The following is a 72,089-nucleotide window of genomic DNA, read 5'->3' as shown; positions in this document are numbered from 1 at the left end:
TTACCAGGTCTTTTTTAACATGCCAAGCAACTGCAAAATGTAACCTCACCCTCTGTGTTAGCTGTCCCACCAAACCATGACTGGTATACACACTGCTATGTTTGTGTACCAAAAATCCACCAAAATTCTTTAATTTTTTTATGACACTACATCCTTCTATTCTAAGTCTTGAATGTACAATCTATGGATAATAATAAAGAACTACATTTCCCAGCATGCCTTGCTGTGTTGTGTTTCCAGCGATATGTATTTCAGGCTGGGAGATGACGCTGCAGAAGTCGCAGCATTCTGATCTTTCTGATCTGATGACAGAATGTTTGGTCTATTGGCCCACTGGGATGGATAGACTGTAAATGAGCCCATGCATCGATCTGCTCTGCAACCAAACAGAAACATTATACATGTTCAAGTATTCCCACCAAAATAACTGCCGATAAATCTTCTGCCACTCAAATAAATGAAAGTGAAAATAACCCAACCTGTTTTGGCAATACTGCTTTTTAAAGTAAATTTAAAAGAGTCAGTCCACCCAAAAGTGTGCGGTAGAATCTGGAGAGTTGAATTTCCTATAGGTCAGAGGGGCTCTGCTGGTGGGATCTCTGAGCTTTAGTTCCCAGGCCTGTGCATCTGTTGTATGCATTTTGAGAGGTTCCCGGGCCTGCAATCCTGCTGTGCCCATGATGAGGGCCTCCCATCATACCTGTTCCCTTATCTGTACACCTCCTGTGCCAATTAGGTGGGTTCCTGGGTCTGTACACCTGTTGCCTAATAGGGGGTTCCTGGGTCTGTACACCTGCTGTGCCCCTTAGCAGGGGGTTACTTGGTCTGTACACCTGCTGTGCCCCTTAGCAGGGGGGTTGCTGGGTCTGTACACCAGCTGTGCCCCTTAGCACAGGTGTTCCTGGGTCTGTACACTTGATGTGCCCATTAGCAAGGGCGTTCCTGGGTTGTACACTTGCTGTGCCCAATATGAAGGGTTCCTGGGTCTGTACATCTGCTGTGCCCATTAGGAGGGGCTCCCTCTACCCCTACCCTGGGGTCCTAGGTTTGCAATCCTGCTGTTCCATTAGGCGAGGCTCCCTACCCTGAGTTCCTGGGTCTGCACACCTGCTGTCCTCATTTGTTGACGGTCTAAACCAGGCTAAGGAATATTTTTCCTGTAAAAAAACACAATGGTCTGCAGGGGCCCAGAGGGCCTAATTATAAGTACCAAAACACGTCAGATTGAGCACCAAGAGCCTGCAAAAATCCCTTGCGTTTGGGAAAACTGCAGTAGAATAAACACCATTCCTATGAATTAGTTGGAGTATAGAAGTCTAGATGGATGTGTCAGTGAGAATTCTGTAATGAAGAACTAGCTGAACCTATTGATTGCATTTTCACACACCCCCAGCTATGTTCGCAGCAATTCCCAGGTCATAAGCACAGCTGACTCCGGAGCTTTATGCGTATTGGCAAAACACAACTCCGCTCTGAATAATTGATGGATGACTCCAACCTCTGGATATGAGTGCAGGTGTTGTGCATCTGAGCATTGGGACTGCAGCCGTTCAAACCTTTCCAGGCCTACAGCTGACAAATGTCCTGAGCTAGGAGAACTTGAGAGTGTGAGAGGTGAATTTTGTGCCTTTTTATTGCCATCCATGAATGCCTAATGTTCGTAATCGGGGTAGATCTCGGCAGGCGCCGAGTACTGATTTAGGTCGGGGAATGAGCTGTACTGGCTTCTGTCGCTAAGCGATGCTTGGTCATGTATTGCCATGGGTAATAAAAATATATATATGCATCGTGTGCTCTCAACTACTCCCAGAATCCCTTTCAAATAATAAATGGTTAAGCTGCTGACAAACAGAGGAGTTTTTCAGTTTGATGAGCCCGGGAGGAGGATTCGTATTGCATACAGTAAAATTGGCTGCGTTGTCTTGGTGTAATATCACCATTAAACCTTGTTTTGTGAAGGAGAAAGTTCACAATGGAGGAAAAGTGCAGAAAATAATTGGGGGCTTAAACCATGCAGTGTAATTAACCCCTTTGGGATATTTTAGGTGCATCTAAGCCGCAACTTAGTGTGGGATGTTAAAACCCCTGCCCCGTTCTTATTGTTGTCTGTATATTTCACCTTCTTGATTTATTCCGCTGAATATTACACTGGGAAACATATTTTTTTGTTGAGTTAAATCTTAACACTTGTTTTTTTACAAATTTTTGGGTGGTGAATCCAGAAATGACATCAGTTTTTTGCTATCACATTTAGTTTTTACTATACAGGGTACCCTCCATACAAATGTTACACACAATGAAAAAATTATGAAATAATAACTTGAATGTACTATTTATTTAAATTTCTTTTGTTCATACAAAGAATTTGTTAATCGAATTTTTTTTTTTTTTTTAATTTTCAAAACATTTGAAAATTAATCGGGTAAGCTGTTAAGGTAAAAAGTTACGCTTATAGCTTTTCCTTAAATCTTCAATGTTAATCCCGCTGAATGCTCCAACAATGGTCAGCCATCATTTGTACATCCCATATACCCTGATACCGTCTTCCCATGACCTTCAAATCTTTGTGGAATTGTTCACCTTGCTCATCACTGACTGCACCAAGGTTTTCTGGGAATTTGGAAAGATGGCTATGCAGAAAATGCACCTTGATGCTCATATTGCAATCAATCATTTTGTAACTCTCCAAGAGTTTCTGGACAATTTGACTATATATTTGCCAGTGTGATTCCAAGAAAGTCCTTGACCATGGCTTTGAATGATAACCAAACATTCTTTTTGACTCCTGATGTTGTCCTGATGAAATGTTCATCTTTGATGAGCTGCCAAATCTGTGGACCATCAAACACACCGGCCTTTATTTTCCAAATGACAGGCTAGGAAATGCCAAAATGAGGTACTTGAAACATTCTCCTTCAGTTGGCAAAGCTTTAACAAACTGCTTCATCAGACCCAGTTTCATGTGCAGAGACGGGAATATAATATTCTTTCTATCAACAAGTGGCTCATGTGGAATGTTTGGATCACCTGGTTTTAGGGCAGATCTTGGAGGCCAATTCCTTTCCACCCAATGCCTCTCACAAGCTCTGCTGTCCCATATGCACAGTTAACAGGGATACTTGGTGTATCCGAGTTGCTGACCAAGAAGGAAATCAACACAGATGACCCAATTTTTTTACTGATATTGCAACAACTCAATGACTCTGTTTGAATTGTCTGCATGTTCTTCACAAAAAGAAACTAAATGGCCAATTGGGACTGACCCAAATATATTGCTATTGTGAAGGACACCCTCCGCTTTGAGCTATCGATGAATAGTCGCCATTCAGTAAAGCTGCGTACAGACTTCCAATTTTTATCGTTCAAAATGAACGACGAACGAACGATCGATTGGGCAAAAATCGTTCCTAAAAAAAGTAACCAACGACACCGACGAACGAGGAAAGTCGTTGGAAATGAACGACCGGACCGGCGGATCGGATTGGACGACGATCGTTGACCATCGTTCGTGTGTACGATCGTTCATTGATCGTCCATGGTCTGAGCATGCGTGATGAACTAACGTTCCTGTGGTGCACTTAACTTCCTGTATCGTTCAAACGATCGCATCTATTGTGTGTACAATATCTACGAACGATTGTGTCGTTATCTGTATGTACAGGATCGGTGCTATACGATCGTTCGCAGATATCGTGCAGGATCGTTCGTCGTTCGTTTACCAACGATAATAATTGGAAGTGTGTACGTAGCTTTATAGATTGGAATTCCCAATTTCTCTGTTAAACCAGGTGTGTTAATGGCAATACAAAAAGCCATAGTCAGTTCTAAAGTACTGCAGAAATGCAATTTCTCTGGTTCGAAAGTACGATACCTTTTGTTCCTTTTTCAGGTAAGTTTTTTTCACACAGTCTTGATGCTAGGAGTTCTGAAGCTGCCTTCGCTGGCTGAATTTAAACATTATTAGCAAAGCCCCTATGCGTGTTAGAACCACCAAATTTGCTAGGTATGTGTAGCAAAACTGTGGCAACAAGGAAAAACTACAAAAGTTCCAAAAGACCTTGTGGTTTTCCAGAAAATGGCAGGTAAAGTGAAAGCAGGAAAATAGGATTTTTGCGTGATGGACGGCCTACAGAAAGCAGCATAAACATTTGGACATTGAGAAAGGGTAGCGCTACATGTGAACTCAACCCACTAGCAGCAGTCTCTGCCGTCAAAACAGCAGGAGACCGCATTGCTAGCTGGCATCATGACCTGGATGACGTGTTAGGAATGCCACCCATAAAGTTGTGGAGAAGTAGCGCGGTGACATTAGGCAAAAGGATGGCGGGCCAGACACGGAGTTTGGGTCAGCGATAGCAGTAGCAGTGTGTGGCCTCTGGTCAGCTATCGCCAGGGAGAGAATGCATTGGTAAGTGTCATGGAGAGCTGGGTGTAGTGCATCTTCAATGCCACCTAGAAGTGTGTAATACAATTTTAGTGAATGGAGTACTGACAAGCGGCATGCAACAGCAGAAGAAGGAGGCGGTGGACCCTGAGAAGGAGCGGGGACCGCATTGGTGTAGTCCATCGTCACAAATTTAACTGTACCAAACGCTCTTCTTTGGTAAATAGGAACAGGTATCAAACACTAAAATATCTGTATTGGGGCTCCCCGATGTTTGCAATCACACCTAACTCACACAGCAGAAGCTGCAGAAGGCTGACATTTTTTTGCAATCATTTTATTGCCATTTCTGTAACCAGAGTCCACTTCTGGTGAACGTTTTCTGAGCTGTATTATTGAGAAGATTATCAAAATTACAACCATTAATGAAAGATTTCAAGGAGTTTTACTTGGTGTTCATGCAGATCACACTGTTTTCCTGATTAAAGTCAAGGATTTGAAGACTGGTGAAGATGTGCGAGGAGCAAGGCTGTATTTTGGGCAAAATGTTCTAAATGTTGAACCAGAAGAAGACTAAGGAGGCCAAGAGGTTGAAAGAGACAATAGAAGAAAGATTCTGCATCTCTAGCACCAAAAAGTCTTGAGCTAGGGAGCTTCTTGCCTGAACATATGTCGCTATGGGAAACTGTGTTGGCTGCAGGTGGGCACAAAAAATCATGTTTACCTTATTGACATCCTTTCCATGGGACCAGAAGTCTTTAAAAATGGTCTCCAAGTGGTGCTTGAAGACAAAGGCATCCCAAAGGTCACCCATGACTCTCATTGGCTAGGAGATATTTTGTCCCACCAATATGGTGTTTTTGATTAATGTTTTTGTTACACAGGTTGTGATGTGTATTTTTTTTTCCATGGAGACTGGTGGTTTTCTTCCTCATCGAACATCTACTGTGAAGGAATGTTTGACTCGGTATCTAAATATGCTGTCTGCACAAGTACATTTCTTGAATATCAAACAAACATCGATGGAGCAAAATCCCAATGTGTGTTCTGATCGTCCATTGTCTGCTACTTTGCTGAAAGTCTTTGCTCTGGAAGTATCGCACCTCCTAGATTTGCAGCAAGCTTTGTTGGAAGGCATGCTCGCTGACATTACATTGTTAGTTGACTGCTATCCTAAGACCCAGATGCTTTAGCTGTGACTGAGAACTTGCTCTGTGCTTCCCAAAGAACTTCAGCAGTTTTGTGTCCTACAGCAAAAGAGAAGAGAAAAGTCTTTAAAAGAATATGATGTTACCAGCCATGGATTCCTTGTGAGATAAGAGAAAACAAAGCCATTATCTCTAAATGGGTCATACCTAAAATAAGATTGGTGCTAGGAGACACCTTAGCACATACACACTTTCTCCTCTTTGTTTTGAGAACCACAGAATATTATAATATTTGGTTCTCTCATGTATCAGCTTACTGGTTGTATTCATAACAAATAATTTAACATTTGAAAGGAAGAGAACTACTTTAATAACGATACAGTTGTATGTCTACTTAAATACTTCAGAAAGTCATGGCTAGAGTTTTTGTTTTATGTTTTATTAGTACATTTATATGTGGGGAAAATTGAGCACAGAACAACTCAATGTGCCTCTACTCTATTTTTGGGTTTCAGCATAGTCTGTTAAAATGTATCATTGAAAAAATATAGCTACTTTTGTAGCTTTGTTTGGTTTAATACAACTGTTTCAACTATTGGGCATTTCGTACAATACTGTACATTTGTCCATTTCCAAATAAATTGCTAATGTAGTTTGAAAAAAATACTTAAAAAAAAAAATCTGTAAGACAGAAATTTCACAGTACCAAACGGCCTTCTTTGGTAAATAGGAACAGGTATTAAACACTGAAATATCTGTAGACCATACATTTAACTGTACCAAAAGATCTTCTTTGGTAAATAGGAACTGCAATTGATTTTATTTAGCTTTAGTGAATGTACAGTGTGAAAAAAAGATGACTAACAGTGTCTTCACTAAATGTGCTGACTGCTGACCATTTACCAAAACTGACTAGCTAGTAGCTCATGTAAAAGAAAATGCCCTATAAAACACTGAAATATGCAGCTAACAATGAACGAAGAAGGCTCCTACACTGTCCCTGTCACACTACAAGACTCTCCCTGCGTCTATCTTCTACACAACTGGCATCATGTAGTGCATCATCAATGCCACCCAGAAGTGTACAATTTTAGTGAATGGAGTACTGACAGGCAGCAGCAGCCGCAGGAGTAGGCGGTGGGCCCTGCGATGGAGCATGGACGGCGTTGGTAACTGGCATCTAGAGCTGGGTGTAGTGCATCGTCAATGCCACCCAGAAGTGTACAATTTTACTGAATGGAGGACAGACAGGCAGCAGGAGGAGGCGGTGGGCCCTGAGACAGAAAGCGGACTGCATTGGTAACTGGCATCTGGAGCTGGGTGTAGTGCATCGTCAATGCCACCCAGAAGTGTACAATTTTACTGAATGGACTACTGACAGGTGGCAGAAGCAGGTGGAGGCAGTGGGCCATGAGATGGAGCAGGGACCGCATTAGTAACTGGCATCTAGAGCTGGGTGTAGTCCATTGTCAATGCCACCCTGAAGTGTGTAATACAATTATCTGGGATTTGTGATTAAACGTAGAAGGGCCAGACCATTATGTTCTGTGCGCCAGCACTGTTGCTGTCGTCTGTGGCTCCGGAAGCGGTAGGAAGGTAGACAATATTGCTAGTTTGCATCATGAAGTGGATGACAGGCAACATCATCTATTGGTGTGGTGTGAATGTAAACAAACAATGTTATTTCTTAAATGGAATTTTTAAAGGGCAAAAAAAATTTGATTTATGCTTGAGTATATACGGTACATGCGGTTTTACCTTGCAAATTATTTTTTAGTTATTTTTTAAGATTTTTAAAGCCCTGCCTGGAAAGACAGGAGACTTTTTTTTTTTTTTTTTTTTTTTTTTCTTTGTTGCTGCAATTCAGTAACACATACAGGTCTTGTCCTGTGTGCACAGTCACAGAAGATGCTACTAAAGAGCTCATCTGTTGGTGAGCTCTCCCTTCCTATCTGCTCCTTGCATTGCAGCAAAACTCTTTGTGCCGTTTACCCCTCCAGCAGTCTCCGGTCTGCAATAGGACACATTTTAAAGTTGTAAGTTATAATTGTCTTTTTTTTTAACCTTCTCCAGGGAGAAAAAGACTGGGAAAAATATGAGGTCGCCAGAAAACTAAAGCATCATGTTGACAATATTAGGAAAACCTATCGGGACAACTTTAAATCCAAAGAAATGAAAATACGTCAGAGGGCGGTAGCCTTATACTTTATAGACAAGGTAAAGTGGCTATATGATGTAAGTGAAAAAGCTTATGGTTTTGGGGCCCCCAGTGCCAAATTTTGTCTAGGGGGGCACTTCATGGCATTTTCTTTGAAGTGCTTGAAGTTAAATACATGGTGCAGAGAACAGGATGGTTCCAATGTGTCACATGACTGTAAGGTTCCGGGAAAACTCTACTCGTGTTTTGTTTTGTGTTGCTCCAAGGTATTTATGAGAGATTTGAACCCAGCCAAGCCAAATCTGGAGCAACAACCCCAAGTGCTAAAAAAACAATGTTTTCTGGTTGTATTTTGGAAACCATGACCCATAAATAGTATTGATTTTCTTGCGGTAGGGCTCTGTTACATCATTTCATTGGATGGCTTTGTGCCCAAATTGGTCATAATCAGATTTAATAGATCCTCCAGAAACTCACCATTGTATGATAAGATGGTAAACTTGTCTAAGATTATTGTTCCTGTGTTGTGCTCTCTCCCCCAGCATCTGTCCTAGTAAATTCCTGTGAACACACCATTTATCCTCCCCATGGGTTTGTCCCCCGTAATGGTTGCTTTATCTTATTTACTGGAATTTGTCATTTTCAGCTGGCTCTGAGAGCAGGTAATGAAAAGGAAGAAGGGGAGACGGCAGACACCGTCGGTTGCTGCTCGCTGAGAGTGGAACACATTAAACTTTACCCAGAATTGGATGGAGAGAATCATGTGGTCGAGTTTGACTTCCTGGGTAAAGACTCTATCCGATACTACAACAAAGTTCCTGTGGAGAAAAAGGTAGTACAGTAGGCATGCACTGTCCACTTTTGTGTATAGATATCCATAACATCTATTATGCCTCATAGTTTAATCCAAGGAACCGCAATGGTGGTGAATATATAAAGAATGTTGGGAATTGATGATAATTTTGTTGTCTCAAGTGCCAATTATAAAGGGGACCTTTATTCCAAACATTAACACTGCTTTGGGTTCCTTGTGATCAATCTCATTTTTGAAGCTGAAAAACTTTCCTATAGGAGGGACACAGCCACTCTGAACACTTATCCACATCTTTATCAGAGGTCAGGTGGGTGTGGGTCCTCGGTTGCAGAGGTTAGTAATGGTACCATCCATGTTTTGCGGTGTTGGAGTTTGTGTTCATACTAGGCCTTGATAATGAAATATCTTTGCCTTTTGCCTGGAATTTAAACTTGGGAAGAGGCAAGCAATAAAAACTTATATCTCAGTAGTTTTCAGCAACTTGTTGATTAATGGCCTCCGTTTTGTTTTCAGGTGTTTAAAAACCTCCAGCTGTTTATGGAAAACAAGCAGGAAGGAGATGATCTATTCGACAGACTGAATGTGAGTGTTTTCCCCTGTACAGAGCTGTCCGAGGTGCTGATTAACACAGATGTATTAAACCTGGCAGGTTCTGGCTAGACAACTGTCTGCAGCTGGTGGAGGAGTCCCGCTGAGAGAGGAGCCTGGAGCACCTGGTGTCATTCTTTCCTCTTATGAAAGAAAAATGTAACTCATATCAAGGAGAGGAAGGAGCTCAGAGACATTGTAGTATCTGTAATAACTTCTACACAGATGGCTAAGGGGCGATGTGAGGACACTTCACCGTTTTTGGTATTACCGTAAGATGGGACCACTATAGGTAGTGAGTGCCACTCTCATCCATGGCCTGCAGATAATCACTTTTGGCATTCTTCCAAATCCCGGGAAAGACAGGATTGCTTTGTTCTCTAAAAATTTAGCCATCCTGGTGTTTGTAAACTGCATACTTGAGTGAAAATTGCACATTCCTATATTTTTAGTGTAACCCAAAAAGTCTAAACCCAAAAACAATGTTCAATTTTAAAACCTGTCTTTAGATTACTTTTGTTTTTAGGCTTTTTCAGTTTTATTATTATCTATGGTTTACCAGTAACACATTTCCTGTCCTAAAGTGAAAATTCTCAATTGCTGTACTGTATCTAAGATGAACAGTTTTGTCATGAGGGGTTGATCTTCCTATTTGGGCTTTAAACACTTCCTCATTTGCAAAGTGGGAGATATTCTAGAGGAGAAATTGGAAGGCTGATAACATTGTTTCCCCTTACTATGACCAGTGTTCCTCTCTTTCGCGCTCTCTCGCTCTCTCTCTCGAGAGAGAGAGAGAGAGACGGCATTGTCAGGCAGAGTAATGAGATCTGCTGTAATTAATTTAATTATTGTAACTAGTTTTAAAATACAAATGTTGAGTAAGAGGGAGGGTAATCTAACCTTTCAGTGCCATGGCACAAATGTATAAGAAACCTTGGCACCCAAGAGCAAAAAATCTCCCACAGCAATGGTAAAATGAGGCATGGGTCTCATACAAAGCATTGCAGCCAGTCTCCAAACCTGAGTATTATCATATGGAAGGGGAGTCTAAAACTAATACAAATACTGGATCTTTGTCAGCACTGGCATATGATCATGTATAGTTGCTGAACCGATTTGCTAGGTAGGGTTCTATGGTTTCATAAGGTATGTGGGTAACCTTATGACACTCTTGGGTGGGAGTTCATATCGATGTGATTTCTTTTATCTATGCAGTTATATGTCCTGTAAAGAATTTTTTTTGGGGAGTTATCTTTTTAATAGTTATAAGAATTGCTGTTTTTTTTTGTTAGCAATTTATAAATAAAAGATAGTATTACAAAATAATGTATGCACCACCTGAGAAAAACAATGACACACACTTTGACCTGAAAGTTCTAGAAAATGGAGTCTAATTTAATACTATCACAACACTGACATTGGGGTATTGTTTTCCCAAACCTCTCTTGCAATACCTCCAACACCACATATTTTCCACCTGTCCATGGAATAACAAGTCCAATATTAAATTCTGTAAATATGACTTGTTAGATAGGACAGGTTGGGTGAAATTCTCCAGTCTATATGAAGAATTTGATTGAAATCTAATGGAGTAGTTGATGAATTTCAGGCTACATTAAAAAAATATATCTGAAACAAAAACATTTATTGACCAAAGTATCTCTGCTGCAGACTCCAATGCTGAACAAACATCTGCAGTCATTGATGGAAGGACTGACAGCCAAGGTTTTCAGGACGTACAACGCCTCAATCACACTGCAACAGCAACTTGAGGAACTTACAGATCGTGAGATGCCATATATACATATTGTTGTATTTTAGATTTTAGATTGTAATGCACATTTTGCGGTGTTCATGTCCAGTTGAGTAAAGATTCCTATGTTTTTAGTAAACTGGTCTCCATATTTATCTAGTCTCTAGAAATCTTGACCTCTATCTCAAAAATTCCCTAATACATTTTCAACGGTGTTGAATGCTGATGGTGAAGGATTCTCAGGCATTGCATTGGCAAAAACCTAATTCAACAAATTACATATCTTCTCTACCCCTTAGCGGAAGCGACAGTCCCAGAAAAGATCTTGTCTTATAATCGAGCCAACAGAGCGGTTGCAATACTTTGTAACCATCAGCGGGCACCACCCAAGACTTTTGACCAGTCCATGGCCAACTTGAGAACCAAGGTGAGATATCCAGTTTCTGTATATTCTGAAAATGTAGCAACCTAACTAGAATATGTCTTGACTCCCAGGGTTCCTGACCTGTTCAGATTACCCTTACTGTTCTGTCTACCCTGGTCTGGATTAATCCCACTGCATATGTCCCTTCTTCCACCCACACCCTCTTCTGTGTTCAAATTTGTGGTCCTATCACTAATGAGATCTGGAAAAGTCTCTGTAAAACAATATTATCTGCAGGGACCTCCTACTTCTTTACTCCATGGTATTAAGTAGGGCAGTCCAACTCCAAGCTTTGAGTGCTAGAGAAAGGTTAGGATAGGGATTGTTTTGGATTGATTGTAAACTACACTTTACTAAATGTATTGCTGTCTCATAAAGAAATACCAAAAATGTATGAAGAACCTGACGTTCGGAATTGGACATCCCTGGCATTGAGACACTGAACCTACTACTGTAAATGTTACAATCTGGAATGAATGTAACAGGCTAATATTTATGCCTTTTGGAACCCAACACCTTCTAGAGCTTGGCACTGCTGCTTACAAGCCTTCAGCACAAATTTTGCTCACTCAATAGTGCTGCCCTGCGGAAATTCAAGAGTGTCCAAGTCTCCACCAAACAGTTTCTACAGCAGTGTCCACAACAGCAAAAAACTTGGCACTTGTAAACAACTCTGCTTTCCTTGTTCAGTGACTTCTCTGGCATCTTCATCCTCCTACTTTCATCTTCACTATATTCTCTTGCAGTTGTATTGCAATATATTACGTTTTGGTTTAGGTCCTCATTAATTGCGCTTTATTAACTACTTTGCCTGAGAAAGCCCATTGCTTGAAAAATGTCTGCAGGTCCCTATTTTGATTGGTTTGTTTGTATAAAACATTCTATCACTGCTACTTACCCTCTGTCTTTACAACATAAGGTCTAATGTTTGTGTGTCTGAAAGGAAAATGTTTTCACTATGGTAGTCAATAGAATTCTTCACTCGCACTTGTTACACTGTAGATACTAATTGAATTTTTTCTACTACCAGATTGAAGCCAGGAAAGAACAGATGGCTTTGGTCAAGAAAGAGCTAAAAGAAGCCAAAAAGCAAGCTAATGAAAGTGACAGTGAGAAGCTCAGGAAGTATGTACTGGAATATTCACACTCCACCAGCATTTTTTTCCTAACTTTGTTACTGTTGTCTTTTGGCCCATTGTGTCATGTGCAGTGTCCTCCTGTTTTTCTGTCTTCTCCTGGTGGACATCCTGATGATTAGGTAAGTAGATGGGACATATTGTTACCATTCTCTGCATTAGTATAGTATAGTGCACCATGCTCAGGGAAGACTGGGGACTTTTCTGGAAAAAGAGGTACTACAGGGCACAGGTACAGATTGAATGTTTGCATTACCTTCCTTCACTTTGCAATAGTGGATACTTCCAACTGTTACAGATAAAATTGCAGGTTTCTGAAATTTTTTTTATATGTTTGTCCATGAGAACTATTATATTAACCAACTAATGGTAAAGCCGATTAAGAAGCTCCTTAGGAACTACTTTTTAGTTTTATAAACTTCTAACACTTCCACGGTTCTGTACAAAGTACATTAAACAATCCAAAGTCCCTATTTGTAGAAATGAATGGCATGTATGTAAAGTTGCCAAGATTCTGTTTTTCCACTGAAAAATAAATTGTTCTCTTGATAATTAGGCTTTTGGAAAGTAAGAAGAAGGCTCTTCAGAGAACTGAGGAACAGATTATGAAACTGGAGGTGCAGGCAACAGACAGAGAGGAGAACAAGCAGATTGCCCTGAGCACCTCCAAGCTAAACTATCTGGACCCCCGTATCTCAGTGGCCTGGTGAGTGATGTTCCACCAGTAGCTTTGAGAAGCATTGTAACACCTACACGTGTAGTTAAAAGTTTCTGGTATTCTCATGCCATTTTTGGATTTCTTTTGTACAGATACATTTTCTTTCCCATACAGTTAGGTCTTCAGGGGGGGACAGTGCTGTGAAAGATCTGGCGCATCCTGAGGAGAGCGATAATGGCCACATTGTACTAACAGTAGGAAGTGTTTAAAGGGGCATGATTAAATGAAACCTGAGCCTACCCACTGTATACGTGCACGCATATGCCCCAGTCTTGTGCCAGTGTGTCAAACGCATACAAATCCCAATTTAAAAAAAAAATCATGCTCCATTATAGAATATAGAAAGATGAACATGCCATAGAAATCGGCAAAAACAGGATTACTAAAAACACTTAATCATTTGCATGTTTTACTCCTTTTGGGTAAGTGAGACATCCTTTCCTCAGTGACAAAAACACAGCAGTAGCATAGCTACTGAGCTATGGGCCCTGATGCAGAAATTGGACCTGGGTCTCACCTTATGCTACAAGTCTGCCCTGCAACTGATTGCCTTCTAGCTACAGATCTATGAGCCCTAATGCAGATTTTTGATGAACTCCTCGCAATTTGGGGACAAGCTTCATCACAGGTATTGTAAACAAAGCAGATACAGAAGACCATCTACTATGGTCGGCTTTTGCTGGGCTCTGACAAATGACGCTATACATGTTGTCACAGCACAGAAAATGATATGTTTATGTATTATTGGTAAGGTATTTACCTGCACTGCAGTGTCCTTTAAGGCAATCCTGCCCCAAGCAAGTGGTTACCATGAGCGTAAATGGTTTACACATCCTTCAGATGCTTTAAATGTACCGGTTTGTAGGTGCGAGAGGGGTTCATAGGCAGTGTATGTTTATTGCAGAAATCAAATCTTTTGTTAAATGCATGTACTACTGATTCTTAGATCCAGATGGGTTTTCAGTTCACCAAACACACAAATTTAGTACTAGAAAAAATTACATGTATGAAAAAGTACTCTAGTCAAAAATGAAATAAAATATTCTATAAAACAAGTGCTCTGATCAGATTCCTTGTTTCATTTTAGAACTTGTGCACTTGGGATGGTGGATTACTGGGACCCCAAGTTTGGTGGAGGTGCCAAATAAGTTGGATGATTGCTAACATGTAGCTGACCTCTTTCTTAATAAACTCCAAAATTCCAGTATTCTAACTACAAATCATAAGCGTTAAAGCCCAGGGTTAACTACCCAACTAGATTGATTCCTCTTTCACAATAAACTGAATACATATGGTAATGTGTGATTAACCAAAATATTTTTTTTTGTTTGTTTGTTTTGTTTATGGGGCTCTTGTATCCATCCTTTTGAGATTATTTACATGCTCCTTTTAGCATGATCATTAGCCCTGTTAGGAAGTAATCCTCTTGTAATTTTTTCACTTCCACAGGTGTAAGAAATGGAACGTTTCCTTAGAGAAAATCTACAATAAGACTCTGCGGGACAAATTTGCCTGGGCTATCGATATGGCAGAAAGTGACTTTTATTTTTAATGTTGAACTGTGTTTTTAGCTTTAACTATTGCTGTTTCAATTTAAGTATTTATTTAATCACCATGGAGACTCTTGTATTCCCCATATTTTATCTACTTTATATATCATTAGTGGGTGTTTTAATGTTAATAAAGTTTTGTAATGTGTGTGTTTATTTTTTGTTTTTAAACTGAACCTTTCATGTTTTGCTGTATAGCTCATGTAAAGTTTGACTTCAAATAAATGTCTTCATATTACAAAGTAAATCCAATCAGTAGTACATTTATTTGTGAATGCAACAAGATGGATAGAATTAAATGTGTGATTAGCTTTAGTGAAGCATTTTGACAACTCCATCTGTTAGCTGGTAGAGCAGAAGTGAATTAATAAAGATGGTGGCTAAATGTGGCACACATCTCAATCAAAGTCAGTAACCCCCTTTGTGGGGACCATTCTATATGATTTATGATCATTCCACACAGTCTATAACATTTATGGTTTAGTCTGCACAAAACCCCCTACACATCTAGCATCAGTGGCAGCAAAGTGCATCATAATTCCTTCTGAAATTGCTGAAATGTGTTTCACTTGGGGTATGTTCCCATCCCCCCCACGCCCTCAGAACATCTGGCTGTACACCAATGATACCATCCCTTTACTGCTCCTAACATGTATAAACAGAGTCCATACTAAGGATCCATTAACTGATATGGTTCACAGGCTTAATCACAGAAGTGATGGTGAGCCGATAAAGGGTGCCATTTATACACACTGATCTAGATAGGAGGCCCAATTTTTTTATCAATAGAACTCAATGTAAATATAAATCTTGTTTTTGTATACATGTTTTATATTTTTGTTATAAATTGTGGCTTCACAATGTGGATATAATGTATGCATAGAGGAAAAAATTTTGGTATTAGTATGGCAGAAGGCATATGAAAGGGGAGTAGAGGGAGAGTTTAAAAATAAAAGGAAAATGAAGGGTAGGATGAGGGTAGAAATGGGAGCAGCTTAGCGTGAAGAGGGCAAATGGAAAAATAAAAATTTATCTTTAAATCAATGTGCATAACTATGCATGGTTTACAATACTGTAAAGTATCCTCACCTTTCATAAATCTTGTTATCCATACAGGTGTCAAGGCCTGGAAGATTACCTATGCATGGGACAGCAGCCAACCCTGAGCAATCCAGTCTGAATGAGTGATTTTATTTACAATAAATCAATACCCTCTGTGATTGAGGCAGTGAAACATTTGTTGTTTCAGATTGTCTCCTAGCCTCTGCTATTTGGGGCTCCTTCCAACAAGCAGGGTAAAGAAATTAAGCTAAAGCTAAAACCTGCACAAAATGTGATCACAGCTCTGGCTGGCTGACTACAGCAATCATGCCAAATAAAAACATTTTAAATAGAGACACCTAAGCCTAGCAGGATCTCTACACTAAGATGTTTAAACTTCCTGGTCACTACCTAGAATAAGTTACAACCATGTTACCATGCTGGTGTTTACCAAACTGGAACAGAAGATGATCATGTAATCACATGTGTGATTACATCTGTGTAGCAGTTTATGGTGCAGAATGAGAAAGAGAATGGTGGACAGGGACTGGGCCAATGTTCTAAAGGTTTATCACCACACTGGTAGAGAGGTTCACAATTAGTGTTCAAGCTTGTGCCCAATGCAAATTCTCCTGATCATCCTATTATATAGGGTATAATATAGAGGAATCTATGATTAAGCACAATGCTTCAGGGAAAAGCCTTTGTCCAGCTCTTGTAGATCAATGAACGGCAAAGTTTTAGCTAACGTATTTAGCGGTGATGTGGCCCATTTCTCTAAATTACTGTAAAATAGATTGTTATATTATTTTAACAATAAAAACAGAGATCCAATAAAGAGATCGAAAAGTAATACAAAAATTGTTAAAATACAATTTGAAAAACACTTATGTAAATAACTTTTCCACACTACCTGGAACAGGGAAGGTGATCGTGTGGGTGTTTACCAAGATGGAACACTGGATGACCATATTATCATGCTGATGTTCAATATCCTGGAACATGGAATGATCGTAAGATCCCACAGGTGCTTAATAATTTATGGTTTGCAGTAAAAGAAAGAGGAGAGCGGGATGGGACGGAACTTATACACTAAAAGTGCAGCACCACACTGGTGGGAAATAAACTAGCACACAAATAAGAAATCACTATGCAGTTGATACAAGCAAGTTGTGAATAAACCAGCCACAGATGTGATTAAACCACATACTAGGGCAAATTGCCCCAGGGGAGCAGTCTGTGTCCAGATGTTATTGCTCTATGGACCAAAGGGTTTTTTCAAGAACTAAGCAGTGGTGTGATCCATTACATTATAATTTTGTAAAATAGTTGATGTTATCCAAATATTTTTAGCAATAAAAATAGAGATCCATCAAGTTCTCTGAGCTGCTTGCTACTAAAGAAATATACATTTTAGTTTTTTCTAAGGAAATGGGTACTTGAGCTTTGTGTTTGTGGTAATGATTGACTTCCCCTGCAAACAATGCTGATGTCATTTTAGGTATTTTTCTGTATAAATTACCAGTCACATCACAAATCCCAATACATTGCCTTTCAGACTACAGGTAAGTCTCTTGTACACGGTACAAATGTTTTTTTTTACAAGTTTGAAGTACCCATAAAATCCTGTACTATGGTAGGGAAATAAGTTTTACAGGGATAATTGTTTACAGTAAGAAATGTAAAACATGTGGGATAGACATCCCATTATATTTTTTATATGACTACTTTCTTGACTTATTTTTCCATATTTTTACAATTCATATTATTTGTACAGATCTGAAATGTATCATTACATGTTTGAGCTGACATTGGTAAGAGAAAAAAGGAAAATAATTACTGGGCTCAACTAATAAACAGAAAGCAGCTGGAAGATGTAAATAGTACTGAACTAGTACAATAATAATTATGTTTACATACCATGCAAATGAAATGCAAGGGGCTTTGTGCTAGTTAAACAAGTTTCAAACCTTTGAGTTTGTTATCATTCATTTGTACTATATTATTTTGATCTTCAGCAATCTCCCAGCCTTTTATAATTATTGGTCAGCTTTCTGCATACTGGACAGGAGCAGTCATGATGGCTCACTTTACAGCTAAAGTCATGGGTAACAAAGAAAGATGCATTGCTGAATCAGGAGCATAAATGGGAACTGTGTGTGTCCCATGCCAAACTTTGTAAATCACAAGATTGGCTATACAGGGTTACAGATCCTTTGACAGGTGATAATTCAATAGCTACATATTGAAACTATATAATAACTGGTTTGGCTAGCAGTTCTCTTTATCCATAAGGGTTATCAAATAAGCCCTAGCATGATTTTTCAGGATGCTCCTAATATAAACCCTACTCTAAAAATAAGCCCTAGTTGCTATCACATGGATTGTAACTAAAATGAGATGAGAGGTAAATGCCTATAGATTGGTAAACAGATGAACAGGAAATAGCATTCTGACACCTAGACAATATCCCATGGCTTTGTTTAAAGCGTTGGATATGCGAATGGTTCTGAAAACGGCGAGGAGAGTATGATAACCTCAGTCAACAGTTAGACAAGGGAAATGCTAAGAAGCGCAAGAGTGGCGCAGGTCAGCAACCATTATTACCTGAGTTGGAAGACATGATCTGTGAATGGATTGCTGACAGAAGAGCAAAACCTTTGGTGGTGCACAGGGCTGACATTCAAGCATTCGCCCCTACAATGGCACCACAGTTAGAAATGTCCCCAGAAAAATTCTGAAAGCATCACATCAATGGCAGGATGGCTTCCTTCAGCAATATAAACTGTTTCTAAGAAGACTGACAACACTGTTTAAGCTGGAAGATGCTGAAACTTTTATAAATACCAACTTTCCAACATGGTTTTTATGGTTGAAACTGCAGTGTATATGGGCCAAGGAACCCAAACTACAACTGATCAGCGGGGTGCTTTCTCAATCCACATTCCCTCCACTGGTTACAAAAGTGCACATTACCAGTATTTTGGAAATTTGTCTAGATGGAAATAAAGCCCCCCCTCAAATCATCACTAAGGGCAAGAAAGAGAACATTGAATGTGTATCAGGCATTGATGTTCTTGAAACCGAAAAATCTTGGTGCACACAAACAGTTTTAAAGCAGTGGGTTGATTTAATGCTGCCACTAGTTTTGCGAGGCAGACAAAGAGGTCTGCTAGTCTGGTATTCAGTCAGCACACACTGCACTAAAGAAGAACTTCCTTCCAGAGTGAAGAATTGTTCAAATAATGATTCCTGTAGGAATCGCTGCCTATCTCCAGACTCTTGATATTGGAATAAACAAGCAATTCAAGGACAATTTGTGCATAGAAATGAATGACTACATTGAAAATAGAATGGAGAGAAATTGGCGTGTAAACTTTGTGAAGCCTAGACTGCATGAGGTCGTGACTTGGGTGAAGAATTCTCGCCAACAGTTGCTTTGCCAATGCACTACGAGCAGACTACATGGACAAGAGGTGGTCATTTAAGGAAAGTACTGCTGCTAGATATGAGAGATTGGGGCCACTGGCCCTAAAGGAAATTGAGTCACACGAAAATCAGCAGAATGGAATTCCAAGCTTGGAGAGTTATGATGATGTTCCAGAAGATGACATAATGAATGTATTTGGATACATGTAATTAAGACCCTTTCTTATTTTTGGGGAAACACGGTACTATTGATGCTGAGTTTTTTTTAAAAAGTTCAGTATAACTAAAGACTGATCCAAGTTTTAAAGCAAAATTCTAGTAAAATCTTCTTGTCTAGCTATGTTGAGATAAAACTTACTTCCATGGCATGCTAGTCAGTGGGCAAACCTAAAGTAGACAAATGAAGAATTGATTTCACAATGCGTTGTTTTAGCTAACAGCTGCTGGTATCTTGATTTTTGTGAGTCAGAATGCTGCTGATCTAGAATATAGTCCAGACATGAAGACTTCATGGACTTCCACATGATTGTGGCTGTTCCTGCTGGTGCTGACATTTCCGAGAGTGGACAGTACAGACAACGTTATTAGTAGTAATGCTTTTTTTGAAAGTGAATTCATTGTTTTAGAAATTTCTAGACACTGTAATAAAATATGAAATAACTGCATACTTGGCAACTATCTATACTGGTATCAAAAGACATGGAATCATCACAAATTGCTGCTCTCCAGTTGTGCCATACAGAATTTATTCTGTCTTGGTGTAGGAAAGACTTTAAAAATATAAAAGTAATTAACATTGATAAATATTTATGTCAGTAGATTTATATTAGCTAGTTGGTATTGGTGTAAACTCTTGTCAAGCAGGCAAATAGCAGGTCCCAAAAGATTCTGAATCTACATAACCTTAGAGAGAAAGTTTTTATGTTTTTTTTTAGTTAAAACCCAAACAGCATAGTGGTGGCACAGTAAAATTTATAACCAATGAGGCCTTGAGCAGATATGAAGTGGGGGCCCCAAATGCACAGCATTCCAACTTCCTACACCCCTGTAAGTTTGTGTAGCACTTACCCCCTAAGGGCGGCCTGGATTCTTTTCAGGCCTTTCCTGTTACACTGGTCACCCACCCAGAAACCTGGACCCAATGGCACCAACACAGAGTAATGGTAAGTGCCCAATAAGATAGCACTAAGCGAACGCCTGAGGCCTAGACCAGGGTCTCATTTTTCTCCTCAGACTGAAGTCTTCCTGTCACCTCACCACACTGGCCACTCCCTCCAGTGTGAGGAGCTTAAAACACAGCGTTCAAGCAACTCAGCCTACTTGGTTACCAGGCAACACTTCACCACTATGCAGCTTTTAGTGTCCACAGGGCTGTAAACCAAGAGAAAACACCACAAAATTTTGCCCCTGACATGGGCTATTTTTGCCATGGTCCCAATTTTGTGTAAAATAAATTAAAAAATAAAGTTTGTTTCTCAATATTTATTAATAATAATGAGTATTTATTTCATTGCCTCAGGTTGGTATGTCCAGAACAACCAAACACCAATATGGTGACGAGTAAATGTTTTTATATAGAAGGGAATTTATGGTTCATAATATGTTATATAAAGATGTTGTGATTTGTGATTTACTCTTACTTCACTGTGAATGATCAGGGAGTTGTCAGGGTCACATGACTCTGATCCGCGGTATCACCAACCAAGTAATGTGATTGGCTGTCGTTATTTTTGCTGTCTGCTATATAAAGACGTCCTCTGCATGTACTGTCAAGGTAACCGTCATGTCACGACTGGAATTTCTACATGGGGGTATTCTTTTTTGGGGCCCAATGTAAAAGTCAAGTTGTTGAATTTTCCACCCTTCTTGGTACAAGAGACGACCATGGAGGTGTTTACTGGCCTGAAACAAATGTATTGCCATGCTTGAACTATACATGGACTAATCATGTAAACACACAAATGCTAATTAATCTGTAAGGCAAACTTTGGTCTGATTTGCAGTATGAGAACAAGAAGGGTGAACCAGGAGTGAGCAAAGGTGCCACCCCGGTGACGGGGTTTAGGGCTGATACCATGATTAGTTGTATTATGGAACTTATATAGAAATGTAAAAACCAAAAAATAAATTCACAGTGTGGCTCAATCAGTAATCGATGCCCAACGCCCGAGGCAAATGCCCCAGATAATCCTTAGTATAGGGTTTATTGTAGAAGTCTCTATGATTAGGCTCTATACTAAATGCTTCAGGAGAGAAGCCTGTGACCATGTTGTTGTTCAACTGACAATAAAGTTTTATCTAACAGTAAGTATCGATAGTGTGGCCCATTTCTCTACAATATTGTAAGGAAGAGTATGTTATCAAAATTCATTACAAAATAGGGATCCTTCAAACTTTATGTTACAATCTGTTACAAAATAATTATATTTTTACTTTTCCTGAGAATAGGGTCCTTGAGCTCTGTGTTTGCATTAATGATTGATTAACTTTGCGTATAAACAATGCTGATGACACAACAAATATTTTCTGTATAAATTCCCAAATACATTACAAAACCCAGCAAATTGCCTCCTAGACTACAGGTAAGTTTTTTTTTCCTGACAAAACCAATACTGAAAAAAATGACTTCTGTTTGTACTCAGAACAACATTTACTATAATAGAGAAATACGTTTTACAGGAAGAATTATTTACTGTACGTGATGTGAACAAAAAAAATATATATCTGTTTCTAAATACACAAAGTATTGCTATGGCCAGTAAAACTTAGTAATATTATTGTACAATATTTATCCGGGGAGTTATTGGATGGCCTTTGGGTATCAGGAAATAATACTTTTCCCTGACTATTTTACAGCCCATGCAACCTTTAATTTAATAATAAAATCATTTAGGCAGTTCTAGACTTCCTTGACTTTCCATTTGTTCTGGAAACTTATATCATGTATAGATGTAATATTGTGTTTGGGTTGACGCATAGGACCTGATTTATGAAAGCTCCCCACAACTGGTAAGGATACACTTTTATCATTGAACCTAGGTGATCCAAAAAAGCTGAAATAGATCTGGTCCAGGATTGAAAACATTTGCTAATAAATATCAAATGACTTTATTCATTCCACATTTGCTGGATCACCCAGGTTCACAGATGAAAGTGTATTTTCTCCACTTTTGGAGAGCTATATTAAATCAGACTCATAGACTTACTTAGGTAGGAGAAGAACGGTAAATAATAATCACCTGGGCTTAGCTACTAAAGGGACATTAAACTTAATAATCAAAAAGTCAATAGGAGGTAAAGATTATTGTCAGAGGAGACATGCAAAGTGTCTTGGTGGCTTTTGGCTTACAATGCAGTGCATATGCCATGCATGACGGCTCTATTCTTGGCACTGCACCTACATACACTACACCTATGTCAGGCACCATTTCACAACATCCAAAGCCACCTAATGACAGAGGAGAGGTTCATGGCCCTGTCAATGCAGCAGGACATTTAGAAAAAAAATAAGTATATTCCATAATCAGTAGGTTACACAGCATACTTCTAGCCTCAGGTATGATTGTGGAGCCCAGTATTAAAATTTTCAAATGATTTACACATCTTTATTATCAGTAACATTGAGCCAATTTGGTTTTATATGGTGTAATGTTTTATTGCTCCCAAATTAATTTCCAGGTGCGCTTTGTAAATCCTATTCAAGTTTCATCTATCCCGCAGGGATTTCCTTTAAAAAGGGTTGTTTTAGGTACCAGACAACAATTCAACTATAATATACATAAAAACACAATTAAAATATTTTAAAAACACAAGTCTTATTATATACAACTTTTTAATTATCAACTGAAAGATTGACAGAGTGTTTTACAATAAAATTGTGTAGCATTTTACTACTTAAGCCAAATCATAAGACATTTCCAAACAACATTTGCAATAATTAGTTTTACCAAAAAGTAAATTCTTTATCCATTTTGTAATATTTTAAGACTTCACAATATAGTACTGAGAAAGATAAGGCTACAACCAGTGGAGGTAAAAGAACTATTAATCATTTGTCCACTATACTGTGTTTGTAATATTCAAATATACTTATTCAGTTCCGTGATGGGTAGTGTTTCTCCTCACTGATTACTGGTATCAAAACCATTCCTCCCGTTCTTATATCAACTGTCTCTTAGCTCCATTTCTGCCTTCTTCCACTTTATCTTGCTGTTTTTTTCTTTAATGTTTTAGTTTTTCAAATCTGTAACTTACCTGTACCTATAAAATCCCACTTTGTTTTTTTATCCTATAGCAATTTAGATATGCAGAGCACTATAATAAGCATAATCAACAAATACCACATTCCAGATTTCAAGCTAACAAAACTGATAAAAGGTTTGTATGAAAAGACTACAAAAAAAAAAAAAAACACCCGATAGATTCAGGACTTGAAATTTGGCATACACAAAAAAATATTATTTGTATAAAATATATACATTTTAGCATATTGTAACATTTGTAAAACCTTTTAAAATTTGTTGCCAACAATGCATTGACTTCATTCCATCTGTATTGACCTCTAATTAATATTACTGAATCACATTGTTATAGCTAACAGCTGTTGAAAACTTACCTGATTTTTGTCGGAATGCTGGTGATCTAAACCATAGTCTAAACATGAAGACTTCCTGGACTTGCACACGATTGGGGCTGTTCCTTCTGGTGCTGACATTTCCAAGAGTGACTGGTACAAATGACTTTGACGGTAATGATGATTTTTATTAAGTTTGACAGTGAATTCCTTATTTCACAAATTCCTAAAGATTCTGCATTGTAAAAATGAACGGAACAAAGCTGAATTGCATACCAAGCAACTACTTACATTCGTAAGTAAACTATCACAAACTGCTGTTATCCAGCTGTGTCATACAAAATGTGCTCTGTCGTGGTGTATGAGAGTTTTTAAAAATATAAAACTCTTTTGTTTAATAAATAACATATAGAATACATATATATAGTATATACAGTGTGTATATATATATATATATATATATATATATAAACGCTATATGTTAGCAGTGGTATAAACTTTTGGCAACCAGGCAATTGTAATTTTCTGAAGATTCATAGTCTACAGTAACCTCAGATCTGGCTGCTCAACTACCACAAGCAGAAATAAATAAAAATGAAAGGACAGTTCAGTTCACTTAATATAAAATCATCTAAAAGTTATCTAAAACAGTGACTAATATGCGTAATGTATTACATTTTTGTTTGTCTGTTTAGATGTCAATTAATATGAAAGAGAGTTCTGTAATGAATTTGGTAATGTATAGTTTAGCTTTAGGGAGATATAAAACACAAATCTATTGTAGTTCGGTCATGTGCTGATAAGAAGCAGAGATTTCTTTTTTCATAGTCTAATCTGGCTAGGGGGGAGTACAGGTTACCCTGGGCTCAGATGAAGTGGATTAAGAAATGCTGGGCTGAAAAACTAAATTACTGCAGGTAAAATCTGTGGAGTATACAGTAGGTAAATATTGCAGCAAGTGCTGCTTTTATTATTGAATTGGGGGGCTGGGTCCACTAGGTCTTAAGACACTGCATGCACAGGAACCAGAAATGTAGAAGGGCAAAGTAAACATATATTTATATTTCTCAGGCACAGATGGAACAACTTGATTTTATTGCATGAGCACTGATATTCCTATTGTATTGTAAATGTTCATATAAACTCTAGGCAGCTATGAAAAAACATTTACCCTAGGTTCATGATTCAGTGCACTGCATGGTCCAGAATGCAGTCCAGTTTAATAAATGACCAGTACAAAATTAGTAAAAAAGAAGCTCCCCAAGCTTTGCTCCCATTAGCATTTACATGACTTCTCTGTGTACCAGTGGAGTCTGATTAGCTCAGAATACACCACTTGTGAATTGTTGTTAATTTTCTCAATATTCATATTTTGTTTGCAGTACCGAAACAATTTCAGAACTTGGCCCACTGTAAATCTGTTATGTCTCAGAATGAAAGAAGATCAGAAAATCTCCGGTAGGTATAATGTCATATAGCACACAGTAAGTTTAGGGTCATGTGTTTGCTCTTTACATCTCTCCATTTACATGTGCAGTGAATGGTTTGCAGATTTCTGGGATGCTTCATCACTGCATTCCATATCTTAGTCAATGGGCAATATGATCGGAAACCAATCAGTGGCAGCTTATACATTTATCTCTAGTCAGGTTTACATTAGGATATCTCATTCGGGCAGTTTACCCTGGTGACTGTATGCTTTATCAATAGTAATGGCAACACAGCTGTCTAGAAAAAGTTTTTTAAATGTAGCCTTGCATAAGATAGGACAGAGTCTCTCTTGTTCCATGGCTAAGACCTACCAACTTGTATTCCACTAACCCAAGAAGATAGTGACTGGTTAAGGTGAGCCACCAAGTCAAACAAACAAAGGTCCTGGAACACAATGGTACTAAACTAAAAAAAAGCACAAATGGAGATAATATGATGAAAAAGGTAGGAAGCAAAACATGCTGATTCTTTAAACAGAATGTAATTCATAAGGCTCAAACTTCCACAACAGCTAGTATACAGAAAATGAAAATGATTCAAAAATAATACATGTCCATTTATTTGGGCCGAATTACATTGCTTATCACAACACACACACAAGTAAACCTAAATAGCTCACCTCAGCTATTTAGGTTTACTGTGCTATTTAGGTTTACTTTGAGTCCCAAAGTCCTGTATAGTTCAATTTACAAATTGTTAATGGCTTTGGTGAGTTGGCAAGGTGGGTGAGGTCAAAAAGAAGACAAGATCCAGTGTATGCCTGGCAGTTTGTGTGGAGATAGAGATGTCTTTTGAAACCATCACTACTTCCCACCACTACCTATCCCACCTTGTATGTTAGTTCCCCCACCTCCTAGATTGAAAACTCTTTGGGGCAGGGTCCTCTCCTCCTGTGTCACTGTCTGTATTGGTCTGTCATTTGCAACCTCTGTTTATTGTACAGTGCTGCATAATATGTTGGTGCTATATAAATCCTGTTTTTTAATCTTATTAATAATGTAAATGTTCTTTTGTTAAACCCAAGGGAGCTGGTAATAAAAAAAGCAAAATGGCAGAGGAAGGGTTGCTTGGGTCATCCATTGCAATGTTAAAGTTACCAAGGATGAGAGTGGGCAAGTCATAGGAAAGAATGTGCGGAAGCCAAGAGGCATAGTTGTTCAACAATTGGGAGAGTGGGTCAGGGCTTTTAATAGACAAAGCAAGTAAAAGGGGAAGGATGTAAAAAAAATACATATAAGTCAAACAAATAAGCAAATGCTAAGTATAGGTTTTCATTTTTAGCAAATTTCTTTCTGCCAACATCATGGGGTTTGTAGGGTTGTCATTTCTTCCTTTTCGTTACAGCAAAAGCAGAATGGAAAGCAACTTGGTTATTTTGATCCCAAGTTAGGGAGTGCAACACATAAGTGCATAAAATAATAATTCCCAGTACCAACTTTCTGCTAATAGACTGCTAGGAGGGGGGTCTATGGAATGCTGTTTGTACCATTTAACAAAAACAGGGGTTGTAGCCTCCTTCCTAAAATACAGTAGTTAGGAGCTGCAAGTAGCATTAGCAAGTATTCTAATCAATGACAGCTCCAACACTGGTCAACAGAACAATAAAACCACTTGTCGAATATTGTGTAGATACCCCTTGAGCCACCAAAACAGCTCTGACCCAGTGAGGCATGGCCTCCATAAGATTTCTCAAGGTGTCCTCTGGTTTCTGACACCAAGATGTTAGCAGCAGATCGTTCAAGTCCTGTAGGTTATAAGGTGGTCCTTTTGATGAGTTGGACGTTTTTCCAGAGAATTCCAGATATCTTCCATGTGGCATGGTGCATTGGATGCCACTGTCATCAGAGAATCCATTTGTCATGAAGAGGTGTACAGGTTCTGCAACATTTTGTAGGTACATGAAATTTATCAAAGTAGCATCCAAATAAATGCTAGGAAAACCAAGGCTTTCCCCGCACAACATTGGCTTGACCCTCCTCTGTAGTTACAGAAATTTTACCTGTTATGGGTTAACTACACAGTTGGATACCCTTTAAGCAATTAGTTATTTTGTTGCTCTTTCTTTACAGGTATGGAAGTGAGAATTTACAACTTTGGGCTGAGGCATCCATGCAGGAAGATGATAATGTAATACAGCAGGTTGGTTAACTTTACTTATTTCCATTTTTAAAAAAAAAGAAACGTGCAGCAAGACTTCACAGAGCTTTGATTACATAGAACAATGAACATGGTAGCCCTGAAGTCAATGGTAGCTGAAATTTTTAAAATCACACATGACTGTGATAGAGCCCCCGCATTCAGTACCCCCCCTTTTAAACCAATATACACCACACAATAACACTGGTAAATGGCCCTCAGGTCATTTATTAAACAACAATTTTAATAAACAATAAAAATAATTATAAATACCAATAAATACTAATGAACAAAACAATTAACCAAATTAACCATAAACAACATTACTGATACATTAATTAACGCCTTTAATTTAACCTTAACTCATTCAAAACACTCCCCTGGTTACTGGTCCTCGAAGGCCCCACTACTTTCCCCCATACAATTGGGTCTGCACTGCCGTAATATATATGCTCCCAGCCGCAACCACCAGCTCGGAAACAATACCAGCAGAACTTACAGCCTTTTTCCAACCAAAACCATTTAACCTTCTCAAAACCATAAGCATTCCAGAGACTACAATACAGTAGATGGGTCTCTCACCCCCACTGAAACAATAAAAACAAAACATCTTATCCTTGTGCGCTGCGCCAAACCTGAACCGCTCTCTGAATCCCCTCCTCCTAACCCAGACAACACAAGTCCATGCCCACACCCAACAAATGGACCCCACCCCTATCCAAGTACAACCCAACATCCACCTCCAATTCTTTGTTCCGCACCACCACAGCCCTATTATGAGCCACAGAAAAACCCCCCACTGTCTTGTTCACCCTGGCTTTGTTCAACCTGGCCACCAAACTTGCGTTCTAGCTACCACATCTGACCAAACCACAACAACGCCCGGCATAGCCTCAAAACATCCCATTTAATATCCTTTGCCAATTCCCGCACCGGCCTCTTTCTCAAATCATTCCTCTCCACATGTAATACAACTATGTTCGGGCTCCTATCCCAACTCAAATGCCGCTGAATTTCAGCAAGCACTCTGTTCTATTGCATGCCGGGCACCCCGAGCCACCGAATCACAGCGTCTGAATGTGTCGTCTAGCCCCTCGGCATACATATGAATGCCCAATGATCCACACTAGGCACTGGGAAACACCTAAAAATGAAACAACAAAAACACACTTAACACACAACCACAAAACTACCAACATGGCCTCAAAAAAACCCCACCCTAAACCAGATGCGGACACACATACAAACAAAACCTGTGAGATTCCCAGCGACCAATGCATTGAATGACCTCATCCCAACGCACTGCCTCAGTAGTCGCCCAAGTTTGGAAAGAATGAGACAAAAATTCCTTCAGCTCCACACCTTCTGCTCACAAACATTTACAGAAATTGGCCAAAAACTGATACCAAGAGAAGACCAAACCATCCTCATGTATCAACAAGGGGCCACCCCCACTCAGCCGAATTGCTAAAAACTCACCCATAGCCTCAACCAGACAAACTAACCCCCACCAACCCCCCAAAACAATGTCCACCACCCTTCCTGCCTGATCCACCTTGAACCGAGCCAAACGAATCTTAACCTGACCTCCTTCCACAAACCATGTCACCCACCTGAATACCCCCAGGTCTTTGAACTAGATCCCCAATCCTGAACGCCCCAAAAAAGACTGGAACAAAAGACACCCTAAACAACAACATCTCGTATCTGGACCTACAAATCCTGTTCAACCTTCTCACCACCACCACCAGCAATGGGAACGACACCGGCCCTCTCCCGTTCACCACCCTCTTCCCTTCACAGCCTGTTTAACCAAAAATTTCTTACTCAAATCTCTTTCAAGTCCCATTAATTTGAACAAAAACGCCAAACCTGCCAATTTCCTATTTAACACTGCCACAGATACCCCCCTCTAAAACACTTAAACAAGACATAAATCAAGACCCCCATAATCTTGTCCTCTGTCCTAGCCCCCTGCACATCCAGCCCCCTGCACAACCAGCCCCTATATCGGGCCCCCTGCACATCCAGCCCCGCCTGTCTTCTGCCTCCAGCAGCCATCTTGACTCTGGGAAAGGTCTCTGTCACTGGGTTGACGAAGACCGGTCACTAGAAGCTTCTCCTCGCATCACCTCCATCTCCTCGCGGCTCCCCCCCCTCCATAGCAGCCAGAGCCCCATGGCACCAAAGCATGACCATATGAACCAGGTAAGCCACCTAAGGGCGGCCCCTAAGCGGTAGAGCCCCCCAGCCTTGTGCCCGTGCACGTCCCCACCTTCTCTCCTGTTCCCCGATGGTACAAATACTGGAGACCTCACCGGGTGGGAAGGGGTAGATCGATGTCCTTGCCTCCCCCCTCCCACCCTAGGACTCCATCGTAGTGGAGGATTCCTCCCACCCGTCCCAGCCCCAGCAGCAGCATCCTGCTCGGCTGGAGACCCTGGAGGGGTCCCTACAGGGGCTCATAACTTGGCAACGAGCCCTAGAGAGTTCAGGACTCAAGCACACCAGAGTCCTAGACCTCTGAGGCCGCAGCACTTCCAGCCCCCCAGCAATGGGAACTGGAGCAGCCCCTTGCAGAGCTGAATTTACCTGCTCTGCAACCATCCAGGCCCCCTGTCTGTGGCTGTAGCCCTATATTATTTTTTTGCTATTTGTTATATTTCTGTTTTTTTAACATACCATGGATGTTTTTATTTTTCATTCATTTTGTTTTAAAAGTTTTTGCGGTATAGCTTCTTTGCGAACAAATTGGTCATGTTTTGAACCAAAACATAATTTTAAGGGTAATTTATAAAGCAGTGAATCCGATATTAACTGAAACATTTCCTGGAGGAGATTTTTCCAGGTTTATGTATTTTAATGGCAGTAACTGATTCTCCAGCAGAGAATAATGCAGTGATTTTTAGATTCACTGCTTTATAAATAGACCCTTTGGGGCAGATTTATTAAAGCTCTCCAAGGCTGGATAGCATACGCTTTCATCAGTCAAGCTGGGTAATACTATCCTAACAGTCATTTGCTATTTTTGGAAAATCCTGAAACAGATCCATTCCAGGTTTGCTGGATAACCCAGCTTCAATGATGAAATCTCCAGCCATGGAAAGCTTTAATACATCAGGCCCTTTGTCTCTTGGTTTACAGGACAAATGTAAGGGATCTAAGCAGTGTCATTCAGCAATATTTTCTGGTGGAGATTGATCCAGGTCCATGTGTTTTAAATAGCCAATATTGATTTTCCACCAGGGAATGATTTTGAATCGATGAATTCTTGAATTAGAAAAACCTGCAGTATTTCTATAGGTGAACAGATTTCTGAATAGGCCACCCAGCCAGTGGCTTATGGCAGCAAGGCCACTAGAAAGCACATTAGGACCTTCCAATTGCACTATTTGATAGGTACAGACTATTCTATCACTGTGACAGCTGGGAACATCTGTACCTGCCAGAATGGTACAGCACAGTGATACAAGGAACCTTCTCTTTTAATGTCAGTCTTAGCCACAGGGCCTGATTTATGGAAATGCTCCAAGACTGCAGAAGATACATTTTCATCAGTGAACCTGGGTGATCTAGCAAACCTGAACTAGGTCTGGTCCAGGATTCAAAATATTTGCTAACATATTCCAAAATCAGAAGCCCATTCCAAGTTTGCTACATCACCCAGGTTCACTGATAAAGATGTTTTTTCCCCAGCTATGGAGAGGTTTATTATATCAGAGCAATGGAGCAGGGGGCGGTCTACCTCCTTATCTGACTGCCAGGAGAGTTAGGATTTCCTGCACTGGTTAGTAAGCTGATTTTCTCTTCTACTCTCCACCTCTTCCTCTCTCCATAGCTTTCTCTCTCTCCCTCTCTACCTCTCTGTCCTCCTCATCCACCCCCTCTCTCCTTGCAATATCCATTTCTCTCTCCCAATTATCCTATCTCTCCTTCTCCCTCACTCCCTTTCCCACCCTTTCTCCTCTCCATGTATATTCTCTAGCTTTGGATAGCTTTATTAAATCATGGCAGAGCAGGGTGCGGTGTACCTCCTTACGTGGGTACTCTTTACATTAGGATTTAATCTTTCTCTCTCTCTTTCCCTCTCTTTTCTCCTCATTTCCCTTTTCTCCTTCTCTCACACTCTTTCTCCCTTTCTCCATTTCTATTTCCCTCTTTTCCTGTCTCCCAATCGCTCTCCTGTTTCCTTATTCCCAATCTCTCTCTCCCAATCCCTCTCCTCTCCCTCCCTCTCTCACTTCCTCTTCCTCTCTGCCACTTTTCCCCTCTCCATTTTCCACTCACCCCCTCCTTCTCTGTCTGTCTCTTTCCCACTCTCTTTCTCCCTCTATCTGGCCTGTTCTTTATGCAATAATTAAAACATCATTCCAGCCTGGCCAATAAAGATGGCCAAAGACCCAAACTTGGAGGAAGACCAGTAAAGATGCTGGTGCCCGCAAAAAAGTGATAAGAGTGTAAGTAAAAACTATCAGAAATGCTTACCTATGGGTATCAATTCAATGAATTACCATGCCACACCCCCAGAGTAATAGTACCAAAAAAACTCCATCGATGTGCTATTGAAAAAGTGGATTTATTTCCACAAAACGCATCAGGCTTGGAGGATTCTAAGAAATGGAACATGTTTAATGTATTTTAGGATGGATTTAATATAGCATGTAAAACAAGAGTCTTTTATGTTGATAGTGTGAAATAAATTTGTGAATATTCTTTAATATGTTATGCCTAAAAAGCCTCTAATTTTTTCGTAAGATAAAAACTAACAGACAGGTACATTTTTTTTTTTTTTTTTTTGCTGCAGAAGGAGAATTACCTGTCCCTTCCACAATAAACAACCTGCCTGAACTCATTTATTGTTTAGTTTCACATATATTGTCATGCTACACAATAATGCATAGCATATGAAAATAAGAACAAGGCTATGAAATCTCTAAATAAATGTGACCATAGTTCCTTAGCATAAGGACAATGTTGCTGCTGTCACCAATGAACACAAAAAGCTCATTTATACTTTGCAGTCTCTTATTGCTCACTCTATGTTCCTTACAGATAGCATCCAGCTCTGCAAACAGAAATAATGCCAACAATTTGGCAGAAATACCACCATTTGATGTTATCGACAATGAAATTATTATCCAATTTGGATCAGATGACACTGTCCGTAGAGCTGCTGATTACTTGTTCAAAAAGGAAACAAGAGAAGCCCGTCCAAAAATTCTCCTAGAATGGGACGAGTTGCAAAATCAGTTTAAAATATTGCAACATGAAAACACCAATGCTATTGAGATAACTGAAAACACCAAACTTACTGTGGTGGGCCATGGGGGACAAAGAAAAGGAGAAGTATCTGTGGGAGGGGAAACAGCAAATCAGCTGTCCAACATCATTGTAAAACTTCAGGGAGATACATCACCCGTACACTGGACCACAAAACAAGGCAGGATTAGAGAAATAAGTATAGTTTCTTGTGATACCGGAGCTGGAGAACAAGGGGAAGCTTTTGTCAAAAAGTTCTTGCTAGGGATGAAAAATGGAAAAATTACGGTTGGATCAGTTTCAGTTCGCACAGCTAAGGTCATTGTAGATAAGGATGGTAGTAAAGTCACCTTTGACATAGAAGATCCAGATGTGTCGAGCAGACACAACCCAGCACACAAACGCATATTCTACTTGGACAAAGACAACAATCTTATAGAAATAAGTGATACAAATGAAAGAAGCTCAGATTGGCAAAACATTTGGGATCTTGATGTGGAGTACGACCCACTTGCTCGAAATAACATTCCAAATGATCCTCTGTTTTATAAAGGGGAGGATAATATTATCTACCATATGTCAGATGATTTCATTGCAGAGTTTATGAAATATACCATAGAACAACGTTTTGGAACAGAGGTTGATACTCAGGGTCTGACTACAGAAGTTCTGAATATATATAGAGTGTCTGGGGATGAAACTGTTACCGTTTCAACTGTAGACAGCCCGAATGGATTGTTAAATAATATTAAGGATATTATACAAACTGCAAATAATAAAAGAAGAGAACTACTACAACAATATCAACAAGAATTAAATCAATATGGCATAAACATAGATAACAATATAAATATAAAAGACACATGGAAGCAAGTAGATGAGCAAGTGACAATTAACAAAGAGCTTTTTGAAAACATGCAAAAAATTTTCACCTGGGAAAGAGATGCTAGGATATTGATGGACCAAAAGAGCAAACTTAGGAAAATCCAGAGTATTCGTAGTGCAATTAAAAGTGAAATGGAAAACTCTGTAAAATATTTTCGTTTTAAAAATTACATCTATAGCATAAATATGAATGATTTTTATGCAAACCTATATGGGACAACAGACCAAACTCTCATTAATGAAGAATTTAAGAGAATTACTAAAGAACAGCATGTTACCTATAGTGAAATGAGCGCGATGATAAACACAAGAAATTTTGTGGATATGGCAAAAATATGGATCAGTGGTGGGCAAAATCAGATTGGGAAGATTAATCCTTACGATGGAATGGCTGTTCTGGCTACTCACATATCTGAAGTTGTCAGAAACCCAGATATGTTTATCACTAATCTCCAACTGTGGGATTTGCACACATCATGGAGTCAGTTTCGTCATAATAACCCAATGACAAGAGGGCTAACATGGTCTGGAAATCAAGCTGCTATAGGGCTAAACTACGAGACAGCCGATCAGAACATGAAGGAGCAAATTAGAGAGGAAACTCTATCTGTTATGAAGCAATGGACAACCCGAACAAACAGAAATCAATACTTCACCAGTAACCAAAATAATTTGGAACAACCAAAAGAGATGACATTGAATGATGTAAAAACAAAACTTGAGAACGTAATTCATCCACTGGACAACATAAACTTTCAGAGACAAATAAGGCCAATGCCTTTATCTGAAGATATAAAAAATGATCTTCTAACCATTGAAAAGCAAGTGAGAGAGAGTTCTCTTGACACAGAATTACACTTAAAGATGATGGAAGACAAAATACAACTTGCGGAAAAAATAAATGAAAAAATCAGAGAACAGACACCCGAGGATCAGTCCAAATACCAGAAAATAAAGTTGGTTGAGAGATATGAAGAAGGTGTCAAAATAGTATTGCAGGATAAGCAAAACCCTTCAGAAACAAAGGAGATTTTGATACCTGGCATGAAAGACAATTTAAAATCAGAAGATGTTCTTAATTCTTATTTTGAGGAAAGCCATTCAGTTTCCAGCAAAATAAATCATGGTTTGGGAATCTATGGGACTTTGATGGGGTTTCAAGCTGTAAGCCAAATGTTGGCTGAAGGAAGAAAATGGGAAGGAGGTGTCATGTTAGCACAGGGTGCACATGGACTTTCTGAACTGGCTGGTGTCAATGCAGCAGTTGGTGATTTTGTTAATAACATTGCTCAAAAATCCATAGCCAAGATCTCAACAGAGCTGGAGGCAACTGTAGCAGCGGAGTTTACAAGTAAGTTATCTGAAGTTGGTAGTGTTGCTAGAGAAGTTCCAGTCCTCTCAGCTGCTTTTACTGTTTTTAATATATATGAGGATCTTAAGCAAGACAGCCCAATAGGAATAGTGGATGCAATGCTTGATGAAACTATATTTATATCATCCCTGGCTGGGCCAGAAGTTCTTCCACTAACTGTAGCTTTAACTATAATTCGCTTACTTATTGATCCACTTTACAATGAAATAAGACACGAGCTTGGGGCTTTACCTCCAAATGCCAGTAGATTGGACAAATTTGTGGCTGTCATTAAAGGGGTTGGTCTAGCCATAAGAGACCTAGCAAACAGTTTTCTGGATGTCCTGAAACAGATAAACATATTTGGAATAATCTACAATGTTTACAGTTTAGAACAGGAGCATAGAAGGAGCATGGACACTGTGCACAAGCTGCAAACTGCTGAAAATTATTTTAAGATCTTGGATGAAAAGGATAGCAGTACATGCCACAAAAAGTTAGATTTTACTCAAGGAGAAATGTCTGCCTATGGTGGAAACCTCAGAGTGGAGCTAACAGACCACAACTCAATGATTGTTACACTCACTGATCCAGTAACATCACAAAGAATTGAAAAAGAGATTTTGTTTGAGAAAGATTGTGAAACTGAGGATTTTGTTTTGGGGATTGGAGAAGCTGTAGATATTAAAATGAAACAGAAAAGTGCAACAATTTTTTGGTTTATTCCTGTAAAAACAGAAGAGGTTATTTCTTCTATGACTTTAGATGATAGATCATTACACGGCACCTACCTGGGTAATGCAAAACCAAATCGCTTCTTTGCTGTGCAGCAAAATATCATCAAAGGCCTTTCTTACACTCTTGATAAATATAATTATGAGCTTTATGGGAGAGATGGCAATGATGTTTTCTTTTTAGGTCCACAACTGAGTTTTGTTCATGGTGGGAATGGTCAAGATGTCTATTTTATACCACTTGATGGAGGAAAAACCGAGATTTGTAATCAAGCTCCTGACAAACAGATGGACCTTTTAGTTTTCAACATTCCATTTCAACAAATAAATGGAAGAAAGATTGGCAATGATCTCAAGTTCTTTTACAACAATCTTCATGAAATACAGATTAAAAAATGGTTTTGTGGAGAAGAATATCAACATATGCACTTTAAAAGTTCAGATGGATGTCTATTTGATCTTGGACAAGTCCAGTTGGATGGAAAAATTAATTTACGGGCCATGACTCTGGATTTTTCAAATCAGGAGTCTTCCAAAAGTATTAACCTCCAAGACTCACCTTGGAAAACAGTAGTCTCTGTCATAGGAACTGATTTTGATGATACTATAGATGGAAATGACCTGAATAATGTGATTCAAGGACGAAGTGGAGCAAATACCATTGCTGGTCGAGAGGGTAAAGACATGTATATCATACAGGAGAAGGAGAGCTGTGAAACCATTGATAATTTTGCAAACGATGGCCTAATAGATATAGTTGAGTTGCCTGTAGAGTTTCAAAGATTAAACGTGATTCTTATACCTCCAGATTCTCTGAAGATATGGGATTCCAATAAAAAAATCTGTGTCATCCTCAAGGACTGGAAGAGAGGATGGCAGTGGCAGCACATCATATTCAAAACCAAAGATCTAGTGGTGTTTCAGGTTTCCAACACAACAGCAGAACCTCAAATCAACCCACTGATTTTAGACTATAGTGACTCTAAAGAAGGAGTTGTTTTAAGTTTAAATTCCATTCCAGGAAATGAACATATAATGACTGTAATTGGCTCCCCATTCTATGATACAATTGAAGGAAACAGTGCAGCAAACTTTATTCAGAAAGGACGAGGTGGAGGCACTTTAACAGGAGGGGATGGCAGTGATACTTATATAATTGATTGTGCCCCAGATACCTTCTATATTAATAATTATGCAGAAGATGAAGCAATGGATGTCCTTTATATTAAGGAGAAGTACGCCAATCTGAGATTCCACACTATGAAAGTAAACTTCCATAAATATTTTGAAAATCCTTTTCCATTAAATCTGGGATTTGATCGTGTGATTTCTAATAGAGAAGGTTGCAAAATTGTGTTGAAGGATTGGATCATATTCGAAAAATCCAGACATTTACAGATTAGGACAGAGGATGGAGTAATATTTACATTACCTTACATACCCAGTGGAGCCAAACCCGTTATATATGCTGTGGATAACTCTAGAGATACATTACCGATGGATGTTCTTGACACTAGGTCTGGCGTATATGAAGGCGTGACCAAGATAATTGGGCCTCCTAGATACATTGAAATATTTGGGAACGCAAAAGACAACTACATTGACCCAGGGACAAATGGAGCATTAATGACAGGTGAAGATGGCAGCGACACCTACCAACTAAGAAAGAATTACCCGGGCAAGTATGACATCAACAACTATGCAAATGACCATAAAATTGATTATCTTGTTCTTGACATCAACTTTAAAGATATTCAGTATGCAGTACAAATGGCAGATGATCCAGCTCATGGCACTGTTAAGCATGTGGTGCTAACCGCTCCTTCCTCTGCTAAATGGCAGTGTCGCCTTCTTCAATTCGGAACAAGTGAAAATTATAGACATTTGATAGTGAAGACCAATGATGTGTGGTTCACCTTTTCAAAGGGGACCCTGGGGGTACAATTATTATTTTCAGATTACAGGCTTTTCAATAAAGAGTTACATCTCAATCTCTCAGTGGGGATTCTTCATTCTTTGCCAACGGTGTATGGATCTCTCTTGGAAAGAAACTTTATTGATGGAAATTCTTTGGAGAACACAATTATGGGTGGCAAAAATACAGACGTAATCTTTGGTGCTGATGGAAATGATACTCTCCAAGGGTCAGATGGAAAAGACTATCTTTCAGGTGGACCAGGGGATGACCAGGTTCATGGAGGAGAAGGAGATGACTTTATTCTGGGTGAAGCAGGAAATGACCTTATCTATCCAGGTCCAGGAGCTGATAGTGTTTATGGAGGCACAGGGTCAGATACCTTATTGTTCTTAGGGAACATCAGTAGTAAATCTGGTGTGTTTGTAAATTTGCACCTCGGGTTTGGATCAGGCGCAGATGCTGAGGGTGACCTCTACTTCGGAATGGAGAATATACTGGGTACCAGTTATGGTGACATTCTTATAGGAAATGATGAGGACAACTACCTCAGTGGTGGAGGAGGCAATGATCTTATCCAGCCAATGGGTGGATATGATGTTCTTCACGGAGGAGAAGGACGAGATGTGTATAACCTTATAGATGCCATGGGCACCAAAATGATAAATAACTTTGCCATGGATGGACAAGAGGACCTGATCTACTTTGACCATTCTGACCTTTTACAAATTACTAGATCACGATCTAATGATAACCAGGAGCTTTCCTTTTTTTATAGAACAGAATCTCAAGCAAGGCTTCAAATCATGCTCAAAAACTGGTACAAGTCAGAAAAATACCAACATCTAGCTTTTAAAGATTTCGATTTCAGTAAAATTATAGATCAATACTGGTACCCCTATCTCGTGATATGGCACAGAAATAGAACAGTATCATGAAATTTTTCCAAGCAAGTTATAAAGCAGATAATTTACAAAAAGGCTAAAATCATGATAATTAAATAAAGCTGTTCTAACCATGTAACACATCTGTTAAATTGTTGTCTTTCTGTGTAGATCACCCTGTGGCTTATAGAGTCGCCATTCTAAAAATAAACTTCATATTTAGGAACTGAAATAAATTTTTGAATCGCACAGCAAACTCTTGTCACGCCTAACATTTGTCTTAATTATTGCAGCCAAAACTCCTCATTACTTACCTTATTATTACACAAATTTAAATAACAATGGCACGTTTCCTTTCTTTCCTTCCTAATCCCTAATCCCTCATAACTTTCATTGTATCCCACAATGATATCACTTCTGTGCCATTATTTTTTTTGTATCATCTGCCAGGTGGCAAAAAGCTTTTGGCCTAAATATGTCATACTGTACTTACATACACATGTATTAGGGCCTCTGTCCTTTTTGTGAACTGGTGCCCAAAAATGGACTGCATATTCCAGATGTTGTCTGACCAATGCTTTGTACAGGGGCAAGATAATGTATCCATCTCTGCAGTCTTTTACTCTTTTAATACAAGAAAGTACTTTACTAGCTTTAGATATTGCATGCTGTTATTATGTCTATGATCTACCAGAACCCTCAGATCCTTTTTTTATTTCTGACCCCCAAAGTGTATTCCCCCTAGACAGTATGTAACATCTGCTAGCTGTCTTACAGCCCAAGGCAATCAACCAAGAACTAAAATGGAATCTTTGGATGTTACAACCCCAAATGCTGAAGAATATTAGACAGTAATACACAAGGAAAATTATTCAGTCTTTGCTGTATATCATATGTGTCAATCCTTAGACTGCACAGTTACCACAAGCTGTGCTCAGGTTGGACATGTCACTTGTAATATTTGAAAAACCTCAGTCATCTACAAGAAGATCAATGGTTAAATTGCTTTCGTTAAAATAGTACCTGGTGATTCTGCCATGAAACTCCTTGTTTAGGGACTTCCTGGTGAAAACTCTCTAACTGTACATCTATTTTCATGCTGCCTTGTATGCCTCTGATGGATTCCATATGCTACCACCATGCTGACACATGTTGGACAGGTATGGCTCTTGGTTGTCACCGTTCACCAGGAGACTGTTCTGTAGGTGTAATGTGAACAGGGTTAGATTCCCCACAAGGCCACGTAAGTCATGGCCTAAGGTGGCATGACCACTAAAGGGTGACATTACAACATCTCTATCTAGAACTGGAACCTGCTGCTGCTGCTTGCGGACTTCAACAGTTCAACAGTAACAGGAAGCACAAAGTGAAAGTGATTATACTGAAATCTGTGCAGGGTAAACTCTTCTTTCTCCATACTCCATCCTATTAAAGCCTCTCTCCCCCCTCCATCTCTCCCTCCCTTCCACTTTTCTCTCCTTCTCTGTTCTCTTTCTGTTCTGCCCTTTCTCTCTCTCCACTCTCTCCCTCTCTCTCTCTTTCTTTCTCTCCCCCTCTTATCTCTTCCTCCTTTTCTCTCTCCCTTCTCCCTCTTCTCCTTCTCTCTCTCTCCCTTTCTCTCTCTCTCTCTGTCTCTCTCTCTCTCTCTCTCTCTCCTCCTCCTCTCTCTTCTCTTTCTCTCTCCTTCTCTCTCTCTTCTCCCCTCTGTCTCTCTCCCCCTCTTTCTTTCTTTCTCCCTTTCTCTCTCCACTCTTCCTCTCCTTTTTCTCTTCCCTCTCCTTCCTCCTCTCCCCTCCGTCCTTCTCTTTCTCTCCTTTTTTCATCTCTCCCTGCCTTCTTTCTTTCCCCCCCCCCCCCCTTCTCCCTCCATTTTTCTCTCTCTTTCTCCCCCCTCTCTTTCCCTCTCCCTATCTTACCCCTCTCCTTCTCTTTCCTCTCTCCCCTTTCCTTTCTTTCTCTGTCTCCCCTCTCCTTCTCTCTCCCCTCTCCTTCCCTCTCTCCCATCTCCTTCTCTCTCCCCTCTTCTTCCCTCTCTCCCCTCTCCTTCCCTCTCTCCCCTCTCCTTCCCTCTCTCCCATTTCCTTCTCTCTCCCCTCTTCTTCCCTCTCTCCCATCTCCTTCTCTCTCTCTCTCTCCCCTTCTCTATCTCTCCCCTCTTCTTCTCTCTCTCCCCCCTCCCCTCCCCTCTTTCCCCTCTCCTTCCCTCTCTCCCATCTCCTTCTCTCTCCCCTCTTCTTCCCTCTCTCCCATCTCCTTCTCTCTCTCTCTCTCCCCTCTCCTTCTCTCTCTCTCCCCTCTCCTTCTCTCTCTCCCCTCTCCTTCCCTCTCTCCCCTCTTCTTCCCTCTCTCCCCTCTTCTTCCCTCTCTCCCCTCTCCTTCCCTCTCCTTACCTCTCCTTCTCTCTCTCCCCCCCCTATTTCACTCTCTGTCCTCTCCTTCCTCTCCTTCTTTATCTCTCACATTTTCCCCACACCCTCGCTCCCTCCCACTCACTCTTTTTCTCCTTTCCCCTTATCTCTCTTCCTTCTACTTCTCTCTTTTTCCTTCCTCCGTCTCCTTTCATTTCTTTTTTTTTCCTCTTCCTGTCTCTTCCCTCTCCATTCTCCCTTCTATGTCCCCCCATTCTCTCCCCTTCTTCCTCTCTCTGTTTTTGGTTTGAGGAGGGGTAGCACAAGCTAGCTGGCCTATGGGAGCAGAAAGTATATATGTGGCCCTGGATGTGAAGCTGTTGCTGGAGCAGGTGCATGTAGACAGAACATAGCAAAAAGAGGCCGTAAGAGATCAATAACCCTGAGATGTTAAAGGATACTAAAAGGAGAGGACAACGATTTTAAGAAAGGAAAAAAATACATGATTCAAAGTGTTTAAAAAAAGTAAATGTTATCAAACTAGGCTATGGATCTACATTGATGGGTAACTGTTTCTTTAGGGCATCACCACAGTTTTCCTTCAAATGTTATACATACTTGCCCATGTTGATCTGAATTCTGCAAAACAAAATTGTGCAAAACCTCAGCTAGGGTTTTGATGTATTTTAAAATTAGGCTGGCAGATGTTGTCTTTGGATATCTATAGGTGGATTGAAGGGGAATCTGCTTTACTTGTTTTAAGATGACCTGTAATATTTGTAAATGAACAGAAGAGGGAGCTTTTGTACAAGTTTTAGAATGACCTGGTAATATTTGTAAATGGACAGAAGAGGGAGCTCTTGTATAAGGTTTACAATGACCTGGTAATATTTGTAAATGGACAGAAGAGGGTGCTGTTGTACAGATTTTAGCTTGCTCTGCCTGCAATGCTTTGGATGCAGAGAAAGGAAGCATAATATAAACCAGAATTGCAAAGTCCAGATCTTATCACTCTCTGCCCAGCAGTCATTTTCTGTGATGTCTCTTACAGTCAGTGACAGGCAGTGATATTGTTATGTGATTACATTTTATCTTGTAGAACTGGATGATAAAAAACACCCTGACATACATGCTCACCTTACCAGGAAACCATCAATGATCCATAGCACCTTTACATCATATTATAAGATCATTTTCCTGCAGGCAATAGACTGGAGTTATCACTTGTGTGGGGTGAAGGCAAATCATGTTCATTCTGCCTATTTTTAGGGCTACAAAAGGCACAGTTTTCGGTATTGCCATGTGGACATATACCACTGCAAAAAAAAGTTGTATAAAATTACCGTTCGGCAGGGAGAGGGATTTATCATGCAACAATACTGAAAATACACAAATTCCTTAAATACCATATCTTAAAATTGTATGCAGTACAATAGAACAGTGCGAAATTCACAGGTAGTTGCATCATCTGCCGCTGAATGTGATCTGTGAATGTAACCCACTGCTGGATATGATCTGTGAATGTGACCCGCCGCTGGATGTGATCTGTGAATGTGACGCGCCGCTGGATGTGATCTGTGAATGTAACCAGCCGCTGATTGTGATCTGTGAATGTAACTCACTGTTGGATGTGATCTGTGAATGTGACCCGCCGCTGAATTTGATCTGCGAATGTAACCCACCGTTGGATATGATCTGTGAATGTGACCCACCACTGGATATGATCTGTGAATGTGACCCGCCACTGGATGTGATCTGTGAATGTAACCAGCCGCTGATTGTGATCTGTGAATGTAACACACCGTTGGATGTGATCTGTGAATGTGACCCGCTGCTGAATGTGATCTGCGAATGTGACCCACCATTGGATGTGATCTGTGAATGTGACCCGCCCCTGGATGTGATCTGTGAATGTAACCAGCCGCTGGTTGTGATCTGTGAATGTGACCCGCTGCTGGATGTGATCTGCAACTGGATTGATCACTAGATGTGACCTGGCACGGGATGGGATCTGTGGATATGATCTGCCTATGGATGTGAAGTGCTGCTGAATGTGATCTAGTGATGTGACCTGCCACTGGATGTGAACTGTGGATGTGATCTGTAGATTTGTCTTGCCTTTGGATGTGATCTGCAGATGTGACCTGGCACTGGATGTGATCTGCTGCTGGATGTGATCTCTAGATTTGATGTGTCTCTGGATGTGACTTCATGCACACATCAGCCAGGGATAGTTTTTTAAAAAAAATGGGGCCCTTGGATGACAAAAATTGAAAAGCATTTCAGCTCTCTCTAGTGCTGCCAATCTGTCTGTTGGGACCCTTGAATAGACGAGGGCCCTGAGCAATTGCCCAAGGTGCCCTCCACTAAAACTAGCTCTAATATGATCTCTCCCAAAACTGCTGCAACATCGACAAAATGGCTAGCAGGGACTTCTGCTCAGAAAGTTAGAGGGATCCCCTGCAACACTTTGGACTCTTTGCCAAAATACAAACTTTTCTACTCTTCTTCCAAGGCTTGGTTCACACAGTTTCAATGCCCAAATTCTGGCCCATCACATAAAAACTTACATTATTTGCTTTGATCGGCAGCACTGCTATTCATTCCTAATGGCACCACACCCCAACACACCTTACCAAAAACAAATACATTGCAATGCACAATAATGTTCATTCTGGTGAATTGCATTCCAGCAATTAGTGCATGCACCTTTATGGTGCCTTGTGGGGCATTAGGCAGCTCTTTAAAATGAATGGGCTGCCTTTATGCAACTGTGTGAATCCAGCCATGTCATTGTGGGCAAATCAATACTAACATTCACAAAGCAGAGGGTGGGGCTAGGTGTGGAATGTGGTGAATGATGTTGTAGTTAGGTTTGGTTATCAGCGGTGACTCCCTGTTAAGTAAGTAACAACCTATTGGTGTCTATGTGGCTACAGAGTTGAATGGGGTGCCAATGCTGCAGAGAGTTCATGGTAGGCCACTCATTGATGTCACCTTGTGGGATGGGGAGGGAAGACAAAATTACAAAGTATAAAAATGTATATAAATGGTAATCTGTATCAAGTTAGGTTATGGTAAATGATATGTGGGATTTATGTTTTTGTTCAAAGTTACTATGGATGTATTTTAACCAAATCAGCTGCTTAAGCAAACACATAGCTCCTGTATCATGTGCAGAAATTTGGGTTGTTTTTGGTGATGGAAAGGTAAATAAAGTGCCAGTCTCTTCTATCTCTCTGAAGTTCTAATGAGAGATCCCTGTTTCCAGGTCTGAACATCTGCTGTTTCCATTATGGGGGTACCCACTAATTTTGTACTGAGTTCCTGCGTCTGCAAAACTGCTATGCCCATTGTGCGGGGTTCTCGCCATCCTTGACTTGAGTTCTTGGGGGGAGCAGAGGAATTATGGCCCAATACTGAGTTCTAAGCTGGGTAGCAGCTTTGGCCCCCTCCATCCCTTTCATTGACATTGATAACAACTGCAGTTGCCATAAAGAAGTGATATTAATAGCTATGTCTGTACTGGCATGGTCCCATCGGACACCAACTTCCTACAAGTGCATCCTCGGTTGTAAAGTGAACATATGTCCCAAGTCATGAATTGCCCCTGGTTTAGTGCAGTAATAGAGGGGTTGGATCTGAGCCCCTGGACATCCAAGGGACCAGATTATCTGGTCTCTGCTTCTGCAGAAAAGTATTACTTTAGGTGTTCCCCCCAGTCTAAATATAATATTTGTTCAGATGGAATGAGAGTAAAGTTATCAACAGCACCTTTAGGCAGGGCAAACAAGGCAATTGCCCAGGGCCCTAGTGGGCAGAATGACAGGGCTGCGGGTACATGGAATATAGAGCATTTGAGGCTTCCAGTTCAAATTTGCCCTTGACTTGACTCCTTTAGGAATTTGTTTGTTGAGTATTTGTGGCAATATACAAGTATATATAACCAGACTGGTACAATTGCCTCAAGTTGGTACATCGAGAACAGCCAAACACCAAACTGGTGACAACAGGTAATAAAGACTTTTACAAAGTAAGGAAATAATTTTATTTACAGTTATGAGAAAAAGAAAGTCAATTCTAAGATTTGGCATATCAGAAAATCATGTGATCCTGCCAGGTTCTAAAATTGGGTAAATACAACCACAGATGAACAGCAGCATAATACAGGTTGTCATGATTTATTTAACAAAGACAACCTAACAACTTCCCAAAGACATAAGAGGGTATCAGCCAATAGCTGCTCGTCAAATGCACTTCATTAACTAATCACCCACAAATGTGACCACCTGCTGAAAAGGGGAAGTTTGTGCGGTTTGCTGATTCAGCATTCAGGTGTGTGGTGATATATTGCCAAGGAGGAAAGATATCAGTTAAGATCTTGCAGAAGCAAATCATGCATCCCATCAATCTGAGAATGGTTATAAGGCCATTTCCAAACAATTTGAAGTCTGGTATTCTATGATGAGAAAAAGTCTTCACTTTTTCAGGCCAATTCCCAGCCTTCCAAGGAGAGAACATCCCACCAAATTCACCCCAAGGTCAGACTATGTGGTGCACAATAGAAATTGCAATATTCCAAAGAGCTCCATCTCAGGCTCCACAGGTCTCAGTTAGCTTGGTAAATGTTAAAGTTAATGGCAGTATAATTAGTAAAAGACTGAGCAACTATGGCTTTTATGGAAGGGTTGCCGGGAGAAATCCTCTTCGCTACAGATGCAATGGGCTTTTAAATATCAATGCCACCTTTAGGTCTGTACATCTGTGTCCATTAGGAAGGGTCCCCCATCTTCCCTGTGTTGAGTCGAGAATTATGTCTGGGAGATTTCAGTGCTGCCATATCCAAGATGTATAAAACAAGATAGTGATGTGCTTCATCTGTAACTAAAATCACTTTATGTAGACTTAACTTCTATTCCTTTAATTTCTCCAAGCCGACTGTCAGGGCTTGGAACAAAGATATTGGATTTAAAGAACATGGGATGACAACTAGAGATTTGAGACACATATTTGATATGCATTGATTATATTTTAAATGTTTATATGAATAATGATTTCTGATATTAGCCTTTTGTGACCAGAAATGTTGACTCATATGTTCACTTTTTGAACCTGGACGTCTTACTGATATGATAATAATTACTGTTTCTGTAAATGTTTTGCTTTTGTTAATATTGTCTGGTTTCCCACTAATCCCCTAAGGAAGCCTAAACTGGTGAAACGCGTCGGGATTCAGGATCCAGCTCAGCCAAGATCAAGTTAGTTGTACTTTGTATAGTATAGACCTTGTCACCCTCTAAATTATCGAGGGTTATGCATATGGTTTCTGTCGAGATATAAGTAGTTAATCTTTGTTTTACGACTGTATATACCTTGTACCTTGTACAATCACATAAATATTTGAGCCACATCAAATTCCTTGCTGTTCTCTCATTTCTGTTTATTATAATAACCCAAGGGGCCTGACTTTCAACAATAGTCTTCTGTGGTTTGGGGACACCCACCCTCTTTACCAATACTTTACTCATTGGTGACAATTATTCACTATTTATACACTATTCCAAAAACATGCAGTTAGGTTAATCTGCTTCCCCCCAAAAAAATAGATCTTAGACTGTATAATGACATATGACGTTGGCAGGAACATTAGATTGTGAGATCCTATGAGGGACAGTTAGTGACATGACTATGGACTTTGTACAGAGCTGCATAATATGTTGACGCTATATAAATACTTTGTAAAAATACATCTCCCCACATCAGGTGGTCACACTCCTAGCGTAATCAGAGAAATTGATACAATGTAACCCAATCACATGGCGGGAATCACTCCGAGAGGTGAACTGAGAATGGATTTCAGACAAACTAGTCACCTTTTTTGTCTCTTTCTCTGTTCACTTCCACTTGCATTGATGATCAATAATGGTTCCACCAACATTATCTTATGATCACTGAAAATATACCTAAGCTTTCAAAAACATAAACTTTACCTAAAGCTGGAAATTTTCTGTGTCCACCGGCACATTGAATCAGGAGCTGCTTTGCAGAGCAAAGTAGAACCCTAAACAAAGTATCATATTTGCCCCCCTCCATCACTTTCATTGACAATATTAAGGATTGCAGTTGGCACACAATTAGCTTTATTTGTACTGGCATGGTGCTATCAGACACCTACAAGTGCATCCTCGGTTATGAAGTGAACAGATTTGGCCGGTTGTGTATTGCCCCAGGTTGAGTGCAGAATAGAGGAGTTGGATCTGGTCCCCTGGACATCAAAGGGCCCCTTTGCCTTTTCATAGGTTTCTTTGTGGATAATCCAGCTCTGCTCCCCTAGCAAAGTGTTATTTTCAGAGTTCACCCTAACTGAAATGAAAAATTTGTTTCAGATGAACTAAGAATTTCTTATCAGCAACACACGGGGTTAATTTTCAGTATCAAGAGTGGTAACCCCAAGCCACACTCAGGGTGGAATTGGAAGCTTACCTGGTCCCCACAATGTCCTCCAAACCTCAATGAACTGAAGCAATGTTTTTCATCCATAACGAGGCGAGAGACTGATAAAGTCATCCAGAAAGTTATTGCTGCCGAAGGTGGTTCTACAAGCACATGAATCAAGGGGTGTACTTAGTTTTTCCCACATGGCTTCTCCATTTCGGAATCATTTGGTTAAACAATAACAAAGAAGAATTTGTTGTGTGTTGCTGGATTTAAAGAGGAACTAATCCCAAAAGTAAAAAAAAAAATAAAATACACTTACCTTTAATCCCACAGGGCAGTCCGATCGATCCGGGGGTGTCTTGCATCAAGTCTTGCGTCATCCCGACATCGGTCCCAGAGCCGGCGCTCTAGGTGCAGCTATCTTTTCCTCTTCTTTCTGGTTCTTCATTCTACATCACACGACCCAAGTACGAGATCGGGTGATGTAGGATGAAAAGCACCCAAGAGCCTCCTGGGATGCCTGACATAGGTATCCTGGGAGTCTTTGCGCTCCCATTCATTCTCGATTGCCTAGGCGGTCTAGAATTAGGGGGCAGTGCTGCACTCTTTCTTTTAAAAAAAACGGTGTTGCACCTTAAAAAAAAAAATGAATTTTTACATAACATAAAGGGATTGTCTACCCTTTTATGTAAAGTGAAATTTCTGAGTTTAGGTACGCTTTAGGGGCTATAGGATCAGACGTCCTGATACTCAGAGGATGGATGTTTTTTTTGGGGCCCTACACTCTTGCCTAGGTTGCCCTGTGAACAATCCGGTTCTGCTCCTAAAGCAAAGTTTTCTTTTCAGAGTTCAACCCAACGAAACAGAAATATTTGTTTTAGATAGAATAGGCTTTGGATTATCAATAACCCTTTAAACAAACAAAGCAATTGTCCAGGGCCCGCAATATTTCCAGGGCCCCAATTGCTAGAATGGCAAGGCTACAGAGAGCCCGAACGCTGGTTATGTTAGAAATTTGCCAAGGAGTCCATTTTATTCAAAACTTAAGGAAATAAAAGAAATGTTTGTTTATTAATTAATATTATCGTTGGCTCAAGTTGGCACATCCACAACCGGCACAATTGCCATAAGCGGGTACATCCAGAACAACCAAACATCCAAAAGCATTTACAGTATATAGGAAAGAAATTCAGGTTATATAATATGTTATATACAATAAATACATTATGTTGTGATTCACTCCTACTTACATTACTGTGAATGATCAGACATTATCAGGGAGTTGTCAGGGTCACATGACCCTGATCTGCAGTTAGTTTCACCAAGCAGTATGACAGTGTGAGTCATTCATTGGTGAACTGTCCCTAGATACACATTGCATACACATCATATGACTTGTCAAGGAACCAAAGCAAGATAAAATTTGTAATGTGATAGGCTGCCATTATCTTCATTGTCTGCAGTATAAATATGTTCTTTGCGTACATGTGAAGTCCAGGTAACCGTTGTGTCATGATTACACCACTTCTGTCCTTCTGATCGACAGGTATAGAGGAAGGAGTGTCACATTCTAAGAGACTGAGTAGGCAGGAAGAGATGTGTGCTTTACTCATCAGTGGCTTTTTTATGACGGACGAGTCAATCAATAAAAGTTTACTATAAAAAGTGGGGTCTTAAAGTTGAACCCTGGGCAATCAAGTCAATGCACCCCAAACTATATCCATAAAAGCTGAGCATCAGTTTCAGTTTTTTAGATCCAACTCCTTTATTTGCCATTTGGGCAAAGCAGTTGTTAGTAGAAAAATAATAAATCAACTGGCATGGGTAATCAAACTGGTATGGGGGACAAGAAAAGGATTGGAGTCTCTCTGCAGAGGTCTACTATGCCCCCTGCTAAGCCAGAACTGGGGTTCTCCAATCAGCAGGCAGCATGAGCTTTGCAGACCTCTTCAGGAAGACCCCTGGCTCCTTACAAGGACATGCAGCAGGGGATATATAGGTGTGAAGTGAGCAAAAGATTCATTCATCCACTTAGGTTCACTTGGCTGCCAAGTATGTTAGTCCTGCTCAAAGAAATGCAAGGGTGATAGCCATTGTATGTGTGGGGATGGTTGGGGATCCCTGAACCCCTTTATTCCAGAATTAATTTTTGCTTTACTTACTGTCTACTTTAATAAATAAAAACATTTTTTTGGGCTTTCAATACACTTTAATGACATAGATATGTCACCCAATGTATAACTTTATGTTTGCAGCATACAGCTCTTGCACTAAGGCTTTGGATATTCTGTATGTTACTTGATGTATATATACATTGTCTGGTCAAAAGATAAAGTCTCCAAGCCTGTGGGGACGGTGTTATGATCTGGGGTGCAGGTGGGGGCAACGTTATGATCTGGGGTACCTGTGGGGGCAACGGTATGATCTGGGGTACCTGTAAAGGCAGTAATATGATCTGTGGTACCTATAGGGGCAAGTTTATGATTTTGGATGCCTGTGGGGACAGTGTTATGATCTGGGGTGACTGTGGGGGCAGAGTTGTGATCTAGGTTACCTGCGGGGGCAGTGTATGATCTGGGGTGCCTGTGTGGGCAGTGTTATGGTTTGGGGTGCCTGTGGGGGCAGTGTTATGATCTGGGGTACCTGTTGGGGCAGTATTATGATCTGGGGTGACTGTGGGGACAGTGTTATGATCTGGGGTGACTGTGGGGTCAGTGTTATGATCTAGGGTGCCTGTGGGGGCAGTTTATAATCTGGGGTATTTGTGGGGGCAGAGTTGTGATCTGGGTTACCTGCAGGGGCAGTGTATGATTAGGGGTGTCTTTGGGGGCTGTGTTATGATCTGGGGTAAATTCAGTTGGTCAGGTCAGGTTCATCAAAGTTATGTACCTGATTCCCTGAATATGCGGAATGAGCAGGATCAATTACTAATATTTTTTCCTGATGGCGCAGGCAAATTCCAAGATGACAATGCCAGGATTCATTAGGCAACGTTTGTGGGAGATTAGTTCAGGGAGCAGAGACATCATTGTCACACATGGATTGGCACCTGAACCCCATTGAGAATCTTTGGGATATGCTGGAGAAACTTTACACAGCTCTGACTCTCCCATCATCAATACAAGATCATGGTGAAAAATATTCACAACACTGGATGGAAATAAATGTCATGATTTTGAATAAGCTTATCAAAATGATACCATGGTGAATGTGTGCCGGTATTTAAAGTTAAAGGTCCAATGAAATATTAGAGTGTGTGACTTTGGCCATGCAGTGTGTAATTTTATGTTCAGGGTGTTGTCTATTTTTTGTGTACACCTGAGTTGGTGCAACGCTTATATCTTTGTTTGTTTGTTTGTTTTTCTGTTTTATGCTCCAGGCACTTAGTAATGAAAGAGCTATTACCCGGGGCAGGGATGATTATCTCACTCTCAGCTGCTCACTCCTGAACATCACTACCCATCTATAAAATTGAATTATTTTAATGGTGTCTATTGAAAATTCTCTGCCCACAGGGCTCTGTCATTTGCTCAGCAGGTGACAATGCAAGCTAATTATTGACTCTATCTTTTGGCCAATGGAAGCTTATTGTTTGCTTGCATAACCCTCAGCTACACCTGGTGACCTTGGTCCTACATCGCTAAGAATGAACAGGCGTGAACTTTCTGTTATTCTTCGTTTTTTATAAGGGCAGCAATTTAAGAGTTTTGGCAATATTTGCTCAATTTTTATAAACTCCCATTCAATTTTCGATTGCAAAACTGACTGAATATAATCTGTCTTTGAGAAAAAAGGAAGAAAAAAACGCCACCCACAACTCTACAGAAGCTGTTATTTCTGGGAGTGGTGGCTTCTTAGTTACCCTCTGCTCTCAGTGGTTTGATCCACCAGTAAGTTCACCCCTATTGTGTCCTATAGTAATGGAGGGGTCAGCGGGACGAACCACTGGGGCTAGCAGGGGGATCTGAAACTCAACCTGGGAACCAAACTCATCATCTTCCCCCCTCACATTCTAAATCTCCCCCTGACATATTCCTAACTGTTAACGACACTGTTATTCATCCCTCCCCTCAGGCACGTTGTCTTGGTGTAACCTTTGACTCTGCCCTCCCATTTTCCCCCCATAATCAGAACAATTCCAGGTGCTGTCACTTTCACCTGCAGAACATCTCCAAAATCCGCTCCTACCTGTCCCAAGACCACCAAACTGCTTGTACATGCTCTTATCATCTCTCGTCTGGACTACTGTAACCTCCTCCTCTCTGGTATTCCACTAACCCGACTCTCTCCTCTACAATCTATCATGAATGATGCAGCCAGACTCATCCATCCTTCCCACCTACCTACCCCATACACAGCCTTCCCACCTACCTACCCCATACACAGCCTTCCCACCGCTCCTCTTCTGCTGCCTCTCTTTTTAGTTCTCTTCATTGGCTTCCATTTCACCTTAGAATCAAATTCATCTCCTGTGCTTTGCCTTCAAATCCCTCCACAGTTCTTGTCCCACTTACCTTTCTGACCTGATAGAAAAATACTCCCCTAGCCGCTCTCTTTGCTCCTCCAGTGACCTATAATGACTTCCTCACTCATAACCTCATCACAAGCACAGCTCGAAGACTTTTCTAGAGCTCCCCCCACTCTCTGGAATGGTCTTCCCCATCCTATTTGGCTTGCTCCTACTTTCTGCTCATTTAAAAAAGCACTCAAAACCCATTTTTCAAACTCACCTACTCATCTTCTTCTGTCTCCTAAACCCTCACTACTTCACACCATTCCATATGCCCCCTCCTATTCTGTGATACTTCCCCTACCAGTTTTATTGTAAGCTCTTCCGGGCAGGGTCCTCTCCTCCTCCTGTGTCACTGTCTGTATTCGTCTGTCATTAGCAACCCCTATTTAATGTACAGCGCTGTGTAATATGTTGGTGCTATATAAATCCTGTAAATAATAATAATCCTAAATTGAAGTCAAATGCATTTTCCAGTCTAAACACTGCATCCCCATCTCCAGTCTAAACATTGCCTTACTACTGACATCATCAAATGATTTTAGGGTGAAGTTTTCCATTTGCCAAGCTCATGGACCTCATGGTTCCTTCATACTCTGCTCCTTCAATGTTTCCAAACAACTTATTCTTCCCTCAAAACGTACAGACAAAACAGCACTGTTATCAATATACAAATTTTGACTTTCTCAAAGACAACAGCAAAGCACTCCCTGCAATCAGCTCCCGTCGCATGCAGGAAGTATGACATTTGTGGTCCCTTATTATTATTGCTCAGTATTTATATAGCACCAACATATTACGCAGCGCTGTACAAAGTCTATAGTCATGTCACTAGCTGTTCCCTAAACGAGCTCACAATCTAATGTCCCTACCATAGTCATTTGTCATTAATACAGTCTAAGGTCAAATTATGGGGAAGCCAATTAACCTCACTGCATGTTTTTGGAATGTGGGAGGAAACCCACGCAAACACAGGGAAAACCTGCAAACTCCATGCAGTTAATATCGTGGCCGAGATTCGAACCTGAGACCCAGTGCTGCAAAGGCCAGAGTACTAACCACTGAGCCAGCTTGCTTATGTCATAAGAGAATTTGGATTTCTTTTCTTCCTTCCAGGACACATAGCTCGGTGCCACTAATTGAGCAATGCCATGTTGGGTTATTGGGATGAACATGACATTAAGCCTTCACAGAGCTCACAACAGAAGGGGGAAATGTGGAAAAGTTATCAGTGGGGGTGAGCAGTCAGGAGAACCTTAAATCCAGCACTTTAAATCCAGCAGCCGGTCACTTGTTGAACTCTTTGGAAATGTCACAAATAATAATGAAGTCAGGGAGGTTGTCTAATTACACCAGCACAAAGATTACAAGAAAAAAATGACAGATTCAGCTCTCCTCTATCTTCTTATCTCTCAGAATGCACTTAGTGCTGTCACAGAGTCCATCCTGTTACATTTTTACTGCATGAGCCTTCTGCACAGTGCAATAAATTCTCTCTTTATAGATCCAATGTTTAAGGTGCAAATATACGACATTCTGTACAGGGCAACGCTTCCATCTCTTCTTCATCACACTTTCTGCTGGCAACAAATGAAATAACATAAAGCTGCTTTGTATTCAAGTATAAACCCAGCTAAAATGTGTTGAGTGGGGAAGAATTGGAACCCCGGCCAGGTTTTGCCTGCTGTCCTAGGAGATTTCCTTGTACTGCAATGGGAAAATGCAACAATGCCCTCAATGTCCTTCTCCGGCCAGCCCCTGTATGTCTTGTAGGACCTGGGGGCAGCTGAATCAATGTGCTCTGGGAGACACAAACATTTCAAGTATGAGCAAAGGAATTGTTTTAGAAATGGAGAGCAAATTACAAGTTTTTGTTTTCAGTGCATTAATGCATGCATATTAGTGTTTTTAAAAACTACCTTTCCACTTGAATGTGTATTATTTTAATATTATCATCAGTCGCATTTCATGCATCCCCTGCAACACATCTTCCATTTGAGCTGAGAAAGGGATAAAGGACTGATGAATACCATTGGAGGACCACTGTACACATGTGCATGACTGTTCATCCCATGTGACTATTATCTGACATGTACAGAGCTTTACCCTGTATTTTAGAACAGAGAATAATATCTCCCCTCCTATTGTGTGATACTTCCCCAACCTCCTAGATTGTAAGCTCTTTGGGGCAGGGTCCTCTCCTCCTCCTGTGTCACTGTCTGTATTTGTCTGTCATTTGCAACCTCTATTTAATGTACAGTGCTGTTTAATAGGTTGGCGCTAAATAAAACCTGTTTATTATTATTATTATTATTAATAATAATATTAATAATATAAAACTGCAAAGGAATTGTAAGCTCTTCTGGGCAGGGTCCTCTCCTCCTCCTTGTCATTGTTTGTATTCATCTGTCATCTGCAATATTTATTGTAAAGTGCTATGTATGTTAGTACTGTATAAAGGCAGCCTATTATTAATAATAATAAAAGAAATAAATGTTTCTAAAATCCCAGCAATGTATATCATCAATTCTAATTGCCTGGATACTGGAGTGTTATGAGATAAACCAGAGAAAGCCCTGGGCTAAACAGAGCAATAAATAGATGAACTCTCCTGTTACTTCTTTGTGGTCCGACCAGTTCTGCGTACACATTAGCTCTGTCAAAGTATAAACTGCAAAAAAAAAGTACATTGACCTTTAAATACTTTTCCGTTGATAAATTCACATATAATCAGCAAACAATCTCACCTTTTACCTGTTCTGGTTAAAATCTCATTATTGGTTCCATCTCCTTTACAGGTCTATCAGCAGCACAAAATACTCACATAAGGCTCAGCTCATTTCAGTATGGGAAAACTCTGTGTTACTGTGCATAGCAAATGAAAACTTTTTTTTGTGTTGGATCGAATATGTTAGAGAGGTGAATTTTGCCAGCGGGTCATGGGCAATAATAAACACCTGATGACCATTCACTTTCACAGTAAGTGAACTCAGAGACTTTTCAGTCTGATACATTAACATTCATTATGCCATGTTTTAATATATATTTTATTATAACAAACCTTTCACTCTAATGATAGATCCTCATCTGCCCCCTCCATCCTGCACACCTGACTTCTACACTAGGTATAACCCTAGACTTTATTCTGCACAGCTGATATTTTATTCTTTATGATAGCTAACATGAATACTACCTATATCCCTATATTTCATGCTTCACAACTGACATCTACACTAAATATCCCTATATATCATCCCACACATCTGAATTCCATACTAAATCTATTCATATACTTTTTTCAGCTGCCCCCCACACTAGCTATATCACTGTACTTTATCCTGCACCCCTGACTTCCACACAAGCTGCTTCTGTATTTCATCTTGCACAGCTAATTTCACACAAGCTATATCACCTGTACTGCATCCTGCACAGATGTCTTCCATATTGGCTAAAATTTTTATCTCTTACAGTTCATCCTGCACATATGATTTTTACACCATATCAACTTTATCCTGTACACCTGACTCCCACACTAGCTATATTCCTATATTTCATCCTGCACAGATGACTTCTACACAAGCTATATACCTATACTTTATCCTAGACAGATGATTTACACACTTGAATATCCCTATATTTCATCCTGCATAGCTAACCTTCACACTCATTATATCCCCATACTCCCTTCATGCACGGCTGACTTCTACATTAGTGTTATCTTTATACTGCATTCTATACAGCTATCACACTAACTAGATCCCTATACTTCATTCTGCATATCTTATTTCTACACCAACCGTATCCCTATACATCATTCTACACAACTGACTTCCATGCAGATTTATCCCTATACTTCATCCTGCACAACTTTCACATTTACTATATCCCTATTCATGCACAGCTGACTTCCACATTATGTATATCTCTATACTTCATTCTACACAGCTGACTTCCTCACTAACTACTGTATATCCCTATATTTCATTATGCACATCTAATTTCTACACCAACTGTATCCCTATCCTGCACAGCTGACTTCCTTGCAAGCTATATTCTATAATTTATTCTGCATGGGTGACTTTCACACCAGCTCTATCTTTATATTTAACCTGCACAGCTGACACGCACACTAACTATATCCCTAGTCTTCCTCCTACACATGCGGCTTCCACATTTACTATATCCCTATTCTTCCCCCTACACATGCGGCTTCCACATTTACTATATCCCTATTCTTCCTCCTATCCCTGTAGCATCCACATTTACTATATCCCTATTCTTCCTCCTATACGTGTAGCATCCACATTTACTATATCCCTATTCTTCCTCCTATACGTGTGTAGCATCCACATTTACTATATCCCTATTCTTCCTCCTATACGTGTAGCATCCACATTTACTATATCCCTATTCTTCCTCCTATACGTGCAGCTTCCCCATTTCCTATATCCCTATTCTTCCCCCTACACATGCGGCTTCCACATTTACTATATCCCTATTCTTCATCCTACACATGCGGCTTCCCCATTTACTCTATCCCTATTCTTCATCCTACACATGTGGCTTCCCTTTTTACTAAACCCCTTTTCTTCATCCTGCATGTGTAGCTTCCACATTAACTATATCTCAATTCTTCCTCCTACATGTGCGGCTTCCTCATTTACTTTATCCCTATTCTCCAACCTACACATTTGGCTTCCACATTTACTATATCCTTATTCTTCACCCTACATGTGTGGCTTCCACATTTACTATAACCCTATTCTTCACCCTACATGTGTGGCTTCCACATTTTCTATATCCCTATTCTTCATCCTGCACATGTGGCTTTCCCATTTGCTCTATCCCTATTCTTCCTCCTACACATGTGGCCTACCCATTTACTATATCACTATTCTTCATGCTGCACTTGTGACTTCCACATTTACTCTATCCCTATTCTCCATCCTACACTAGTGGCTTCCACATTTACTATAACCCTTTTCTTCATCCTACACTTGTGGCTTCCACATTTACTATATCCATATTCTTCATCCTGCGCATGTGGCTTCCCCATTTACTATACCCCTATTCTTCCTCCTACACGTGTGACTTCCACATTTACTATATCCCTATTCTTCACCCTTCACATGTGGCTTCCACATCTACTATATCCCTATTCTTCATCCTACACGAGTGGCTTCCACATTTACTATATCCCTATTCTTCATCCTACACGTGTGGCTTCCATATTTACTATATCCCTATTCATCATCCTACGTAGACATGTGGCTTCTACATTTGCTATATCCCTATTCTTCATCCTGCACATGTGGCTTCCACAGTTACTATATCCCTATTCTTCATCCTGCACATGTGGCTTCCACATTTACTATAACCCTTTTCTTCATTCTACACTTCTGGCTTCCACATTTACTATATCCCTATTCTTCCTCCTACATGTGTGGCTTCCACATCTACTATATCCCTATTCTTCCTCCTACATGTGTGGCTTCCACATCTACTATATCCCTATTCTTTATTCTTCCTCCTACATGTGTGGCTTCCACATCTACTATATCCCTATTCTTCCTCCTACATGTGTGGCTTCCACATCTACTATATCCCTATTCTTTCTCCTACACGAGTGGCTTCCACATTTACTATATCCCTATTCTTCATCCAACACGTGTGGCTTCCACATTTACTATATCCCTATTCTTCCTCCTACACGTGGCTTCCACATTTACTATATCCCTATTCTTCATCCTACACATGTGGCTTCCACATTTACTATATCCCTATTCTTCATCCTACACACATGGCTTTCATATTTACTATATCTTCCTTCTACACATGTGGCTTCCACACTTACTCTGTCCCTATTCTTCATCCTACACACGTAGCTTTCACATTTACCCAATCTCCATTCTTCATCCTACATGTGTGGCTTCCACATTTACCCTATCCCTATTTTTCATCCTGCCTGACAACTTGCACCCTGGAAAGTATTAGCAATTTACTAATTTACTTATCTTGCTGTTCTCTGTATTTGTTATAGGTTAATGTCTCAAAGTACCAAAGACAGACAGCATTTGCAGAGGCAGAGCTCAGCAATGGGATTTCCAACAACACGTGAATAAATGTAACAATCTCAGTATTGTCCCTAGAATTTTTTTTAAAATGGGTGGGAAAAAGCTGTAAGTGGGTGTAACTTCTGTATTGTGATCCATCTTTCAGTAACCACCCAAGAACAGTTGGGTGGTTACTCAAAAGTTCCGGGTGGTGTGCCCAGGTAAAAGGTGCCGGAGAGAACATTGAATCTATATAGTGAAATAACTCAGAAAAGCCAGTTTTGTAAAAATAAGAGAAAAAAGTTAGTTTTTATTTCCAGGCATTTGTACATATTATGGATTTACATTGAGCGCTTCATACATCTGGTTAACCTTTTTTATATATCTGTCAGTGCCATTTTTGGTCATTTAAAAAAAAGAAGTCCATTCTTGGTCACATGCTCCTCTCTCTCTTCTCCACCCCCCCTCCCCTCCCCCCGCAGTGCGTCATTAGAGGCCACCTCCAGAAGACGCTGCGGGCTCGGTAACGTACAGCCTCCTCCGCCCCCAGATTTGGTTTACACTTAAATAAATAATTAATTCCTGCCGAGACATATCCGTGGGATCAATGGAAAAAAAATGGCAAAGAGAAAACAAAAAAACAATAATTAAAAAAATACACAGAATAATGAAATAGGATGTTTCTCCTCCCCCCTCATCTCAGCAGGTTATCCTAGTCGACAACAGTGATTCTCCGTAGCGTGTGGTTCCTAGTAATCCGTAATGGCATCTTCGGGGATCAGGGTATTAAACGGACGGTCCCAGAGGGTGCTAGTGATGCCAAATCCTATAAAAATTAAAGTCAAAGTGAATAAAATTAGACTGTAGGGTCATTACTAGCTGTTTATTACCCCCAGGAAGAAGAACTGCCAGCCCTAGGGGTCATTCAGGTGAATAAACATGTGTTAGTAGGAGAAGTGATGACCTCATTGGTCTGTTGCTGATCCTTTTCTATCCAATCAACAAACTGGCATTTATGAGCAGAGGGTTATATATAATCAAAATGCATATTAAATCAGAAAAATATCCCATAACTATTAACAGAACTTTAAACTGCAGGTGTCCCATTATATTAGCATCCATTAGCATCCAAAACATACCTGATTTTTGATGCTCAAAGTGATGGCGGACATGGTAAGACTTGAGCCAGGCGAGGTAGCTGCCCTTCGTTGGTGACCCGTAATGTAGATAGTAATGCATCATATCATAAACTACATATCCAAACAGGCCTCCCACAAAAAGGGAAAGACCCAGTACAGGAGGAAGAACTAATTGCAAGATAATGTAGAGCGGTACAATGACGAAGGACGCTGGGACAGGTGGAAACACCAATCGTGAGCTGTCAAAAGGAGCCTGGAAAGGTGAATAAAAATACTGGTTAGGACAAGATGATGGCAGTACAACTAACCAACTATAGCTGCCAATGAAGAAAAACTGCACTTGCGAATTCTAGAGATACAAATTAGTTAAATCACTCCAAATTCTGCTCGTAGTGAGTTCCCAGCTCCACCTACTTCCATTGTGTGTGGCAAGGGGTTCGTGATCCACCTCCACAGTGTATCAAGGGATTACACTTTTTATCACATAAAAATGCAGCAAGAGCAGTGAGCTTTCAGAACCTCAGGTGGGATGATCTAAACTTAAGTGTACTAGGGACAGTTGGAGTGTCCATGCATAGCTTATTATCAGCTTTGTTCCTTCAAAACTTATGGAAGCCAAGGCGACACCTCCACCATTCTCACCTTATGGTGCTGTCCATGCAGCATAAAGTGCAGGGTGATGAGAAAGTAGTTGCTGGCTGGGGGGTTCATGTGAAATATATATCTGTGAATTCCATATTCCATCAGGGTCCAGACTAACATGCCAATGAGGAAGAGGGGGAAGAAGCAGAACACAGGGACTGGGACAGAGTAATCTGAAACAAAGAGCAATGAAAATGGACATTAGCATCTGACTCTATTGAATGAGATATTAAACAAAACACTGGACTCAATTAAACAGGAACAGAAAAAAGAACATACTACATTGCAGCTAAATTCTTGTTCATTTGTACCCTGCACGCTCCCCTTCTAGACACTGCAGGTTACAGTGGGAGGGTTTTTAGCAGTAGAGGCAGTGCCATCAATATGGAAAGAAGTGTGTGGGGCTAGGTGTGGCCGGCTGCTAATTTAAAAGCTACATATACAATATAAATAACCAACACACTTCGGAAGTTGTGTTAGGCCCCTTCATCAGGGCTCAAGTAAATTATGATTCCATGAACTTTTATCCTGGGTTAACAGATTCTATGCCAATGCATCCTTTTTCACCAGGATCCCTCCTTAAGCCTCCCATGTTGCATTGTAACTTAATTTTAGACTTCAGGATGCAACTAATAATGCAGGGTTTTCTTAACACAATGATTTGCACAATTGGGATCCTTAAAAAAAAAAAAAAAACAAGCGTCAAAAAGTTAAAACCTTCATACCTTTTGTGAATGATGCAAAGAGTCTGGTATCCCCCCGGGAAAGTTCTGTGAGACAATACCATGTTAAATATAGGACAACTGGTGCCCACACTGCCAACACTATGTACCTGGAGAAAAGTAAATCAGGAATAAGTGTGATTATTTATAAAACATAAAAAAAAACTAAAAAGTTATAATCTAACAAATGTCAAAACAAATAACACAGATACAGAAAGAATGGGATTGCATTCTGATTGGTTGGTGCATAGAGTTAGCTTTAGTGGTTACTGTAGGGGCAGAAAAGTAAGCAAGCAAAGCCATACATTAGTTGTCATGCAACAAGCCCATATACTAAACTTAGGCTTCAAACTCTGCCCACTTGCTGAGACCATTAGGTTCCACTTCCAATAATCCTACCACTATGTAAAGTTACATTGCTCTACCAGCTGCCGTGCTGGACAAAATTAAATTAGTAGTTTCCGTGGAATGACTGTAAAAGAAGTCAGTTGTGTTTCAACTCTGCCATCTTTGTTTTAATTATCTTCCATTCTCATAATTATTTACCATGGCTAATGAAGTAAGACAGTATGTGATTTGTATATTGTCACCTACATTATAAAATTATAATTGAGTATGATCCAGGTTATCCTAATCCCTCCCCCTTTCTGTTTTCTAGTATTTGCACGCTAGGTACTGACCAAAAATACCAAAGACTGCATGCCTGGTTTGAATTTTTAATTTAAAGCCTAGATGCAGCTAATTGTATATATATATGTCCAGTAAGGACTTCCCCCCTAGGTTCGGTTTTCCAGGCCCTTTTGTATCAATATATATGGATAGGAAGGTTTATTCTGCCCAAGAAGATTCAGAAATTAAGAGAGGGGATAGTTGGCAATCATTCCAATGTCAGAAACCCTTCCTTGGGCAGAATAAGTCTTCCTCTCGAAATATATACATAGACAGATGCTTACAAAGGCCACATAGTGATCCTGAGACTTCTAAAGGGTTGTGAAAGTTCCCCTTAAATAATCCTTCACCCAGATACTAACATAAAGGTGTGTGAACAGTGTTAGACAATAAAAAGTACCACTTAAACTATAAACTGTCTGTGTTTGATAAACTAAGCACCAATGTAGACCCACAGTAAACTGAAGTGTTCTGTTGCAGGCCCAACCACAGTCACTCTACCATTCAAGTATATGTTGGGAACTATTGTGTGCGCACAACTGTAGTGGAACTTGATGCAATTCCCAAAAAGTTGCTTTGGGACAAGTGGTTGTTTTTTAAAGAACCACACCAAAGCCACAACTATGTGCAAATGTTTTACTTGCTGTGTGATTTGCTGTGCAGGTCATACCTAAAGGCTAAGGTACTTGGCCATATGATCTCTGCCCCTTTCATACCTGTGGTGGAAAACCACATGACTGACTAATCCCAGCACACAGCAGTGGTTAGAAGAGGACCTAAGTGTAGGAAAAAACAACCCTAATGTACCTGAAGGAAACCATGCTTCAGCTTTCCTTTGGAGCAGTCAACGAGTTTAAAGGCATTTGGTTACTTCATCTTTGGTAACAGGATGGATCAGGTAGTCAAAACTCTAATCTTCTCCTTTAATAGGGATAATATGTGTGTGTGTGGCCTGAACTAAAGGAACATTGGGCCTGATTTATAGGCTCTCCAAGGCTGGAGAGGAAACACTTTGATCAGTGAACCTGTGTGATCCAGCAAACCTGCTATCAAATACCAAATGACTTAAGAAATCCATTTCAGGTTTGCTGGATCACCGAGCTTTACTGATGAAAATGTATCCTCTCCAGCCTTGAAGAGCTTTATTAAATCAGACTCATTAGGTCTGTAAAGGTTCTGATTCATCCAGGTATAGCTAGTAGTAGTAATTATATTCAAGTAGACTTTTTATCCAACAGCAACTTCTTGGGTTCTGATGAATGTCGTTGACATACCCAGTATTTGTATCCACATAGGCTGAGTCACCTTAGCTCAATGCATTGATTGCATCATGACAGATATTGTATGTCCAAGAACATGATAAGCAGTGTGAATGCTTGTGAAAGCATCATGTTCTAATAACATAACGATAGTTGAGTTAAATTACTGTGTTAACTGTTGCCAAAATGCCAGGGTAGAGAGATGTTGATATGGCATTGTAAGGGCCCCCCTAAACTATGCACCACACGGTCCTTGAAAGAATATCCCTATTCCTATGTTTTTGGAAAACCGACTTCTGCCATGACACATTCTAAGTGGATTAATTAGAGTTTGAATTGGAAAGCCTTACTGATGTTCTAGTACCGAAAAAACATTACTGATGTTCAAGTGCCAAGGAAGCTGCTTGAAAAGCTGTTACTAATGTCCTAGAACCAAAGAAGGTGCTTGGAAAGCTGTTATTGGTGTTCTTAAACCAAAGAAACTCTTGGGAAAGCCATTACTGGTGTTCTAGAAACAAATAGGCTCATTGGAAAGCCATCACTGGTGTTCTGTAAAAAAATAAGCTCCTTACAATGCCATTATTGATGTTCCAGAAACAAATGAGCTCATTGGAAAGCCATTATTGGTGTTCTAGAAACAAATGCACTCATTGGAAAGCCATTATTGGTGTCCTAGAAACAAAGAAGCTCCTTGGGAAGCCATTATTGATGTTCTAGAAACAAAGAAGCTCCTTGGAAAGCCATTACTGATGTTCAAGAAACAAAGAAGCTCCTTGGAAAGCCATCACTGATTTTCTCGAAACAACAAAACTCCTTGCAAAGCCATTACTGATATCCTAGAACAGGGGTGGGCAAACTTGTTGGCTTGGGGGCCACAATGAGTTTTACAATTTGACAAATGGGCCAGGCCAGTATCAGATAAATGGAGAGTGTTTGTATGACCTTATATGAACTACGTGCAGAAGCTGTTAACTAAAAGTAAAAGAAAACATACAATCAAATTGCATTCCATTTCAATGGGATAAATGATGTTGGTCACCCCTTTTAGCCATTGACAAATATTTAATGGGCGGGATTGAAAAGCCCATGGGGCCGTATTTGGCCCAAAGGGCTGTAGTTTGCCCATGCCTGTCCTAAAAACAAATAAGCTCATTGGAAAGCCATTACTGATGTTTGGAAACTGAAGAACCTCCTTAGAAAGTCAGTACTCGTGTTCTAGAACAAGAAAGCCATTACTGATGTTCAAGAGCCAATGAAGCTTCTTGGAAAACTGTTACCGATGTTCTTGTAACAAAGAAGCTTTTTGGAAAGCAAATACTGATATTCTAGAACTGAAAACACAGCTTTGAAGGCCATTACTGATGTTATAGAGCCAACGAAGCTGCTTGGAAAGACATCAATACGCTTTCATCATTACAGTCCAACTGAATGTGCCCAACTACTACAAGATATCCTAGAAATGTAGGAAGGTCTATTACTCTCTTTATGAACAACAAAAGGGCAGCTTTATGTTAACATCTGAGTAAAGGTCTGCTTTCATGTTTACTCAGGCTAGAAGTAATCGTTTGAAGATTGCCTTTACAACCAATTTAGCACACAGGTAACTAGTAACTCGGCAAATCTGAATTACTGGTTGCCAGGAGTGTATTATCCTTAGGCATACTGTAAACATTATGAATCCAGTTTCTTTTGCACTGTTAACAGGCATTGACTTATCAAGTCGGCTTTTGTTGACATAGACACAAAGATTTGTGAGCCACAAAAAACAAACACTATTCCTTAGTGTACACACGTTTCTTGGTTTCCTATTTATCTTGGATACTACAACAAAGAGATCCTCTGCCATAACACCTCATTCTTGTTCTTGTCTATCTTAGGTGTTCCTAACTATACTTGTTGCACTCTGGGTTCCTCCAGAGGTTGCTAAGGGTCCCTTGAGCAATAAACAAATTGTGACTCTTGGGGTATTGTAGATGACCCCAATGATCTTTTTGGCGGTCTGTAGGGGTGACATTCTTCCCAGGTCCAGTAGTGTAAGAAGCATTCTTGCCACTGACCACCACACTAATACACTCTGAGCTGCAGAAAATATTATAGAAGGGGTTCCCTAAGACCTGAAAGTTATTACAAGTGTTCCCCATGTTTAAGGTTGAGAAACACTGCCCTATAATATCAAATAAATATAAAACTGAGCAATAATGGTGTGAGATCCTCATAATAAGCACAGCAGGAAACTCTCTGAGGTCTCACCAACAGAGGCAGAAGGAGTCGTCAATGGGTCAAAAATTACCTCTCCAGCATTTACTAAAAACTCATACATCACGTTGGGTGGACCGATCATTCATCTAAGGATTAGAAGCCTCAGCAGAAATGACATCTCCACCAGTAATAATTGTGGAGTGAATCACTCAAGGAATAATTATGCATACTATGGGATTAAATAAGTGAATTTTTACCCTCTGACTATCATCATAATCAGCCAACTTTTTTTTTTGCCATCTTCTGGATAAACCGGTTAATAGAGTAATTTCATTACAACAGAACAAAGTTTCACTTGAATGTTAGCTCCTGCAGTTGCATATACAGTATGTTTTCTTTGATCCCATATTCAGCTGCGGTGAGCTGGAACAAGACCCCTGTGTAAGCTCCAAATCAATCACAGAGCTTGCAGGGCTGATGTCTCACGTCTCACCTTCAAGTCACAAAAATTGGCCCATTTGCCAAGCTTCAGAGCAGACTTGGAGTAAGTGACAAAATCTCCCACCTGGGTATTGGGTACTTCTCTTGGCTGCAAGGAGCACAAGAACCGGCATACCGGTACTGGTATACTGGTATACAGGGGGGAACCTGGCTATACTTATTTTGAGGAAGAACCTATTGCTTTGCCCTTCAAAGCAAAAATTAACTTGCTTTACTTCCTACTAAGCTTTCAAAAACCCACCCCATGAAGCCGATCTGTAAAATCTCGCCCAGCCCACTTCCTTGCGGCTCACTTGCTGTAGTTCCCGAGCAGACAGCATGCTTCTCTGTTCACATCCTCTGCAACAAATATTTTTTACTCTCAATATCTTTTTTGTATATCTTTACGTTGATTTATTTTAAAACTGTACATCAAGACTCATAGCAGCTCTGCTCATGCCTATACAGAAGTTGGTGCTCAGAATATAAAAACAAGCTACGACTTTGGAGCAAGCAGCTTGGGTTAATGCATTTCACCTTAAAGGGTGGCGGAATGGGTTACCAAAATTTTAGTAAGAGATACTGATATACTTGATGCAACAATCCAATAGTTTGGGGACGGGATAATTCATTTCAGCTTAAGGGGTGGAGGAATGGGTTACCAAAATTTTAGTAAGAGGTACTATTACGCTTCAAGCAACAATCCAACTGCCGAAAGGTCTCTTTTCCAATTTTCATATATAGGAATCAAATATCAATGGTTTGTGTCCACAATGCAAGCATCATTACTTTAATATTCTGCTACCATTTAGTCACAAAATCCTTAAGCTGCATTTATCTGTTTTTATCAACCCCCCACCCTCAGTCTCTCTTGAAATTTATAATGCAGTGTGATGAGTAACGAATGAATAGTGAGAATGCAGGTAGCAGAATGTGTTATGGAGTTCTAAATTGGATTGCAGTAATTATTTCTTTTATGTGAAACTCTTACCAAGAAGTTTTGGAACACCACTCTACGAAGTCTGAGTGGAAGAGTCGTATTGGCCGGTCGACAGGTTGATGCACCCACTCGTCATACTTTTCCCGTAGGTGACCCACTTGCCACAGCAGAGGCTTCTCCCAGTCTACCAAGTCCTTAAATCAAAAAGAGAGAAATCAAATTTACAGAATATAAAATAGGGGCAATATATAGGAAAATCAAATTTCACTCATTCAATGGCAATCACATAAAATCAAATCAGTTGATGTGTTTACAGCACATTGCTTGATATCCTATTATAGGTTATTAAAAGGTCAGTCCACCCATTAGTGGGTTGTAGATGCCAGAAAGGTAAGCCATGTACAAACATCAGATTTATGAGGCTGGGAATGATCTTTCATAATTCTTTCTATTGACGAGAATGAATGAGCACCCCACACACAGCAATGTTCTGCTCCATGGAAAGGGGGGAAGATGAAAATGAGTAATTGGCACCCCACTGTGATCTCCTCCATTTGAAAGCGTAGAGGTCATCCCCACTCAGTCGTTGCACTCAAAACAACTTTAGGGGATTGCCATACACATGCTACATTTTTGGCTGAGCCAACCATGACTGTTTGCCTCAAGTGGCAACTATCCTACATGTGTACGTAGCTTTAAACTATGTGAAAGCCTCTTCTGTCTCTCAGGGCTTCTCTTTTTGAGATCTCTGCGCTAAGCTATTGGGTCTGCACAGCTGCCGTAGCAAATATGAGAGATTCCAACCATCCCTATTTGATTATTTTGTTTATTATATAATAAAGAGAATGTAGAGTGGAACGAAGGGGCTGAAAAGACTCAAAAGTCAATAGAAACATGAAAATCAGAGGTGGACAGGACGAGAATTAGGAATTGTGTCAGAGAGACTTGTTGGAGTAGCCAAGGGGCTCCAACTAAAATATCCCTTTTAGGGACTTTGTTGATGGACATTGGGCTGGTATCAATGGAACAGTTTGGGACTATTCCAAGGTCTGTCTACGATTCATTGACAGGTGCATTTGATTTGCAGTTGACTGCCTTCCAACTTTCATTTGACCTACATCAAGTGTCTTTCACATCCCTAAAGAATTATTATTATTATTACACAGTATTTATATAGCACCATCATATTACGCAGCGCTGTCCATAGTGATGACACAAACTGTCCCTCAAAGGGGCTCACAATTTATTTATTATCACCCTATCATTTGTCAATAATGTAGTCTAAGGTCATTTTTCGGGGGGGGAAAGCCAATTAACCTAACTGCATGTTTATGGAATGTGGGAGGAAACCCACACAGACATGGGGAGAACCTACAAACTCCATTATAACGTGTGGTTACATGGTGTACCATGCAGAAAAAAACTCCTCAAAACTTAAATGATATAAAAGAATTGTTTTGATGCAGTTACATTTATGAATGAGTATGTAAGCAAATATGATTTATATTTTCATGTTGTTAAAGTGAACTTATGAGGATGGACACAGCAATTGCTGACCTGGTACATTCCATTGCAGGAAAAGTGTTTGCTTCTGCATGTGTTTTGCATATTAGTAATTCATTGGTAATGAAGTTGGATCAGGATAACAGCCCATGAGCCTGCACCATTATGGCAGGTCAGTAATGGCGGCTCCCACATTTCTATCTCCACATAAGCATACCATAGTCTTTTATATCCTGGGCTTTCGTACACCACAGCTCTAAAGACTGACAGCCGTACCCTGCACTAGAGCAATATATTGCCTATATAGACTAATGACTGGAAAACTGAGAGAGGAACCCTTGTACCCTAGTTTGAAAGATATATCTTATCATTCCACCTGCTTTATCACTGACATGAAACTGAACCTTAGACTCACTAATAGCCATCTGTTCAAGTCATGCAGTCTTAACCCCTTCCAACCACAAATGCAGAATGTTTGTTTTTAATTATTCCAATCAGGTAACATTGCCTGCAACTTATGGACAAAATATTGTGGTCACATGACCGCTGCACCTGCCAAGTATGACAAGTATGTTACCGACCTACATGATGGGTATGTGGACCCACCTTAAAATTAAAAAAAGTGTTCTGAGTGTAGAGTACTGTCAATGATATGAAGACATTTGAGTGAGTTTGGTTGGGCTTTCAACCTTGTGTCTTCAGATTTTTGTTAAAGCATGACTGCCCCTCTGCGTTAAGCCAGATTCATGCACAAAGCTGTATCTACAATAGAGGAAAAGAGGTTCTGGGCCCCATAACCAACAGGGCCCCCCAAGGCCTCTTTATTATGGGTCATTCCAGCCAGAACTCCAAAAATACTTCCATCAAGCCGTATAGCAAAGATGGTAAGCTCCTCGGGGCAAGGTCCTCTTGTCCTTCTGTGTCACTGTCTGTAACTGTCTGTCATTTGCTACCCCTATTTATTGTACAGCGCTGCGTAATATGTTGGCGCTATATGAATCCTGTTTAATAATGTCCCTCACCTTCTTCCTATTATTTAGTCAGACCTCTAGGTCCCAAAATCCCCCTGCCTGGCCCACTCACTACCCAGTCCATAGGGCTTCATGCTTCTATGACCGGTATTGGTCTTGACGAACAAGGATCGCAGGGAAGCCAATATACCAAATGGGAAAAGGAAAGTTGTGTGCCCACTGATTAAAAACTGAGCACTGCCAAAGACATGGCTGAATAAGGGACATGTAGGGCTCACCAAATGCAATCTTTTTTTGCACTGGACCCCTATTTGTCCTAATACAGGTATGGTTTGATTAGGTTTGGTTCATAATGCCGTGACCTCAACCCTATTGAAAACTTTTGAGACCAATAGGAATTCTGATTGTGAGCCAGGTCCTTCCATCCAACGTCAGCATCTGATCTCAAAAACTTCTACAAATATATTTTTAAAAATTGTATAAAGTCCTCTTGAAAGAATTGAGACAAAGGCGATGGTTTGGTAAAGTCATGCCAAACAAATGCAAAGATGTGGTGGTAAGGTGTCCACAAACATTTAGTAATAAGGTGTAGATATATTTTGGATAATACTACCTTGATGCTTATAATTCTACTTTGATGGAGGACCCTACATGGATGTTCCATGGGGCTCAGTATTATAGGCTGTGTTTCTTTGGGGGGAGATTTTTTTAAATTCCAGTGTGAAGGACACAACGGAAAATACAAAAAAATCCAAAGTGAGAGGACAAGCCTCCTCTTAAAGTTGTTTTGGGGACAAATGTCCTTATTGAAAGATCTCTTCTTGACTTTTTGACCAATTGTCAAAGTAAGATTCCTTCTGGTTTCATATTGCGTCTCCAGAACAAAAAATTAGTAGGTACAAACAACCATTAAAACCTGACACGGGTTCTAAACTTTCTTTGTTTGTCCATACATGGAGGGGGAGAATATTTTTATAGTACCATATTCCATATATTCTCTTTTTTTCCAAAGTTGATATTCATGGGACTTTTAGGGTAACGTTTACAAATTACATATTAAAATATAACAATTTGATTCATTACAAATAAAAATAATTTACACCAATTAAAAACACAGATCATCATCAAGATACATTTGAATGCCTATTTCAGTCCTTAACGCGTTTCGCCATCAGGCTTCTACAGAAGGACATTCCAAGAAGTCATACAGACTTTCCAAATTAATTTTTGCAAGGCAGTATACATCAACACCCAATTTTTGCTCAAAGTTCCAAGTCATCATTAAATCCAAGAATTCTTTTTATTAGCTTCATTGACACCTTTTTTGCACCTACCATGTTTCTTAATTTAATTTCAAGTAGGGTGCAAATTCTCATTTTGCTAGAAATGCCAATCACTATATGATGTGTATGAAGATACGGTCACAGGAAAGTGGTCACCAGAAAACAGTTTTGGTCAACGTTCCACTTTATTTTTTTGGGCAGTGATGAGGGCTCGTCAGGGGGCCAAAAACTGAACATGTGAGTAAGATTTTTTTCCTGACAGCCTGGAAAATGTGACTCCCTCAAAGTTTGTCCTGAGTATAGGTGATCCTGTAATGGTTGATATATCCTAATATATTGACATCAGGGCTATTTTAAGCAATGAGGAATTTTGCTCAATTCCACCTAAAGAAGCCGTTCACCAGGACATTTGGAATGAATGGAGCTTGGATTTTATGTATGTATAAAGGCTCATGGAGAAGAAGATATGAATGTCATTGGGGTCATTTACTAAAGTAATAAAGGCTGTACACATAGCAAAGTGAATTATCCCCTTGCAAGATATATTTTACTTGGATTAGTAAATGAGATAAGGCTCTGCTGACTTTTGCCATCCAGTCAACCAGTACAAGGACAAATCTTTTCTTTCACTGCACATGCTTGGGTCTTCTTTACAACATGAATTTTTCACTGCATTTACCAAGCTAAGATAATTATCCTTTGGCTTGTGAACAGCCTAAATCCCCTTATTCCATCAGTATGATCTTAAAAACACCAATGTTTAGTGTGCTTACAGGTTTGAGAAAAGAAGTCCAATTAGTTCAAAGTCAAGCTTTAGAATGTACCTGGTCCTAACTTAACATTTTAACCCACCTACTTTTTTGCCTTTATAGTGTCCCAAAAATGCTATGCAAATGCCAGCTTTATAAAAGTTAATATTTGCATTGCATTGCATTTGCACTCTTCCAAGTGCCTGGCAAGGCATTGTAGGGGTTCAGTGGAAAAAGCAGGTGTAACCTATACTTTATTTAGGTTTTTAATGGGGGTTCCAGTTGAAAGGGCGGGGAAAGGCAGAGCGTGAATCAATGAGTCAGCTGATTTACATCTATGATGTTACTTTACTCAGTTACTAACAACAAAATAAAATTACAGGTTCTCTTGTATCTTTATTGTGGCTGAAATGCCAGACGAGGTTCCAATCCTCCCCCACTCTTTCCTCTTTGAAAGGAACTTGTTCTGATGTACACAATTTAGAAAAATGTGTAAAGGTTAACTTTGCATATTATCTTACCTTTGCTGGATCGAATGTTTTGAACTGAACTCCGGACGTAGAACTATGGCTGTCTGTGGACGTGTGCTGCTTCACTCGCTCCCTTAAGTTCTGCAAAAATATAACAATTATCAATATAAGCAGAGGGCAATAAAACTGGAATATCTACCTGGCTAAATGACCCACACAGAGCTGATAATGAAAACAATTCACAAAAGAGGTAATTTTCAGATTTTGTTTTATAGCAAATGGATTAACTTAATATTACACCAAAGACAAGAGAAGTGGAATTGTGCTGTACTCATATATACAAATAGACAGAGTCTAAGAATTACCCAAGCATACAAGAAAAGAGAAGTGGTACTGTGGACCAATCACATGTATATGTAAAAGGAATATATAGAAATACACCCTGTGTACATTACATAGTTCTGTACAGAGCCCATATATACATAATAAGAACAGATTATTACACTTTTATTATTACACAGTATTTATATAGCGCCATCATTTTATGCAGCGCTGTACAAAGTCCATAGTCATGTCACTAACTGTCCCTCAAAGGAGCTCACAAACCACTGAGCCACCGTGCTGCAGATATTGGGAATCACACCCGGGGTACAGGACAAGAGAAGTTGTACTGTGCAGAGCCCATACATACAGAATAAGAAGAGACTGAGAAATACACCCGGGGTACAGGACAAGAGAAGTGGTACTGTGTAGAGTCCATATATACAGAATAAGAACAGATACAGAGAATTACGTACCAGGAACATAGGGCAAAAGAAGTGCCACGTTGCAAAATTCATACATAGTTGAACAGGTACTGAGCATTACACCCATCCACATGACCATTTACAGGTTTAGTTTGAGTTAGTTATGGCGTTAAAAGGGGTAAACTCAAGTTCCTGACCAAAGCAACTGGATAAAGTTTGCATCATAATGGACCCCAAGTTTTGTACCTTCAGGGGCAGCTTAATGAGTGAGTAAATGATATGGGAGCACAGGAAGAGCATGCAAGTGTTGCTTTCTTAACCATTTTCACATATATTTAAAGCGGGCCACAAACAGGCCAGATTTTGGTAAACAGGGTCATTTACCTAATATTTGTAAAACGTTCTTTACTTCAATAATTGCTATTTATTGAAAAAAAATGTGAATCTGAAGACCGGAGTTGAGGACCCCTTGCTTTAAAATAAAGACTCAGGGGAGGTTGGTGAAAGTATATTGTGAATTTACATATGACGTATGATCATTGATGATCATTCAGCTTTAAACCTCAATACCTAAAAAAAACAGTAAAGCTCGTCCTA

At 40.0% G+C, this 72,089-nt stretch overlaps 3 protein-coding genes across 4 annotated transcripts in view; 2 read left to right on the top strand and 1 right to left on the bottom strand.

Moving 5' to 3' along the window:
* The window catches only part of LOC140338329 (DNA topoisomerase I, mitochondrial-like), a 76,734-nt gene extending 61,815 nt beyond the window's left edge, over window positions 1-14,919 (top strand). For both annotated transcript variants that reach the window (XM_072422513.1, XM_072422512.1), the window contains exons 12-19: window positions 7,606-7,749; window positions 8,337-8,522; window positions 9,018-9,086; window positions 10,764-10,878; window positions 11,145-11,272; window positions 12,300-12,394; window positions 12,962-13,111; window positions 14,573-14,919. In XM_072422513.1, coding sequence (XP_072278614.1) covers window positions 7,606-7,749; window positions 8,337-8,522; window positions 9,018-9,086; window positions 10,764-10,878; window positions 11,145-11,272; window positions 12,300-12,394; window positions 12,962-13,111; window positions 14,573-14,675 — 990 coding nt within the window. In that variant the 3' untranslated portion in view covers window positions 14,676-14,919. The remainder of the gene's footprint in view (window positions 1-7,605; window positions 7,750-8,336; window positions 8,523-9,017; window positions 9,087-10,763; window positions 10,879-11,144; window positions 11,273-12,299; window positions 12,395-12,961; window positions 13,112-14,572) is intronic.
* A 6,793-nt stretch (window positions 14,920-21,712) lies between these two features.
* On the top strand, window positions 21,713-38,627 carry LOC140338322 (uncharacterized). The gene is made up of 5 exons (XM_072422506.1): window positions 21,713-21,725; window positions 23,737-23,890; window positions 25,099-25,174; window positions 27,277-27,346; window positions 32,396-38,627. Exons 2-5 carry the CDS (start codon window positions 23,803-23,805, stop codon window positions 38,423-38,425), a joined length of 6,264 nt encoding a protein of 2,087 aa, XP_072278607.1. The 5' UTR covers window positions 21,713-21,725; window positions 23,737-23,802; the 3' UTR covers window positions 38,426-38,627.
* A 19,372-nt stretch (window positions 38,628-57,999) lies between these two features.
* Window positions 58,000-71,552, bottom strand: FA2H (fatty acid 2-hydroxylase). The gene is made up of 7 exons (XM_072422709.1): window positions 71,544-71,552; window positions 70,798-70,887; window positions 65,822-65,964; window positions 60,227-60,333; window positions 59,502-59,674; window positions 58,860-59,112; window positions 58,000-58,546 (listed from the first exon to the last, which is right to left on the bottom strand). The coding sequence occupies exons 1-7, from the start codon at window positions 71,550-71,552 to the stop codon at window positions 58,470-58,472; spliced, it is 852 nt and encodes a 283-aa protein (XP_072278810.1). The 3' UTR covers window positions 58,000-58,469.
* Between the last annotated feature and the right edge of the window lie 537 nt (window positions 71,553-72,089).

Source organism: Pyxicephalus adspersus, chromosome 9 (genome assembly GCF_032062135.1).
Source record: "Pyxicephalus adspersus chromosome 9, UCB_Pads_2.0, whole genome shotgun sequence".
In the NCBI taxonomy this organism is placed as follows: Eukaryota; Metazoa; Chordata; class Amphibia; order Anura; family Pyxicephalidae; genus Pyxicephalus; species Pyxicephalus adspersus.
This window is presented reverse-complemented; position numbering and strand designations above follow the sequence as displayed.

Coding starts and splice junctions, on each gene's coding strand:
- LOC140338322 (XM_072422506.1), top strand. CDS start 23,803: ATGAAGACTTCCTGGACTTGCACACGATTGGGGCTGTTCCTTCTGGTG. Junction 23,891..25,098: donor TGGTACAAATGACTTTGACG/GTAATGATGATT, acceptor TTTTGTTTGCAG/TACCGAAACAATTTCAGAAC. Junction 27,347..32,395: donor ATGATAATGTAATACAGCAG/GTTGGTTAACTT, acceptor TGTTCCTTACAG/ATAGCATCCAGCTCTGCAAA.
- FA2H (XM_072422709.1), bottom strand. Junction 60,334..65,821: donor TGGTGTTCCAAAACTTCTTG/GTAAGAGTTTCA, acceptor ACTTTTCTCCAG/GTACATAGTGTTGGCAGTGT. Junction 59,675..60,226: donor CTTTGCATCATTCACAAAAG/GTATGAAGGTTT, acceptor TCTTTGTTTCAG/ATTACTCTGTCCCAGTCCCT.